The 52,624-nt window shown below is 37.7% G+C and overlaps 1 protein-coding gene across 1 annotated transcript; it reads right to left on the minus strand.

The window, feature by feature from the left end:
- Positions 1-1,371: 1,371 nt before the first annotated feature.
- alg6 (ALG6 alpha-1,3-glucosyltransferase) lies at positions 1,372-44,113 on the minus strand. The gene is made up of 14 exons (XM_088350234.1): positions 43,946-44,113; positions 43,723-43,807; positions 41,696-41,785; positions 41,474-41,562; positions 37,383-37,465; positions 36,993-37,057; positions 34,317-34,502; positions 33,628-33,763; positions 25,034-25,119; positions 17,090-17,174; positions 16,847-16,917; positions 13,166-13,234; positions 9,144-9,336; positions 1,372-4,759 (listed from the first exon to the last, which is right to left on the minus strand). The coding sequence occupies exons 1-14, from the start codon at positions 44,025-44,027 to the stop codon at positions 4,562-4,564; spliced, it is 1,518 nt and encodes a 505-aa protein (XP_088206360.1). The 5' UTR covers positions 44,028-44,113; the 3' UTR covers positions 1,372-4,561.
- Positions 44,114-52,624: the final 8,511 nt, after the last annotated feature.

Below are 52,624 nucleotides of genomic sequence, written 5' to 3' on the forward strand. Positions count from 1 at the left end.
CCGGTATCTGCTCGTGTATTCTGTATCTGGCATCTATCTATCCTGTTTGTCCTGTCCAGTTTCGATCTCATCTGCCCCTGGCTTCCTGTTTTCCCACGCCTGACAACTATGTCTCACTTCTTCTGTCCAGCGATCGTCAAATATTATTCTCGCGCATGACTGCCCCGTTTCTGTCAAATAAAGCTTGGTGTGAAAAAGTTACGCATTTGGGTCCACTGTCTGTTCGGGTTCTGACAGTGTTGGGTAAAACTGACATTTTCAGTTGCAGGAAGTTCTTCCCATTACAATTTACCACTGGGAAATGCACATTTCATAGTGACCAATAGGTCTAGCACGCACCTGGCCTCATGGGCTGACCCGTAGGCGGCAATGATGCTTTAAAGGACAATGCCATACAAACTATTGCCAGCTGCAGTTAAAAACGAGGGAAGAAGAAATGCAATGGTTAAGTGAAGTCATCAGAGAGCCGAGTCCGTGTCATCTTCAAGCAGACTTTCTGAGAAACATGGCAACAATTTCAACTATTTACAAATACTTTTCAAATCTTGAAAACAAAACATTGAAATAAATTTTCAAGGCTTTCGAGCACCAGTACGAACCCTTGCAAATGTACATAAACTGTCCTACAAGCGTGCATTTTTTTAAATTTAAGAAATTTAAATGAGTGGGAGCTAACATGATTGTCCACCAACTTGTTGCTTCGGGTACAGCTAGAGAGCAAAACTCTCTGAAAATGAGAGAAAACAGAGTGGTTTGGTCAAATTGAGTCTTTCTTGAGCTTTGTAGCTCTCGTTTTTGGTTGCATTACTGTATACAGCCACATCTAGCGGTCAAATATTGCACAGTGTCCCTTAAAATTGACATCCAGTTTGTTGACAAAGCTTTATTTATTGTGAGTTGAAAACACCTTTTTATAAAAAACATTGCATGGTATGTAAAAACATTCATTTAAAACAATACAAATATGGCTCCGCATCAGCTTCTGAGTCCATTTACATCAGGGGTCTCCAACCTTTTTTAAGCATTTCTAAAATAGAAAACTTATGTTATTACTACGTTGTTACTATGTTATTGCCATTATTGGAAGTAGGATTAAATAGACATTTTACTAGAAAATCACAATGACAAAACACTGGTGAGTTATTTTTAGAACAAGTACCCCAAGGACCTGCACCTCAACTGTCCTGAGTGGGCACCACGTTGGAGACCCCTGATTTACATGATGAGTTTATTCAAAAGAAAATACAACTTTCACACAAACATGTAGCATCAGCGATTACCGAAAGCACCTTCACATCATCAAGTTTTGGACTTGCCATTCACACACTGCAGAATTCAACCCCACAAAAAAAAACTATGAAATTGTGGGTGGGGGGGAATGCATAAAACTTCCATCCATCTGATTTCTGCACCGCTCATCCTCACTCGGGTCACGGGGTGCATAAAACATGTTTAATTTAAACAGTTTCAATATGATATGCATGTTAAATTGATACATTCAAATCGCCTTGAAAACAGGAAATCTGATGTAGATAAGGGATGAAACAAAGTTACAGTTTGCTTTTTAATCAATGACATACAGTAACATGCAGCATCATGGTCACAGCAGTACACTGTGATCTTTCGAGTTTAACCAGAATTTAACTTGTTTTTGTAGTAGAATAAGAAAGTATTTCACCAAGATCAGAAAAAAACAGCGTCTTTCTTATCAATTGTTTTTTTTTCCTAAAATCAAAGTAATAAGATTGTTTTCCATGTTTTCAGATTGCTTTTTATCATATTTGGAAAAACAAGATAAAATACCTTAAAAATTAACTAAAAATGAAAAAAGTGGGTATTTTCTGTAGAGGGCACCTAACCCTGTTGGCAGATAATTTTGTTAATTTTAATGAATACTTTCCACAAAAAAAAAACAGACAAACACCCTAAAACATATAATGAGCAAAACTACCATGGGCTATGAATGTTTTCTTATTGTAAGTGTATATTAACTAAGAATTAGCAAATTTGTAGAATTTTGAGACATTTTTTTTTTGTAGTGACTACATACACAGAACAAGTAATTGTTTACCCTGTTAGCACATAATATTGTTAATTTTGACATGAAAAACACGTGTTTTCTTACTATAAGTGTATATATATTTTTGGGATTGGAAAACAAAAACTTTTTGATATTATATACTCTACACAGTGAGCACAAGTGGCTCAAAAATAAAATAATAAATGTATGTATATACTGCTAAGAATAAATCTCATTAAGGAAAAGTATTTTATTTAGGAGCTGGTCAATCATTTTGCTTCTTTTACATATATTTTTTAAACAGGTTGAAAACATTTCTTAAAATGAGCAAAATGATCTACCATTTGCTACATAATTTGTCTTAAATTAAATTGTCACGGTTGCCATGGCGCCCAATTGGCCCCGCCCATGTGGCGCCAGCTGCGGCTCATTGACGGATTGGCTTTCTGTCTACTTAAGCTCAGTGCTCTCATTTTTTCTTTGTCAGTCCGTCAACGAACCTCTGCCCCAAACGACATGGGTTCTGACTCGGTCCTGTTCCCTGTTGGTATTTCCTGTACGGTATTGTTACTGTTTATTTTGTCCTCTTTAATATCGGTTTTCAGTTTAGTTCCTGTCTTTTTTTGTCTTGTTTATTATTCTCTCCAATTTTCGTTTCCGTCTAGTGTGTCCTGTTTAATTTCGATATCCTGTTTCAATATCAATCTTGTCTGTCCCGACCTGTCCGATATCTGCTCGGGTTATTGGTGTCGGTCTCTGGGTTCCTGTCTTTTCACGCCAGACCGCTGCCTAACGTCCATGACGCCCCATTTCCCGTAAAATAATAGGCTTGTGTGAAAACATCACACGTTTGGGTCCTGTTCTGGTTCTTGACATAAATATCTTAATTTCAATAACGAAACAAGATACAACTTTTTAAACATAATTAAACCACTGAAAATAGTTTGCCAACGGGGTAAGAAATCATTTTTGCAGTGAAAAATCAGTATTTAAAAAAAAACAACCACACATTTTGTAATTATAGTTTCGATAGATGTGTTTCTAGGTTGTTGACAAACCTTTTTGATTGCAGTTCACCGGAAAGTTTAAGGGACAGTCTGTATTATTTTGCGCCAACTATTGATTGATAGAGACATTTGTATTTATTTTACACAACATTAGCCTTACCTAAACAGAAATGTGCTTTTCGGTCACTTTGTTCTCCGTAGTTTGTATTTTCCTTGTGCTTTTTTATCACTGGTTTTTGGTTGGACTTACCAATAAAGTGACGTTTAGTGGGCAAATAATACACACTGTCCCTTCAAAGTGTTAAAAGTTCTTATATTCCGCAGTGTATTTCTGCAGTACCTGCACACTGATGCTAAATGGGCTGCATTTATATAGTGCTTTTCAAGTGACTCAAGACCTCCCAAAGCGCTCACCAATGTACTTCACACTTACCCATATTTAGAATAACCCAATCACTGTAAAGGCATTTACTCAATTATGCATGTTACATTTGATTGATTAGAATACCCCTGCCTAATATTCAGGATTAAATCAACTATTTTTGCCAGAGCAATTCTAAAACCCCTAAGACAATATAGTACATGACTGTGATACGCAACCCTGTTTAAAGATACTTTCAATCTAAGGTGTGGAAGGTTTTTTGACCCCTCTTTACAGAATTTTGCTCACTATACCACTTCAAGAATTATTTCACAAGCTCAAAAATGTTGAAAATTCAAGTTTCGCATTGGTTTATATGAGAAAGTGCCCACAAGTCTATAAGATGCTTGAATGGTTATTGGTTGAACGTCATATAAAATGCTATTGGTTTGCCTCATGGTGTGATGAAATATTTTATATGCTATTGGCTGAATTACCTCCCACAATCCCTTCCTCTCCATTCAGTTTAAAATCTCGTCTGCTTTGTAAAGACTTTGCGAGTAAGTGATACAATATGATATTTTTTGCTAGCTATAGGTCCTGAGACAGTCAGTGATGGTAAAGACGCGAGTAAAACATAACAACCATAGAAAAGGAACTTGAAGTGGATCTCGTTTCCCTGCTTTGGCGTGCAGCAATGGCGTGTCCCGAATTCAGACCAGTTAGTATTGACTGGGTTAGAAAACACTCTTTTTAACCGACCAAAAACCAGAAAGCAAAGTACGCAGAATGAATACTCATAGTTGGAATGAACAACAAAAACAACGAGAGCACGATAAACATTTTACTCATCCAAGAGCATTTCATTATTTGTGATGCTATTTTTGAGATATCTTTTATTGTTTCTTGAATAAAATAAACACTTGCAGAATGATCTAGTTAGTTTTGCTCATTTTAAGAATTATTTTCCACCATGATTAGAAAAAATATACATGAAGTGAACAATATTTTTGGGCCAAGAGGATAAGGATTTATTTCAGAGTAGCCATAAGAGGGAATGTTTGCGTTTGCAGTAAGTAAAAGGTCCCCTGCATCAAAAAAATCCTAAGCAAACCTGTGCAAAACCGGCTTTCCTGAGTCAGTACCAGTTCTGTACAACTCTGAAAGCTGCTTTCATCTATTCTTCTTTGGGCTTCTTCGGGTTGGCAATTCAGTGAACTGGACGAAGTTGAAGTAGACAAACATCCCCATGAAATGAACACATGAAAAAGTGGAGACTAGCACAGGAAACAAGTCAGGTAAATGACTCGGAGGGGAAAGTGCCACGCTTGCGATGCTCAAAAGGGCCATGGATGCAATACTGATGTAGAACTGAAAGTCAAAAAGGAGGTAGTTGTCAGTCGGGAAACGAGATGAAAACGGTTTCAAAATACACTACATTCCACACAGTTATTTACAACTTCAATACTATTTACAAGGTAGTGCTCGTAGACTTGCCTTTCCATCCAAATATTTGTAGAACAGTGATTTTTTTTAACCACTGTGCCGCGAGATATTGTCAGGTGTGCTGTGGGAAATTATCCGATGTGTGTGACTGTGTGGTCTAGAGCCTAGCAGAGTAATCATGTAGTACTCTTCCATACCATAAGCAGGAGCAGCAGCAGGTAGCCAACTGTCATGTTCTTGTAGACAAATATATATTAGAAGAGGAAGAGTTTCATGTGTGTCTTTTTTCGATTCCTGCTCTGTGTTTATCCACACCGGCCAGTTTTCACATTGAGTGAGTATAAACATGAAAGAATGTGTCAAGTCGAGTCATATTCATTTGTATAGCCCTTTATCACAAAAAGTCTGCACAAAAGAGCTGCACAGAGCACAACAACAACATAAAAAATAAAAATATAACATCAGCTATATAAAATATTTTTGTGGGAACGTGAATATTTTAAGCTAAATATGGAAAAAGTAAATATGTAATTTGGTTTACATTGAATCGAAATGCCAAATATGATTATATCAATGATAATCATATTGTAATGTAAAGTTCATACTCAGGTAAAAAAACAAACTACAAGGAAGGTAGCCAGCTCGCTAAATGAGTGAAATACATCTAAATAGCCAGATCAAAGCTAGATGGCTATCTAGAAAGGAGGCCAAAATTTTTCTTGATGACAGGCAGAAAAAGATAAAATATTAGCTCCATTGCATGCAAAAAAATGTAAGAAGATAGGTATCTAGCATGCTAAATAGCTAAAAATGTAGGATGTTAGCTAGCTACGAAGCTAAGAAAAGTCGCCAGATAACTAGCTGAAAAAACCTGCACATTTTTTGCTCATTCGCTTTATAAAAACCATAAATTAGAATTCAGTTTGTTGTATTTCCTGTAAATTATGTTATTTTTTGTGTTTGATTCCTATTCAACACGTTTTAATACAACATCATTTTTCACTGTTAAAAAACATTTACATTGTTAATAAGCTTTTTGTTCCTACTTTTTCAGATGGTGGTGTCCCGCGGGATTTTTTCGATGAAAGAAATGTGCCTTGGCTCAAAAAGGTTGAAAAAAACACTGTTGTAGAGTGATGCCTCCCTACTTAATAAATAAACACAAATAATAAAATATAATAAATAAACCCAAAACCACGAGCTCCAACGCATGCGCCCCACTTTCTCTCGACCAAAGCACCCAAAAGTAGGGATGCAATAACAAATCGATTAACTTCGATTATTAAAAGCGTTAGCAACTCATTTCATAATTCAAATTATTTGTGTCACGCGATGTATGAGCCACTAAGCGCGTTAAATCAATGCAAGTAAAAGTCCATTTAATTTCGTTGTGACATTGAGGATTGTCTTACCACTTTGGTTCTATAAAGGGCACCTCAAGACTGTTTTATTAGGATAAAATATGAATATTGAATAAAGACCCCGAATTAAAAAATACAAAATTATGAGACTGATGGTTATTTTATATAGTGAACATCCATCCATCCATCCATTGTCTACACCGCTTATCCTCAGTAGGGTCGCGAGGGCGCTGCCATGGGTGCGAGGAGTCCCCGGCCGCTTCGGTTCATTGTTCCAGCAAGGACCTTAAGCCGTCCTGTTGCTGCAGCCTCCATAATTTTTTCTTCTTCTATTGGACCGTTTTGTATCCGGCCCCAGAGGGGCCTAATGGGTTTGGAATTGGGCCAGGTGTGTCCCTAATTAATAGATCTGACAGAAAGCGCTATGCCACACCCACCATAGTTACGGTGTGTAATACAAACAGAGCAAATAGAGCGGCCGAAACAACAGCGAGCGCCTCTTTAGTCGCTATTCCTGATAGCACAGCCATATAACGTCTTCCTTATTATGCAAACTTAATATATTATTATATACAAAGTTATATTCATGGCATCAAGGTGTCCAAAGACGCTAGTAACATTTAAAGGGTGGATGCAAAATGTTGGCGATCTATGAGGGGGTCAGAAGCCCAGTACCAACTACACAGATTTGTGAGAGCTAATGGTAAATTGAGGATATACAATTGAGTGAGCCAGCACATCAAATTCATGAGACGAGTGTTGCCATCCCCACCCGTTCCGAGTCTCCAGCAGGGAACATATGGAAACTACATCACAAGCCTTACACCCTCAACCCGATACACTGGATCGCAAACTGCATATCCTAGCTACCCCATGATTTACAAGTTTGACTTTAATTACAAAATGCCACTTTCGCTTATATTTGTTTTTTTTTGGCTCTTTTGGTCAAAGAGGTTCCCGACCCCTGATTTACAGTATGGAGTCAGTAAAGGAACAGTTACAAGAACTGTTAAAAGAAGTCAGTCCTTGTCATATTTGTGTATTTGTGACAACCCAAGGTCCTGAAATGGCATTTTAATGGGCAGCTGTCTGCCATACATGCCTTCAGTTACTGATCATATAGACACACGAGCAATCAATACCAGTGTCGATAACTGTAGCGAGTAGGTATCTTCAAAAGTGTCCTGTATCGGACTGATAACGACACCTGGCTATAAACTGTTGTAAAATTGTTGTAATGTGACTATGATTTATCAAACATAGCAGTAATTGAATTTAGCACAAGAGATGCAAACAGCTGATGCTGAGAGTGAGCTCACTTGGACGTCTATTTAAGCTTTATGACCGAAGATAAATCAGTGTAAGATCGAGGAAACACCTCGTGCTCGAGCCCACCCTGACAAACCCATGAAACCCTATCACCGTCACTGGTGCCTGCTATTTATGTAGCTTGTGTAAATAAGTATATCTAGGCAAACGTGTGTTAATGGCACACTCTATAAAAAGACACCTTCTCTAATCGCTGACACTCTACCGGCGTGTGCACTTGCTGCACATTTCACAGAAATCAAAATTAATTATTTGTAATTGTTGGGAGACTTTTTTTTTTTGTGAAAGGCACCGGTCAAGGTGGAATGTAATGTTCATTTACAGGCACTATTTAACATATTTTTAGATGTGTCCGTTGCCGTTTATAGGCCCCCCAAAAAGTTTGATGCATATAAAGGCACTTATTAGAACCAATGTCCTCTTCTCAGTCCTAGCAGTTATTGGAAGCTGGCTACAGATTAGTAGATGTACTACTAAAAAGGAGTGTCCCAAACACTTTTCAACTTCTGGTACCACACTAATACCGCACCCAGGTTTATTGTCTGATGATTATTTTTTCTGATCAAATATCAGCATTTGCTGTTGTATATTGGGTGTCCTTTATTCATTTAGGAACAACATTGTTTGAATTTTTACCATCTAGGTTCATTATGTCAATCCAGGTTAAAATGATCAACCTCATGCTTGTCTCAAATTGTTGTTATTCATGGCCAAGGCCAGGGAGCCAATTCCTTCTGATACATATTTTTTGATTAAGTGGTGTCTGCAGGCAACATACAGGACTGTCTCAGAAAAATTAGAATATTGTGATAATGTTGGTTATTTTCTGTAACGCAATTAAAAAAAACTATACATTCTGGATTTATTATAAATCTGCTGAAGTTTTTTTTATTGCCTTAATGTTGTTTATTATGGTAAAAAGTCCAATATCCCATCTCCAAATAAACAAATATCATAAAAAAGTACAAAAAAAGGCAGTAAGTCTGTTCCCTTGCCTTCCCCAAACATGTGGAAGGGGAAGGAGGAAAACAAACAAGACCAAGTAGGTAGGTGAAAGAAGAAGTAACAGGTTTACGCCTTAGACTAATTTTTCCATGAAAACATTACAGAGCTATCCTACCATACACTTCAGCACTTTTGATTCCCAAACATTTATGCTGTGTGAGTGCGAAGATGGGACATTTATTTGTTATTATTATTATGATGGTAAATATGAATGAAAGTAGCTGAGCACCTGCATGGTGTTCGGTCGCTCATCACAGGTCAACCTGACCGATCCTTCTAGCAGGTCAAATGCCATCTCTTGTTTCTTACAATTCTTACTAAAATGCCACCCACAAATATCTTTATGTAAGCAGATTTTTATTGTGCTTTGTTATCAAATCGGTGCAAATAAATATTTTTCCCAAAATTGATTGGATCCCATTTTCTTTTCTTTGGGCCCAAAATTTCAATTTCAGTGAATGCCCCCAAAAAACATTCAAATTAAAAGACTTTGTTTTTATTCCCCAGTGCGAGTATATTTGATAGGCTTTGTTGGGATCATGATGTATTACAACAGCGACTGGAAGTAAGCATCCTGACCGGTACATGCGACTGCAACCGCAAGTGACACTCACCTTCCTTCTGAGAAGCAAACACAGGTCAAATGCTTCTAGGAAGAAGAAGATCTTGCGGTAGGCTCCCATCATCAGCAATTCTTCAGAGCAGTGCAGTAATGCTGACAGTAAAAAGATGCTGAAGTAGAGGAAGGCTAGCGAAGTCACAACGTATGGCACAAGAAGTCCATCCTTCAGAAACAGAGGCAGCATGCTGTGCAGGCAGAAAAACACAGTACTTTTTCACCTGAATTTTGATATGAACCTCATGTTATAATGTAAAGCAGGGATGTCAAACTCAGTTTGTCTCTGGGGCCTGAGCCAGACTTTCTGTTCTCAGGCAGGCAGCATCAGCGAAAGAATGTCTACACCATTTGGAAGCTTTGTTTTTCAGCATTATGCTTCATTATTCAGCCTAACATTGGTCCCTGCCAGGGTCTCAAACTTGTGCTATTTTTTTTTTTTTTGTCGCCTCACTCCCTTTCGGTAAATTGGTTGATTGGTTAATATAAATGATTTTAATTGCTGAGCAGAAAGAGGGAGGGGTTTGGAGAGGATCTGCCGCAGAAGCACATTGAGCACAGGAACAGTTCAAGGGAGGATTCAATACGGAGGGCAAAAAGGAAATTTAAAAAAGAAATGAGTCAAAGCGGGAAAATGATTCTTATTTGGGCCCTCCTTGACTGTCCACCCATCGAGGTCTCATAACATTCTATGGGAAACACTGTAATATAATCACAGATGATAAGGGATCTTTTCTAAACACAACAATGGGGAAAATATTATAATGATTGGAATTGTTTATTTCAACAATTTATTGATTGCATTTTTACCTGTACCAAACCCAACACACTGCAGAAACTAAACACTCATGTCTTGCAATTGGAGGGAGTATTATGTTTGCATTTATTAATAAAAAATCACAACTTTTGATAGAAAAGACCTTGACAATCGCTTTTTTTACATAATCAGAAATCTATGCCGAGCCATATTGAATCATCTAACGAAATGTGTTTGACATGACTGATGTAACGTTTTTTTTTTACATACAGTAAAGAGAAAAAGCATTTGATCACCCTGCTATCTTGCTATTCCTCCCACTTAGAAATTATAGAGGGGTTAGAAATTTTCATTGTCGGTGCATGTACACTGTGAGAGGGATAAACTAAAAAGAAAAATCCATGCATGATTTTTGAACAATTTATTTATGACAAGCTAGATTAAATCATCCAACGAAATGCATTCAGTCCGCGAGCCATGTGTTTGATATGACTGATGTAATATTTGCTTCACATATATAATTGCCAAGTGAAGCAAAACTTTGGTATCAAAAGTCCTCTCCAGCATTTTGTCCCTGAATAAAAACATTTAGACAAAGCTTATCTAAGTTTTCGGATTGACCACAGAGAAGAACAACAGTTGACTCACACTAAATCGCACAACACCTCAACTATGAAAAACCTCTTAATTGTCCAACAATCTGTCTTTTTGTGAAAAAGAAAAACACCCTATTCAACATCTAATCAATTTAGAAACAGATAATCAATTCTAACTGACTGGATACATTCTGTCCTCTCCCAGTTCAAGTGGAGCATTCATCCAATAGATTGAGCAAACAAAAGATGCATTTTTTAGATAATAAAGCCTGAAGAGGATGCACATTATGTCTAAGTTAGACTGCGCTGATAAATTGAAGAATGACCCTCTGTCCCTATACAATGCACACTTAGAGAGCAGGCATTCTGACTATGAAGGGTAATCCCCCATGTATCCTTATCCTAAAGCGCACACACACAACAATTAGAGCTGCCGGAAGAATTTTACAACAGCTGGTGAAAGTTAAGGATGCACCTGAAACGGAACTTGTCTTTCCAAAAGCAGTCCTCACCTAAACACGACTGCCTCGCTGACATTTTAAAGTCAGTTTCTATGACATTTGCCGTTTGAAAGTCATTAGATTACAACAATAAAGAGCCTGTAAGAATAACTGGAAAGCATTAATCAGGGTTCGTACACCTTTTTTAATGACTAAATTCAAGCACTTTTGAGCAGTTTCAAAGCCATTTTCTAATTTCTCCAGAAACAACTCAAAACAAAATCTGGTGGGAATCATGTATTTGACAGTCACAAATATATCTGTGATTTACATATGCAATCATTCATGTTGCGTGTGCATTTATGAAGACATATGGTTTTTGAGTAAATTGCGAATATATTTGTGGATCAAAAATACGCATGTAAATATTTTGGAGAACAAATCTCTCACAGTATTTGGTGTTAAGTAAAACTGACAGTAATATTTGTTACATTTTCAGTTGCAGGAAGTTCTTTCTATAATTATTTACCAGTGGGGAAAATATACCTTAACTTTTTGCATGGCTCATAATAAATGTCCATAATTAATACCTAATCCTTGTACAAATACATGTTCATGGTGCCCCGTTTAGGTATAGCATGCACCTGTCCTCATGGGTGCGACCCGTAGGAAAATAGGACTATGCCGTACAAACTAATGGCTAGGTGGCGTTAATCATGAGGGAAGAAAACGCAGACCAAAGTGAAGCCACAAGAAGGCAGTGTCAGTGTCATTTTTATGCAGACCTTTTGAGAAACAAGGCAACAATTTCAAGCATTTAAAGCAAAACTTAAGCACTTTTTAATCCTTGAAAACACAACATTAAAATACAAGTACTGTTAAGGATTTTAAAAACCCCATACAAACCCTAATCAATGAAAAAGAACTGAATAATTTGTAAGGACTGATGGCAACCTTTTGCATTGGCAGATTATATTTCATATGTCATGATATTCCTGGGATTTATTATTATATTTCAACCGAGTCTGCTTGAATCAAGGATTAGGGCAAATAGGTGTAGGTCAAGGCCCACATGCGAAATCTAGTATGCTTCAGGTAATTTCCCAATGTGATATTCACAAAAAAACATGGCATTGTTCAGTAACTTTGTTTTCTTTCATTGATCAGCCCAGTCACTGTAATATTCATCCATATCAGTAGGTGACAGCAGATTACTATTTTTATTTATTTAATCTTAATTATACTGGCAAATATATTAAATCAATTACTATGTTTGATAACAGTGAAAAAGGTAATCAAATAAAGTAAAAAACATCTTGATGATTTCAAATATTTTATTATTTTAATAATAAAACACAGGTTAGAACCTCGTTTTGTATCATTGGGGGATAGATTTTGCTCTTTTGAAGTAATATTTTTGTTATTTTTCTAGAAAATAAAGGTAAGAATATAGTAATATTTGAAAACAGATTAAAAACATAATAAATTCCGAAGTGTCAAAGTAATACACATTTCTTGATCCCCATGTATTCAAAAAAATGCACGTTTATGTGATATCTCGTGTATTTTTGATTATTATTCAAATAAATGTTTTTTATTCATGAATGATGATTTTTTTTTAAAATATAATTTTAAGATATTTTAAGTAGATTAAGAACATTTGTACTTGAAATAAGAATGTCCCATCCAGCAAACAGTACAAGATTTTTTTCTAATCTCAGTAGAAAAAAGGGAGAAATTATCAACAATATGCTAGATAAAATAACATCCCTAATATATGGTTGATAATCATGCTCATTTTAAGGATGTTGTTGTCTATTTAAGAAACAGGATTGATCTATTGGTTGACATATTTAGTCTTTCCCCTCTGTTTATTCAAATACAAAGTTACAATTATATAAAAATCACCAACTTTATGAACAAATGACAAAAACAAAGAGAAAAAAGGGGGCTGATGGGAAGAAGATGGAGCTTACATTTCTGAATATCTTGAAAACTAGAAAATTATATTTCAAATGAGCAAAACTTTCTGCCTGTGATGAAGTAATGCATTTTTTCCAGTGTAGCATACATAAAATGCACAGATTAGTGCTGTTAGTACTGCTCATAAGTTTAACACACCTGCATTACTGACATTAAAATACAATTGCTTTTAAGTCCTCACCAAAGATGTCAAAGGTACTAAAATAATTAACAACCTTCCATTCATGAAAACTGTATGCTTTACCTGAATGTGGCAGTTTGAAGGAACCAAACGGACATTAGCGGAAGGTCATGCAGGAAGAGACACACAGCCCTAGAAAAGATAATCAAATTGAAATGTCTTTATTGCCATAACTGGCTTGTCAACATGTCTAACACACTACAATTGAGCTTGTGTCAAAAATAAACGAATATTACATGCATTCACCTTTAATGGTTGAGTAATGCTGAAACCATGTTGATACTTACTGATATATTGTATTTTTCGCAGGTTTTTTTTTTTGATAGTTTGGCCGGGGAAGCGATTTATACTCCGGTGAGACTTATATGTGAATTTATTAACACATTTTGTATATCGTTGAGTTTTTTTATTTTATTACCGGTACTGTATATCACTTTACATTTTATTTCCACACCAAACCTCTAGAGGGGGCTCTAGGCCTGTGTTAATCATTTCAACCTTCCCTTTTGTGGGTAGACATTTTTCGAAGCGGAAAGCGTAAGTGAAGGGGTTTACAGTCTTGATGGACTTGTTCATTGGTAAAAGTGACACCGAGGATAAATATTTCATTGGATTTTGTGATTTGGAGTGAAGATGATAGTTTGGAAAAAATGATCGTTATGATGGATTTATCTGACTAACTTCATATGTTACATCGTTACTGACGTGCGTGTATGAGATATACACAAAGGTGTGACATTGATATAACGTGTTCTCTATTTTATTTTTATCTTGAATTGCCTTTCCAGATGACATAGATGTTTTTGGAGTTGGATTTTTGTCAAATGAATTACCCCCTAAAATGCAATTTATGCCAATAGTGCAACTTATACATGTTTTTTCCTTCCAAATTATGCATTTTTTGGCTTGGGCGACTTATACTATGGAGAGACTTATAGTCGAAAAAATACATGACTAACTTGTTTCCCTCCCAGGGTTGTGTTACATTTTGAACGGCAATATTAGGGCATGAATTTACAATGTTCAATTAATGACTGTCTGCTTGATCAGTGTTGACAAGCGACTTGTATCCTCAAACGCTCTGAAGGGGGCACTTTCCACCGCTCCCTGATCCCATAATTACAGCCAGTGCGCTTTGCCGATCCTGTTACAGTCCAATAATTGATCTTGCACAAACAACGCCTGAGCCGCTGCCTTCCATTCTTTCCTAATCCCTGCACATGCATTACTGATTGATTTATGGGGACAGATGGTTCATATAACTCAATAGTTAATAAAGCAACCATCTACACTAATCTAGATTAATACATGATCCCAGATTTAAGCACCAAATCCTCTCCTCTCCAATGCAGCCATTGGCTCACCCCTCCACCTCTTTTATAGTGGTCGTGAAATGCACACGTTTGGTGTGATAAATAAAGTTGGCTTGTGTTTATTACAATGTTTTTTGAGTGTGGTGTCAGAAGTGGATTTCAGGTATCCATATACTCAAAGTATATTTTGACATTTTCAAACACTGATACAGTGCCTTTCAAAAGTATTTGCCTGCCAAGAACTCTTGACATATGGCCATCTTTGTGGCATCAGACTTATAGATAAAATACTCAAAATATTTTCTAAGAATCAACAACATGCGAGACATATATTCAACATTATGTATTGTTCTAACAAATAAAATATTGAAAATTAGACATTGCAAAAATACTAGTCCCCTTTGAGTTAATACTTTGTACAACCTCCATTTGCTGCAAGCACAGGGACAAGTCTTATTAGGTATGTCTATAGGTTTTGAACATCTTGAAACAGAAATATTATCCAATACTTCATTACAAACACCTCAAGTTTCTTATGGTTTGATGATGATTATTTGTGCATTTTTCAGATCTTTCCACAAATGCTCTATAGAATCAATGTCCAAAGTCTGGCCCGGGGGCCTGTTACCGCCCATAATCAAATTTTTAGTGGCCCGCAGCCTCTGTCATAAAATGAATAATGTGTGGCCCGCCAGTGATGTTAACCGCAATATAGAGTAAACTTGTACCAAAGAACAAAACCAAACAAAAAAATAACATTTCACCAGACGATGGCAGCAGCCATTTGGCCACCTTGCCATTGGCTTTCTGTGAGAATTTAAGACCACCCCATATTTGACATGGAGACTGTAAATTTTAAAAAAAGGAAAGTTGACTGTGATGGCCACCACTTCTAGGACTAGTTGAAATTAGAGTATTTTTTCACCCAATAGGATCAAATGCGTCAATCAAATAGGAGACAATGGCTTTTTTCAAATAATATAATATTGCCAGACAAAACATACTGACTCCCAAAAAATAACTGGAAACAAGCTCTGTGAAAATGTGGAGCAACTGGAAGCTGGTTAAATGGCACAGAAGCGCTTTTTCATGAGACCCTATAGACCAAATGAAAATGCTACAAAGGCGAGCTACAAGGTCGCGATGCTGATCGCCAAGCACTGCAAGCCTTTCACGGAGGGTGAATTTATTACAGATTGTAGTCGGCCCTCACACATTTGCAGATTACCAAATCAAGTCAGGAACTTGGCCATTCTAACAACTTTATATTGTTAATTTTTTATTGTAGATTTTGCTCTATGTTCAGGGCAGTTGTCCTGTTGTAAGGTGGACTTGCGCCCCATTCTCAGGTCTCTTGAAGACGAAAACAGATTTTCTGCCAGAATCGCCCTGTAATTGGCTGCATCCATCCTTCCATCAACTCTAACAATCTTCTCAGTCCCTGCTAAAGAAAAGCAACCCCAGAACATGATGCTGCAACCACCATGATTGACAGTGGTAATTGTGTTTTCATGGTGATGTGCAGTGTTACTCTTACATCAAACGTAACGCTTTTATTTCAGCTCAAAAAGTTCAATTTAAGTTTCATATGACCAGAGCACCTTGTTCCCAAGTCGCTTCTTGCAAATGCCAAACATGCCTTTTTATGGTATTCTTTCGGAGAGTGCTTCCTAAAGGGCACATTTACACAGAGAACGACTAATAGTTGTCCTATGCACAAATTGTCCCACTACAGCTAAGTATGCCTACAAGTCATCCAATGTGCTCATTGCCCTTTTGGCTCCTTCGGTTTTGTTCTTGTTCGGGCTGAAAGTTTAGATGGATAGCCAGGTCTTGGTAAGTTTTCAGTGGTTTTATGCTCTTTCTATTTTTTTCGCAGAGTGCTCCCGGAGATGTGCAAAATCTTCTTGTATGCCATTCCTGCATTAAACATTTCTACAACTTTATCAGAACATAATCTACAGTGTCTCCTTTCACAGACCTCTGAGCCCGTCACAGAGCAGGTGCATTCAAACTCAGACTTAATGACACACAGGTGCGCTCTGTGTGCCGTTGTTAGTCATTTAGGTTGACGTTGGATCATTCAGACGTTGTTAGGGAAATTCTGATGTTTATTGGTTCTATATTTTTGAAACAACCCCATTTCAGTTATTTTAAATTTAAAATATTACAAAAAAATGTTAAAGTAATTTGGTTGTACTTCACGATTGTGTCCCACATACTGTTGATTCTTGGAAAATATTTTCAGTTTTTTAGTTTTAAGTTTGAAGAATGAAATGTGGCAATACGACATAAGCACTTGTGTGGGCAATACTTTTTCTAGGGACTGTAAAATTGGCTTGTGTTTATAACAATGTTTTTGAGTGAGGTGTCGGAAGCAGACTTCTAATGTTAATAAAGTATATTATTACTGGTATCTCGATTCACGTACAAGGATGGTAGCAGAATAGACTTCTCATGGACTTGATAGGAAAAGAGGAAGAACCCCAGAGATGAGTTGATCTATAAAGAATAAAACATTTAATTTGAATAATCACTGGAAAAAAAAACTGAACTGAATCCGCACCTAAAATGAAGAGAAGAGATGAAGATGAATATACAAGCAGGTCATATTATTATTAACATTAAATGGAGCAATCCAGGATAGGCTGCTTGTGTGCCTTAAGTCACTCACCAAGGCCAGTTTAAACTGCCAGTATGTAGGTTTTGTCATCACTCTAAAACAAGACGGCAGGACTGCTAGGACAGTGCAGGCCAAACTGGAATACAAACCCCAAACAGATAAATAATAATCATTAAAACATATAAATACAATAAAAAAACATTACCATGTGCTTATTTATAAACACTTCTAAAAAAATCCCATTGGATTGTGCAGTGGTTCTAAACCTTTTCTTTTATCGTTTTTTTCAGTCACGTACACCTTTAAGGGACAGTATATATTATTTGACCACTAGATGTCGCTCTATTGTGTTGTGCAAGCCAGTGCTATAAAGCCTAAAGGAAAAATACCAACTATGGAGACTTAAAGTGACTTATTTTTTGCCCAGCCTTTTTGAGGGTTTTGTGTAACTGTAGCAGCGATATGGCAGACAATGATGTCAGTTTCCTTTAGGTGAGGCTCATGTTATGTAAAATAAATGCAAATTTCTTGATCTACGCACATAAAAAAAACACCTTTATTTGGTCATGGATTTTTACTTTTTATTTATATCAATATAATTCTTTTGTAATGACTAAAGATCTTAATACTACTAGGAAGTGATATATATAACACACTGTCCCTTTAAGTGACATTTTTTTTCAGCCAAGTACCCCTAACCAGTAGAATACAGTGGGACCTCGCTACTTTGCGGTACCACGTTCGCGGGTTCAGAGCTTCGCGGGTCTAAAAAATAGTAATAATAAAATAAAATAATAAAAAAAAAGAAAAAAAGAAAAAAAATAAGCATTTTTGAAGGGGCGTCGCTTCTTCGCGGATTTTCACTTTTCGCGGGTGGTTTTGGTCCCCATTAACTGCGATAACCGAGGGATTACTGTACTTTGTGACTTGTCCTTGTGTGTATTTTTTTAGAAAGTTGTTTGAACTGATTTATTACTTTCTATTGCATTGCTTTGTGTAATTGTTTTTTAACCACTTAGAAATAAAAAGTATGTGAGATTGCAAAAATGTACCAACTGTCAAGTTACAAAACTGAGGGTAAAATACTGTATATAATTAAATCTTAATAATTTTCAAGAAGAATATTCTTGGATGGTGGACAATTTTTTTCGTCTCACTTTAATTATCTTTCTTGCTTAAACAAGTAAAATAAAATGTTTTAATTTATTTTCAATTTACTAGTAGTTTCTAGTAAAATACAAATCGATAATACATCAAAATATTTTGCGAAAAGAACATAGCTTTATAACATTAAAAAACGTTCATCAATTTAAGTATTCTTTAAGATAATAGTTAATATCTGCTGTAACAAACTATTTAAGTCCTCATTTGAATAATATTAAATTTACTTTAAAAATAAGTGGCCTTTTGTATAGAACAGTAATTGTATTTCTATATTCTTTACCTAAGTATATAAATTAATAATGACTTTTTGATTCCGTATGCTTAACATTTTCTTTGTAGTTTATTTAGAATTTCATGTACTGTGGGTGGCATTGGTACGTGTATTACCTTTGCAGAACTACTGTGATGATTATAGCCCTATAATATAAAACTACATCTTAGCCAATGTCAGAACCTTATCTATGATATACGAAGCATAAATGCGTATTAAATGACATTTCCCAGGTTAATATGACGTCAACATTTCGTTCCAAGTCGATTCCTTATTGTAATTAGAAATCCTACTATTTTGCCATTCAAGTGTGAATACTATTTGGGAAAACAAAATAGGATCACTATAGAAGGGTCATTTTGATGTTACATAGAATATTTTTAATAGGCATATCTGAGAAGCCCGTCAATCATCCTAGAAATAGTTATTGGTCCTCAGGATTGTGGGTGAGGTGAAGCCGACCCCAGCTGACTGGCTACCAATAAATCATAAGACAGATGCTGTTGTTTGAGAACATGGTAGACGATCCCATGTAAGCACAGGGAGAATGTGGCAAATGCAAACTCTGTTCAAAGAAGGTTTGCAAAAAACACATATTTTCCTATTGAATTAAAAGGTTGATTATTTTGTCCATTAATCATTGATTTGGGCAGAATTAAGGCTGCGAAGATTAGTCGCCGTTGTTGACAAAAATCAACAATACAAAGAGTCAACCATAAATTTCATTGTTGATCATCGCCAGACGTGTTTTTCAAACATTTAACAAGCCCGTCGGACAGTTGGAAAAAACGATTCTGATTTGCCTCGGTAAGATTCAAGTAACTTTCAAGCTAAAATAGTTTTGATGACCTCTATTGTACATTTTAAACATGTGTATTTTGTTGTAAAAACTGTTTGAGAGTGATGCCAGACTGTGCTTGACAAACGTATTAGATATAAAATGCAGGCAGTCAGAAGAACAAGTCAGTTAAAACTGATTACAAATTGTTGGGAATAGTTAAGTACTTAAGTTAAAGACTTGACCACTTAATGTACTTTACAAAATGGATATCATATTTGTTTCAAGTCAAGTCAAATCACATTTATTTTTATAGCCCTTGATTATAAAAATGTCTCAAAGGACTGCACATGATTACAATTACACATTCGCCTAATCTTAAACCAACATGTGGGCAATGAAAAACTCAAAACCTAAGCGTGAGGAAAAAAGAAACCTTGAGAAGGGGCCTCAAAGTGGTATTCCCCCTTCCAGGATGACCAGGGTGGAATATATTTAGCATTGAGTTACAGTACACAAACATAGTAAACATCAATAAAAGAGAACACCAGGTAACAGGTTGAAATTTGTCCTTAAATTGACTGACAGCAACGACGCCTCAAGCCCGTAAACTTGTCCAACAAGTCCATAACATTTACTGTTCTACTGATGCTAATACTCCTCTTTTTGGTTTTCAGGTTTAAAAATATTTAGTTGATTTTAATTTATTATTAATATCCCTGTCCCTAAAAAAATGGACAGTTTTATTTATAGATTTATGTCTCTACTGACCTAGCACAGTGCTTTATTGGCCTTAAATGTTTGTACAAATTTCCCTGTACATTCAAAACAAGATTTATTTTTCATTCTACCCATTTTCTTGTGTTTATTTATTTGCAAATCAACTTTATGCAAAAATTAAGGGAAAAAATAGTAATGATCGGATTCAGCTGGTACAAAATGCTGCTGCAGCGAGGCTTTAAACTAAGACAAGAAAGTTTGACCACATTATCCCGATTTCAGCTAACCTGCATTGGCTTCCTGTTAGCTTAAGATGTGATTTTAAGGTTCTGTTGGTAATGTGCAAAAACATGCTTGGACTTGCTCCCTCATATCTTTCAAATTTAATTTCCCCCTATGTTCCGGTCTGGAGCCTTCGCTCTGAAAATGCTGGTCTACTAGAGATCCCAAGAGCCAAGAAGAGATCCGCAGTTTCGAGAGTGTTCTCCATTCGGGCCCCGGTGCTGTGGAATGCACTTCCACCTGAGATTTGATCGGCAACCTCAGTGTAACTGTTTAAATCTAGGCTTAAAACACATTTCTATTCTATAGCATAAGAATAACCTATATTTTATGTGGACAATACCTGTGCATTATTCATTATTGTAACATCCATTGCAGCCTGGTCATCCTGGAAGGGGGCTTACCTCATGTGCGGTCCCTTCTCAAGGTTTCTTAATTTTCCTCAAGTTGAGGTTTTTGAGTTTTTCCTTGCCCTCATGTAGGTTTTAGATCAGGGGATGGTGTAATAATAGTCTGTGGTTTGCATTAATCTTGGGTCTGTGTAGCCCTTTGAAACTCTTTGTGATTAAGGGCTATACAAATAAAGATGACTTAACTTGATTATTTGACCAATTGTTTTAATCATCGTTTTGGCACATAATGTGCCAGAAAACCTGTAAAAACATAAAATATGTGAATAATTATACAAGGTAAAAAAATGAGGAAAAAAAGGTGTAAATAACAAAATGTGTCACTAATTTGTAAATAATATGTCACACACATAGCTAACTAGAATATATTTTAAGAGGGGAAAAAGTCAAAAATATAGTTTTATTTTGATTATAAAGACAGGGATAAGTAGTCCTTTATTACAGAGAACGATTAAAACGATTTGTGGTTTTTAAATGGGTTAAACTTTGAGAAGCGGAAATTCTGAAGATTCTGAGAATTTCTAATCCAAAGGTATCTAGCAAACCTTTGGGACAAGCTGGAAATTAATTTGATAATCAGTTTGTTGTTTTACCTTTAAATCTATGATGTCAAATTGAAACATTCAAGCAACATGAGAGCAAACTTGGGCACACTTTTAAAGTAGCGGACTGCGTTTGGTTAAAAATGTAAGTCAAGGGGCCGATCCTGGGGACATGCAATTTTTCTCATTTATGAATAAATATACATGCCGAAATACACGTTTATTTTTATATTTATTTTTAATGAGATTAGTCTCATCAAATTGGTTATGAATTAAAACTATATAACCGGAATATAAGCACTTTTTTAATATTTAGTTTTGTAGTCAGGCTGTAGTTTTTTTTTTTCTAGTGTTTATTTAGTATATCCATAGTAGGACTTTGTAGCATTACTGTAGATGTATTTGTGTAGTAGTAGTAGCTTTGTAGTATTTATGCTGTTGGATTTCTCTATTATAGTATTACTGTAGAGTATTTTTGTTGTATTTGTGAAGTTTTTTTAAAAAAAAATTATTTTCTGAATTAAAGCAAAATAATACATTATGATCCCGTTTCTAAGCACTAAATTTGATATTTGGATTTGCAGTATTTCTGTAATAGGTTTTATGTTTGTAGTTGTCCTGGAAGATATAAATAAACGCAAAAAAGCACAACGAGGGTAAACAACTCTTTGGTGTTTCTGATGTTGAATCGGACTTTGCGTTTATTTCTATCGTTCTGGACGACTCTCAGTTCTCTTATTTTCTAACATTTGTTACCGGAACCGTGAAGAAAAATAGTGTGATAATGAGATAAAAAGGAATATTTTTTCGTATGTCATTCATACGCGGTTACGCTTCAGCGCTGCACTGTCACAACTGGGGTTTGATTCCCATTGAATGCAATGTTTTGCAATCATTGAACAAATACAACAGTATATTGTGAAACCTCATGTAGTATTGCACACGGATAAATATTGTATGCATTTCCAATTTCATCCACACAAGGTGCACCCGGTTATAAGGTGCTCTTTCCAGTTACTGGCCAATTTGGGGTTTTTCATCCTGAAAGGAAGATTACTTCTAAAATGACTTTACCTGACTTGGCCTATACTTTTGGTCAGGAAAAACCAATACTGTATTGTTCGGAGTATAAGTTCCAGATTTTTTTCATAGTTTAGCTGCGGGTGCGACTTTTACTCTGGTGCGACTTATATGTGAAATAATTTTCACATTATTATATCATTGAATTTTAAGTTTTCATTGACGATGAATCATTTTACATTTTCCAACTAAAGCTCAAAAAGGCGACACCGAGGATGAAAATGTCGGATTTAGTGATTTGGAGAGAAACTGATAGTTAAGGCCCGGTCACACAGCCTTTTGCGTCTGTATCGCGGGTAAAATTTTGCGATTTTTTTTTTGCCCGTGGTTGCCCGCAGTAGAAAATGCGCAAAATTGTCCAACCCGCTGTTCATCCGTGGTATGCTCGCAAAACAGACGCCGGCGAATGTTCCGCTTCCTCATCGCATCAGTTCCACGTCATTTCCGCGTGTGGACCTCGGGTATAAAAGCTGCCGAGACGGGCTGTAGAAATCATAACCGCTCAAGACACAGTCCCGTGAAGATCAAGATTTCAAGCTATGGCACCGAAGAAGAAGCCAATATGTTATTATTGTAATAGTTTTTCATTTTTATTTTATTATCTTGTTATGAAATGAAAAGAAATGTCAAGAAATAAAAATGGATTAAGACGAGGTCACTACGGTGACGGGGATCCATGTTCACCCCTAGACGTCTCGAGCACAACTGACGTGTGCTCGGCAAATAGCGCTGTATATACGCGGAGAAAGGCGTTTGACCGTCACACGCGTTACACACGCTAATTCACGTGATAACACCGCGATACAGGCGCAGAACAAACGTGCTATGACTGTGCTCCACCCGCGATTACCCGCTAAAATTTCGCGTCCTACCTGCGTGTAACCACGCCCTGGCCGCGGCCGTAGCACGTCGTTCCGCGTTTGTACCGCGTCATTACCTCGTGTGTACCACGTGTGCCGCCCGCGGTTACCAGTGGTCTAAAGTTTTGAGCAGCGCAAAACTTTTTCGCGCGGCCAACCGCGTGTGAATTTCTTGCCGCGTGTAAAGCACTGCTGTATCTGTATCGCGATCTCAAAGCGTCCAACAGCGTCTGCTTAACGGGCAGAAATTTCTGGCCGTGATTCAGCCTCGATACGCCCGTGAAAGGCTGTGTGACCGGGCCCTTAGGTGAGCATGTTCTTTCTGATAACGTTATCTGAAAAACTCTATTAACTGTAACTCTCATATGTTACGACGTAACTGACATTACCAGGCATGTCAATCATGTGACGTTAGTATACCGTCCACTTACTTAGCCTGTTGATCTCTATTTTATTTTTTATTTCAAATTATCTTTCAAGATGACTTATTGTTTTTGATGTTGGATTTCATCAAATACATTTCCCCCAAAAATGTGACTTGTACTACAGGTGTGACTTATATATACTTTTATTCCTTCTTAATTATGCATTTTTTGGCTGGTGGCGATTTAAAATCCAGAGCGATTTATAGTCCGGAAAATGAAGTACTTTAACAGTTTTAGTTTGGCGGGTCTATTAAAAAGCCTGATGGTCCGGACACCCATGCACTGGAGATATTTCTAGTTTATCTAAAGAACCAATCGCTGACCCCTTCCCAGAGGACCATTAGTTTAACCCTTCAATTGTCACCTTCTGAAGGGTGGGAAGCATCAGAGGAGAGGGATTAAGTGTGAGTATGCGTTGAGAGGTCAGTCAGCAAGTTGAAGGCAGGGGGCAACAATAGAAAGATTTGCAAAACATCACGGCAAGAGGGACAAGGCACGAGCGTCTCATATGTAATGGAGGCGCTCTATAGTCCACAAGGACACGGGTCGTCTTTCACTGCTGATTGATTCTATGTGCACAGTAAACCAACACAGAATCATTTAGCAAACCACCAGTGCCAAAAAGACGGAAGTGCTTTTCATTTGTTTGAAATTCATGACTGTCAAAGAGGTCTGACTTGATCCCAGGACTTAGCAGCCTGGCAAAAACATGCTCATGCAGCGAACATAGGACCTCTAAATTTAGAGTGATAGGTTATTTAAGCGCGGTCGACCATGGCACAACTGTTACATCCATAGTTTCCTCTTTGTGATGTACAGAATCTTCTTTGAAGAAAATGAAATACTGTACAGTAATCTCTTGCTATATCGCGGTTTATTTATCGGGGTTTCGCTATCTCAGGGATTTTTATTATGCTTTGTGTTGTGCATTCTGATTGGCTAAACAGTTACCCTGCCCCTTTTCTGTCCGTATTTGCCTGTAATAAATTATGTTGCGATCCGAGTTGTACGTGTAAGTAAAACAGCTTCACGAACCTACATTCCATATGTGAAACTCTTTTTTTCAATTTCAAGTTTCTCTAAAAGCAATCATGTCAACAAAACACTTTGAACTGACAAAAACACCAAAAGGCAGAGGAAGATGCTTTCTGTCGCCGTTAAAGTTGGAGTTTAAACTTGCTCTGTCTCTTTAGGAATCCCCAGTGGCTACCTTAAGCAAGAGCTACCAAAGCACTTGACACAACGTTTCTAAAAACTTTGACTGTTTGTTCAGATCCTCACAAGATGTTTTTACCAGACTAGATCACAATATTCATAGCCTTGGGCGGGTAGGCTTTGTTTTCCTTAATCATTTGTTGAACGACCCAACCACACAACAACAAACTAACACAAGGAAAAACAGCAGATAAATGACAGTGAAGCAAATAAGAAATTACTGCTTTTTTTATAGATTGGGAACTTACCTGAGGTAGAGTTGGAAGTCAGTAGACAGGAAGGATCTGATCTTTATCAGGATGTTCAAGGTGCACCATGTGTTGGCCACCTTATCCTGTTCAAGTGGACACTTGGTCAGATGACATTAGAACTCATTTGTTATACAAATATGGGTGGGTGATATGGCAATATTAAAATAAACAAGCTAATTTAAAAGGTTGTGTAAAAAAACACAAATAACTGTTTAATAACTACAGTTTTTTAAAATCGACATTTCTCTTTTTTGGTTGGTGTTCATCGGCAATCCAGGGTTCTGTAAGACTTGAATTTCAAGCACTTTATTTTCAAAGCCTACGTTTCAGAAGCTTTTTTTTGGAGGCAGTTTTTGCACAAATGTTGAATTTCATTACCCTAAAGCATCACCTCCAACAGCAATTGTTATGTGCAGCACGGGATTTTGAAAATTTAACTGCAATTATCGAGAATCGTGATATAAAACTAATTGGTCCCTTCATACGTGATACAATTGAATCGTGACCAAATCATATAATAAGGGATCCGTGAACAATTATATATTATATATATATACACACACACACAGTGAAGAAAATAAGTATTTGAAAACTCTGCTATTTTGCCATTTCTGCCACTTAGAAATCATGGAGGGGTCTAAAATTTTCATCGTAGGTGCATGTTGACTGTGAAAGAAAGAAAAATCCAGAAATCACAATGCATGATTTTTTAACAATGTATTTGTGTGATACAGCTGCAAATAAGTATTCGAACTCCTGTGTATCATCTGGAATTCTGACACTTTTAGGTAAACATGTAAGAAACATGATGTTGGTCCCATTTTTTAAAAAAAAGATAAAATACAAGGTAAGATTTTTTTGTAAAAAGAATCTAATATATTTTTACCACATCACCCAACCCCTACATACACATCAAAAACCAAGCACTTATACGTGCTTTAAAGCATGCCATAAACAATTGTTATCCTATGATAAAAGTGTCCTGCTATATTAGTTTCACACATTCCATTGTGTTTGTACAAGCATAGTCATACTGCTAATTTCCATATCATAAATAGACGAACAATGTCAAGTGACTCCTTCAGAAAGTGTGAAAAAGTTCCTTGAAATATTCTTGAGAAAAACTTTCACATGACAGCTCCGAGATGTGACAAGAAGCCGTCTGAAATCATGGGACTCATTTGTAGACTCAGAGTTGCAAGGTCAAAAGCAGGACTGATAGTTTCTGGATTACAAGTGAATTTAGACCAATAACAGGATACAAACAAAAGAAGGCTCCGTTGAGGGAATCAACGAATTTAGAATAGGGGCCAGCAAATTACGGCAAGCGGGCAGATTTAGGCCCGCCAACGGATTTAATCCGGGTCGCAAGACGATGCCAAGAGAAGCATAAGAAAAAAAAAAGAGCCACTTCTAATCAAACAATGACCAGCAGTTTTTAATATACTCTATTGCCTAAGCCACGCACCACTCCACCCACTGTAGCTGTATATGGTGACTAATACTAAACAGAAACATTTATGAAAATGTTATTATTGAAGTTATTTCATTTAATATAGAAGTCTTTGTTATTTAATTTAACTCACCTGGATTTCTTAGCCTGTGTCCCTTTGTGTACCCCCATAAAAATTGCATTTCAGTTTTATTACCAATACCTTTTAATTACCGATGTATTAAATTTCATGTAATAAAAAACCTCTGGAGTAGGCCTTTTTTAATGAAAATGATTACATTTGGTGCTTAAAAACGGAGCTATCACTTTGCTATTACTCTTAATTAAATTTGGATTTTTAAATGTATGTTGGTATTTGTATATTTTGAGTATTTCATAAACAATTGGATTAATCAGTCTTTTTTACAATTAGACAATAACACTTGTGCAAGAGAATACAAATGATTTGGCTCATGTTATCCATTTTCCTCATGTATTGCAGAGGTTTCGGTTTTAAGACTTTTGGCATATACAAAAGAAATAAATACATCAACCAGCTATTTCATTTATCCTGCCCGGCACCTGTAAAAAAAAAAAATCTTTCCGTTTTAGACGATACAGGGTGTCCCAAAATTTTCACTGGTTGTACAACTGTTTGAAGGCCAAATTCGAGCACTTTTGAAAGACTTTCAAAGCCAATTTTGAAATGTCTTCAGAATCAAGAAAATAAATCTTGTGTGAATCATGTATTTTGCAGAGCCACCGATATAGCTACAATTTACGCATCAATTTTTAATCTTGCGTCTGCATTTATCAAGACATGATTTTTACATCTTGAGTAAATCAAATATATTCGTGGATCTGAACAGGACATGTGTAACTATTTTTAGAAACATTTTTACTCATATAGGTATTTGGTTGGATAGACAGTAACATGTATCTTAAATTTTCAGTTGCAGGAAGTTTCAGTTTCCATTCAAATTTACTATTTGGAGACGCTACCCTAATTTTTTGAAGGGCCCATAAAAAATGTCCATAATCAATACATTATACTTGCACTGATACCAATTTAATAATGCCCTGTTTAGATGTAGCATGCCCTTGTCCTCTTAGGCACAAACCGTAAGGGTCGATATGGACTTATACAAACAAATGCTAGTTGCAGTTAATCACTCGGGACGATGAAACGCAAGCGCAAAGCTAAACCACCAAAGAGCAGTCTCAGCGTCATTTTTATCAGACTTGTTGAGTAACATGGCAACAATTGTAAGTATTTACAAGGACTTCACCCAAAATTCAGGCACTTTCTAATCCTTGAAAACAAAACATTAAAATTCAAGCATTTTCAAGGAATTCAAGCACCTGTACGAACCCTGAAGATTGTATTCACATTTTACTTTACATGGCCATTAACTTTTTTTCCAATTCAGATTTTATTTTTGAGTAAGAATGGAGGGTTGTGATCGTGCAAAAAAAATTGTTTCTGAAAACATTGGGAAAATGTGAAAATAAAAGTGAAGTGTTAGGAATCTAATCTCTACGGAACTCACTCGTAAAGCAACTTTCCCCTCAGTTTTTTTTCCAATTTCCAGAATGTTTTTTAGAATTTATTTGCATAAACGTAAGCACATTAATGCCTTTGCTTTTCTTACTTTAAAATTAGATTTGAAATCCAAAACGTATTGGTTATTTAGTCTACATCTGTGTACACGCATGCACATACACGCGCACACAACTAGAAAAACTCAAATCCTATATTTAGTTGAGCTGTTGGTAATATAATTAGTGTCTTGTTTATTGAATAGATCTAAGAGGACTGATATAGATGTGTTTTTCTTCCATAAACCAACGTTTTGTGCATTATATTTTGCTTGTTTTAAACTTGTCAAAATATATAGTAACAAGAGTATGTTGCCACAGGTTCAGAATATGCTTTTACTGCTGTTGAGAAGCAATATTATAAAATTATCATTGGTACCATTATGCACTATATAGTTATATAGTAAAAAAAACATGTTAAGTCAGCTTCATCAAGTTTCTGGTCTCGGGCCATGACTTGAAATCCCATTTTTGGCCTATTTCTGTCTCCCTTCCATACTACAGCTGCTCACAGCACAGCTGTGTGGGCCCTCATGCTAGCCCGGTCACCATTTGGGTTATCCTGTCTCAACTGCAGCCCTCTCTGTTTTCTCTGTCGTGTCACTCCAAATAACTAGCATAGGAATGTTCTTGAATGCCACCTAAAGGCAACACATGAACAGGGTGGTGCAGATTGGGGGTGTGGTTGGTGGAGTGGGCAATTTCCAACACGGCGAAAGTGGCGCTGCTCTGTCATGTTAGAATTTCACAGGGGTGAAGCATTTGGTGCAGTTTTGTAAGCAGAGAGATGGGGGCTTGTTGGCAACCTGAGACGGAAGAATGTAGTTCAGTGGGTAAACTTACAACTGCTCCCACCCAGGAGTCGCCACCACCGCCAGCCAAAACTCCTCCCCTTTAGTGCTACAGCTTCTTATCCTTCTTCCTTGTGACTAGTTCAAGACAGTGTAGCCCAGCAGCCTGTTATGTGGTCATTGCAGGCTCTAGGGCAGTGGTTAGCAACCTTTGCTGTACCATGGACTGGCTTAATGTCGGACGCCCAATAACAAAATTAGTAATAATGAAAATAATTACAATAATGATTAGCCAAAATCCACTGTGTAAACACTTGGCCGCTAGTGGTCTAGAATGTAGCTGATAAAAAAACTGACAAGATCAGCAAAAAAACTGTGGTATTTTCTCTATGGTAAAGATAATAACAATAAACATAGAACCACAGTGTCCTTCTAACATCACACTCATATAAAACGTCACATGAGCAACATCGTTTCTTCCCCAACACACAATGCAACATGCTTAGGTCGCTATGCTAATGTTTACACATACTTTCGAATAAGACAACACAAATACAAAAGGCATGAAAATGCTCGCTAATCATAGGGGCACTGAATCAGTGGGAGCCCTGAGTTGTTTTGCTGTAATGATAAAATCCCATTTTGGTGTTATGGGTGACAATAAAAACAATGGTCTGGTCCGTTCCATATTTTGGTGTTTGGTTGCCATCACTGCAGAAAAGCTTCACACCGATTTAGGTTTTCAGGGTTTTTAGAGCTGTTGTGGCGATATTGAGGTATTCTGCCATTACTTTCATGCAGAAGAAAGTCAAACCGTATGTCTGGAACAAATGGTTCAGTCCCCCATCATTTGCGATCTCCAGCAGTTAATCTTCAATATCACCATGCTAGATTCACTTCAGATTTCTGTGCGGCCCAGTTCCAAATGACCCACGGCCGTGGTACCAGTCCATGGCCTAGTGGTTGCCAAACCCTGCTGTATGACATTGTGCTTTAAAAAAATCAGCGTAATAGTCACAAGGTTTTCATTTTCTGGTATTCACTAAGGCTGCAACGATTGGTTGATTCTGTCAAAAAAAAAACAAAAAACAATGGTAGAAATAGTCATGAATATAATCTCTGCTAGAAGTCTCAGTCTCGAGCTGTAACGTACAAAAATGACAGCAACATTTCGTATGCAAACCAAAACTTCTAAAGTTTGGAAGCATTTTAGCCTGAATATGTCGAATAAAAACACTACTTGCTAAGTTTGCAAAGCATACCTTGCTTATTATGGCAGTACCATGGTGATTCGCGACTAGTTAAAGAAAGCGGTCGAAAATTTTAAGAAAAAAAAAAAACAGTTTGACTTGCCTCGGTCAAGTAACATTTGATTACATGCATTGTGAATTTCATACACGTATATTTCGCTTTAAGAGAGATTAAGCATTTTGCCAGACTGTAGATGTGGGCGCATCAATCAAAATATTATCATCCATACTATGTAAGTACCGGTACTTGAATGGATCAATACTATTGTCAATACATTGCTCGCCCAATACCCTCAACGCATCCGTACTCTCTCTCACCCAGCACACTTGACCACTCTTTGTTTGTATATGTATCTGACAGGCACACTTTTAGCACCTCTCCCTACCTGGCCTGCTGCTGAATCCTAACTGCCAGGCGGAAGAGAAGGCCAAAATCAGCCCTCCCCTACCAGAAGCGAAAAATAACAGAGGTAAACGCGGTGCAGGGTGCGGACTCGTTTTCAACTGCAGAAAAGGACAATCCCAGCTGTAATTTGTATGCTAAAGTGGTCTGCTACTGTGAGAATGCCACAAAAGTACATCAACACATTAAACAAGCTCACCCTGCAGAGAGCAACGACCTACTTCACAAAGGTAAACATGTTATTTACTGTTCCTGAAAAAACCCTGTAAATCAATTGTCACTATCGCAATGGAGCCAATGAGAGACCATTGGCACTTTGTTTGCATTACACTACTGACGTCATTTCCAAATTATTGTGCAAATGAAAGTAATATAGTTCTATAGATGGCATTGTTACACAATATTTGTATTTTTGTTACATCACTGCTTTTTTATTCGACTCTCTTGGCTTTTGCTTTAAAACAGTTGCAATAAAAATATTTCTATTTATTTATTGTTTTATACTTTTCAAATCTTACTTCTCCATAAAATGTTTTTTTAAGCTTTTAAGACCACTGACTGAGAACTGTATATAATTGGTTTTAGATAGGGGATCTTTATTGTATTTTTTGTAAGAATCTGCAGTATGTTCATTAAAAAAATGTATTATTCAATTTGAACAAATGTGTTGATTATCATTTAGCACCTAATTAAATCAACTTTATGGAAAATTTAAGAAAAATATGAATTGAAAATTAATTAATCTAATTATTCGTCTAATCGTTTCAATGGTTGGTCACTGGTCAACTATTGAAATAGTCGTGAGCTGCAGCCCAACTACTTACATGGTGAAACCATTACATCTGAAACATGCACATTCGCTTATTCTCCCCATCTCTCTTGACCTTTCCTAGAATTTGGATTTTCTTATTTCTGATCAGCACTGAAAGACTTGTTTCACACAATGTTTGCTACGCTCTGATGATGGAACCGCTAGAAAGGCACGAGGATGTTTCGCTTGACCTGAATGAAAAAGCAGTGTTTCTACATATGTCACCATAGCCATTAAATTGGAATAGCAATTCAGTGGAAAATGAATGTTAGTTCCTTGAAACTGCTTCATTGTGACTAATCCTTATGCCTATCCAATATATCATTTGATCCTTTCTATATTTTTTTCAACATTTTAAACTAAAAGACAACACAATAATATTTCATCAAAAGTACCTTATTTTACCATTATTATCCTTATATTTTTACCATTTTCAACTGGCTGTCCGAATTGAAATCCTGAAACAAGACTGTGGGCCACTCGCCCACAGTTAAAGAAGATTAGACAAGTAAAGCCCAATTTGATAAAATAGGATGACATATTGTTTTACATATACCATTATCACTACCATTATATTTGAATTAGCATAAAATATTTTTAGATAATCCCAACAAAAAACTTTGTGCTACTGAAGGATTCACAAGTATACATTTTTTGGAGGGACATTGCAACCACAAGTGGCAAGTATGTGTCATTTGTTTGACCCCCATCTGCATCCTCTCTCTCCAATTCCTGCTCTATCTTGAGAATGATACGTGCAGGAGAGTAAATATGTTCATTGGAAGCAATTGGCATCAAAGAGGCCGCTGCACTGCTCATTGATTACATTTTTCTTGTTTTTTACACGAGCCAAACCAGTAACTACATTAAAACTAAATGAAAATGAAATGATCTGCATTTATATAGCGCTTTTCAAGTGAATAAAGACTTCCCAAAGCGCTTTACAATGTGCTTCACATTTACCCATTCACACACACTCACACCCCAATAGCGGCCGTGCAGCCATGCAAGGCGCCAACCTTCTTATTAGGGGTATTAGGGGTTCAGTGTCTTACCCAAGGACACTTCGACATGTAACACGGAGGGGCCGGGATTTGAACCTTCGATCTCTTGATCCCAAGACGAGCGCTCTACCTCCTGAGCTAATGCCGCCCACTAAAATAAATCGGATTCAAATCAAATTGTTTACTGTAGTAGTTCATCGAATTAGTTTAAAATTTTGCTTTTTCTCAGCTATAATTAGCATTGTAGATCACAAACGTTATCATAGGCAATTCTGAACCCAAAAAGTACATTACCGCGTTTGAGCAATGACTGATCAACAGACATATATTTTTGGTTTATATTAAATTAATATACAGTGGAACCTCGGTTCTCGACCATAATCCGTTCCAAAACCCCGTTCCAAAACCGATTTGTTCTATCACCGAAAATCGTTTTTCCCATTAAAAGTAATCGTTAAAATCGTTTCAATCCGTTCCAATACCCTGAATGTTTACCATGAACGTAAACATGAAGCTAACCCAGGCTAATCGTACGTTCGCGTTAGCGTAATCTTCCGTACGAAAGATTACACCAACATGAACGTGTACAACTAAAAAAATCAGGTCGTTTACACGTCATTTAGCACCCGGGTCTCCACAAAAAGTGGTGAGCGGTTAAAGGATAAAGAAAAGAATTATGAATAGGATTTCTTACCTTTGTGGTGGTCTGCAGAAGCCATGCTCTATTCCCTCGAAAGAAGGGAAACTCGCACACCTTCTTCATATTTTGCTATTATTTCTTTCTTAAATGCAATAGTTGTACGCACTACCCTTCTTTTTTCACCTGTAGCAACTTTGCTGCTTGCACCGACCTTCTTCGGAGGCATAATTAGGGGCTAAAACACTCCATCCACCGATATTTAAAGCGAAAGCGAAAAGAAGTGCGCGCGCACGTCATAATAGTTCTTTTACGTCATAACAGAAATTTTGGGTCGAGAACCGATTTGTTCGACCTGAGAGGCGTTCGAAAACCGAGGTTCCACTGTAATCATTTTTAAATCTATTATTGATCTAATCGTTTGTTCCAGGCCGAGTAAAAAATGTTAATTTTGCCTCTTAGAAGAAAACAAATCTTCCTTTTTCATTACCAGTGTCAGCCAGACATAGTAGCTGTGATAAAAGCTTGGCTTTGAAACACAACAGTAAATTGTGAAGCTGATCCTCAGTCCATTACAGCTTACAGGTGCTCAAAAACCATAAGTATAACTGTACCATTATTTGTCAGACACACAACACATTTTCTTTTATTTCAACTCTTGTACCTCAAACAGGCCTCGAGCCACGGGAAAGATTCTCTTCAGCACCTGCAAGATCTGTGCAGGGTCGGACAAGAAAGGCAACCAGCAAAGTGTAAACGTGCCCAACACTGTCATTGTGGCTCTCAGCAACATCCACAACCTGCATAAAGAGGATCACAAAAATATTCAACACAAGTCCGCCATTGTCAACAAATGAAACAACCTTTTCACAGTCACGGTGATTTCCCCAAATCAAAATGTTTATTAAGTTTGTCCTTGGTTAAGAGATATGATCTGTCTTTTTTGGAATGCAGTGAAAGCATCAGCTGAGAGTCTTCATAGGTCAGAGCCTCCCACCGCGATCTTGTCAGCTGTAGCTGGAAAGCTGCTGCACACACGGGCATAACTGAAGAGTTTGGGCAGAGCTAGGGTGTCATCTGGACATATCTTCTCACCAACCCTTCTAATCCTGCTCTCCGTTTGCTTTAAATGCCCTTGGAACATTGTTACTAGATAAATAGACACAAGTAACAGCATCCTAGCTGATTACCCAAGTTATTCTGTCGCACTCCAGTGAACTATGTTTTCTTTCCGAGTGACATAAGGTTAAAACAACATGATGGTAAAATTAGAATTAACTGAACCAAGGTCTTAATGTGCACTGAGGACAACTAAAGCAAAGTTACATCTGTTAGAACATTGGGCACACTCACCCTTCGCTTGATAGGTCACTTCCGACACACTTTCCCAGGATGTAGCAGAAGAAGGGCAGAGCATGGTAGAGCTCCATCTGTTTATAGTTGAGGGCCAGGGAGAAGGCCACTGAGCCCAGTTTATCCCGGCCTAGTCCGAGAGCCACAACACCCCAAAGGGCAAAGCCAAGGCTTACTGAATTGTACCTTTCATTGTTAAGATAAATATTGTAAAAGGCACATTATGCACTATTCAATTAAACCTCCTAGTTGTAAAAAACTTAACTGATTAAAAACAAACAAACACACAAAATTGATTTGAATAAGCAAAAGTACATGAAGTATTGTATAAATATGTGCTTTCTTTAATACTTGTAGGTCGAGACATTGTATTTATTTTGCATATTATGAGGCTCACATATAAGGAGCTCACATGATTCCCCCCATCTTAATGCTACTTTTTCCTCCACAAACCAAAAATGTTGTAAAAGGCTGGGGAAAAAAACGAGATTAAAAATGGTTCAGTTGGGTGACGTTAATTTTCCGTATTGTATGCTTCTTTGTGCTTTCGAGCACTCATTTTCAGTTGCACTAAATTATACGGCATCTAGTCTAATATAAAACGTCCCAGGCTAAAATATGAGTAATTAAACAGGGGAATTTGCATATATCCTTACGTATTATGTAGTACTGATATTTATTTTTTTGTTTGTTAAGATATTTTCAAATCTATTTAAATTTATGTAACTATTTCATTTATTTTATTATTTTAAATAGATATTTATATGTAATATTTGATTTATTGATTTTCTTTTTTAAATACGGTTGACACTTCAACATAAGAGATTAATCCATTCCCAGTTCATGCATATATCTAGAATGGCTCCTGTTTCGAGTGGATTTACCTGATATGAAATAACTGAAAATCAAATAATCCATTACCAACCTCCCAAGGGCATCCATGTTAACCCTTAATAGCTATAAAACCCTGCTTACCAATCACAAAAATACATTCAAATAGTAATTGAACATAAAATGACAGTACTAAAATGAGAGGGATGGGCGCCACCAGGCTGTACTTGCCCAAGACACACAAAAGGAAATGGTGGCACTACGACCATACACCCACTAAGATAAGATGTTGGTGAAAGGTGGTCTGGCTGATGACCCTGCAGAACCAATGAGCACTGGAGTTGGTGCAATAGGCGGGTAATGCCCAGCATGAGCTAAGAGCTTCCAGTACAACACTGTTGTTTCAAATACATATTTATACTAGAATTCTGTTCTAGGAAATAAATATGTGCCACGTCAGAAGAAGCATTAAAACGTTGTTGTCGCGCAATGCTTTAAACAAGGGATGCAAATAATTTTTGATACCGACAATTATTCTGGTGAAAATTACCAAAAAGGCATTTTTGGTTTTGAACGAAAGAAAAAATAAAACCAAATAAACATTGCCTCAAGAACGAGCTTGTGATAATGTCATGTCCAAAGTGAAGCAAGACCTTGAAAGCTGGCTTTCACACAGATCCCACAGAGCTCACTTTCTACAGTTAACTAGTTTTAATTCAGTCCATTTGGCCGGCCAGTCGATTGGTTGGTGCTAAGACAAATTTTAATTTGCTATTATCTTTTGGGAGAATTAAAAAAAGAAGGACATATATATATGACTGGTTGGATCCCTTAACTACACGCGTCATAGGGGCACCATTTTCTGTCGTGTGACTTGGGCAAGTACAGCCTGGTGTCGCTGATCCCTCCCCAGGCCTATATATGTTTCCAACCGGGGACTGTGCTAACCACAGAAAAGAAAAATGTATATGGATTTGTAAATGTATATAAAGTAAATATATATTTTGGTTTTCCGAATTTGTAATTGTGACTCATTTAGTGCAATAGACTCTGTTAACTAGCCCATCATCAGTTCTCCTCACGTTTTATTGTTAATTTTCACACTCCTGTCCATAATAGCTAAAATGCCCAGGAACATGTACTTTTGAAGCATAGAGAAAAAGACTGTTTGGTGTAACAGTTACAAGCTATTTCCTTTTCAACTGAACTTGACTCAAAGTTAATTAAACTTCCTTGAGTTATTCTTCTCTTCTTCTTATTATTTGCATTTTAGATCTTCCGGCAGTTGTACATCTTCTATATTACTTTGTTGTCTAACAAGGTTTCCTTTAGCATCAAAATGCCTATTTTTATGTATGTGAAAAATTAATGCTATAGGTAATTCAAATCAATATATTGTGATATGGGGCAGCACGGCGGCGCAGTGGTTAGCGCGTGTGCAGCACAGTTCTAAGGTCTTGGGAACCTCCTGTGTGGGTTAAAATCCAGCTACCGGACTTCCTGTGCGGAGTTTGTATGTTCTCCCCGTGCTTGCGTGGGTTTCCCCCGGGCACTCCGGTTTCCTTCCACATTCCAAAGACATGCATTTCAGGTGGATTGGCTGGTCTAAATTGTCCCTAGGTGTGAATGAGCGAGCGAGTTGTCTGTCCCTGTGTGCCCTGTGATTGGCTGGCAACCAGTTCAGGGTGTCCCCGGTTCAAAACCGGGTGGAAACACTTGTTGCCCTGGAGAGGGATGGGCGCCACCAGGTTATACTTGCCCAAGATACACCAAAGGAAACCACCTACGACCCTAGTAGTTAAGGGATCCAACCCGACCAACTCACACGACAAAATCAAAGGATACTGGAAATGTCCATGGTCAATAAGAAGCAGCCCCGGGTAGAGAAGGAAGCAGAGCATGGTGCAAATCTGTATGGAGAAAAATATTACATTTTCATAATGCTCCTAAACCTTAAGAAGAATATTCATTAAAGATTCTGCTGTAAAGTTGTGTTGCACATCATATTTTTACATATTTTACATAATTTGACCTTGTCCTTCTTCAGAGGCATAACATAAGACCTAATGCACTTTTGTCTAAATATTGACAAAAACACCTCTGTAAATCATTCATTCTACAGTTCAATGATTATCATCTCTGGGTGACTAATGAACAAGAAATAAGTGGTATTTTTCTTTTGAAATAAATTATTTTTCAATTAATCCTAAAGAGCAACAGAAAATCACGCCTCACCCGTCTTTTAGCAGTCCCATCAATCATCCATAAACAATATAAAGCGACAGCAGGGATGTATACAAGAAGATCTGCGAGAACCACTGAAACAAGAAAGAAAACATTTTTTAACTAACTTTTGAAATATACAATGCTCTCCCTAAGTATTTGCACCCTTGAACTTTGCTACACTTCAGGCTTCAAAGATAGACAATTGACATTTTAAGTCAAGAAACAACAACGATTGGGACACAATTGTGAAGTGGAATGAAATGTATTGCATATTTTACCTTTTGAAAATAAATGAATGAATAAATAAATGTGGGGTGTGCGATATTACTGGAATATTTTCCTTTCAATGCAGCCACCTCACTTCAGACTTTAGGTGAGGATCTCTGAATGATCCATCGTTGTCCAAAATGATTGATGATAAATGCAGCACAATGGAACAAGAAAGATCAAGTCTCCGTATAGATGTACATAGTCTGTGAAGACCAAGGAACACATCAGGCAGGTCAAAGACACTGTTGTGGAGAAGTTGAAAGCTGAGTCTTGAAACAAAAGATTTCCCAAACTTTGAACAAATCAAGGAAGACAGTACAAGCAATGATATGCAGAAATCTGGCCTTCATGGAAGAATGGCAAGAAGGAAGCCATTCTTCAAAGATGTTCTTTAAAATATATATAATTTAAGGTTTGCCAAAAACCACACCAAAGGTGGAAGAAGATGCTCTGGTGAGATGAAACCAATATCGAACCTTTTGGACACTATACTGGACTGTCTCAGAAAATTAGAATATTGTGATAAAGTTCTTTATTTTCTGTAATGCAATTAAAAAAACAAAAATGTCATACATTCTGGATTCATTACACATCAACTGAACTATTTCAAGCCTTTTATTATTTGAATATTGCTGATTTTGGCTTACAGCTGAAAAAAACTCAAAAATCCTATCTCAAAATATTAGAATACTTCCTCAGACCAAGTAAAAAAATAATTTTATTACAGCAAAACTAAATCAAACATTTGAAAATGTCCATTGATGCACTCAGTACTTGGTTGGGAATCCTTTTGCACGGATTACTGCATCACTCCGGCGTGGCATGGAGGCAATCAGCCTGTGGCATTGCTGAGGTGTTATTGATGCCCAGGATGCTTCGATAGCGGCCTTCAGCTCATTTGCATTTGTAGGTCTGGTGTCTTTCATCTTCTTCTTAACTATACCCCACAAATTCTCGATGGGGTTCAGGTCAGGGGAATTAGCAGGACAATCAAGGACAGTGATGCCATGGTCAGTGCACCAGTTACTGGTGGTTTTGGCACTGTGGGCAGGTGCCAGATCATGCTGGAAAATGAAATCCTCATCTCCATAGAGCTTTTCAGCAGATGGAAGCATGTAGTGCTCTAAAATCTCTTGGTACACAGTTGCATTTACTCTGGACTTGATGAAACACAGTGGACCAACACCAGCAGCTGACATGGCTCCCCAAACCATTGCTGACTGTGGGAACTTCACACTGGATTTCAAGCAACTTGGATTTTGCTCCTCTCCAGCCTTTCTCCAGACTCTGGCGCCTTGACTTCCAAATGAAATGCAAAACTTGCTTTCGTCTGAAAAGAGGACTTTGGACCACTCTGCAACTGTCCAGTGCTTCTTCTCCATAGCCCAAGTCAGACGCTTCTTCCGTTGTCTTGAGTTCAGAAGTGGCTTGACCATGGGAATACGGCTATTGTAGCCCATTTCCCGGACACGTCTGTGAACTGTGGCTTTTGATACCTGGACTCCAGCTTCAGCCCACTGTCTTTGAAGCTCCCCCAAATTCTGGAAGCGGCTCTTCTTCACAATTTTGTTAAGGCTGCGGTCATCTCTCTTGGTTGTGCAGCGTTTCCGGCCACATTTTTCCCTTCCAACAGACTTTTTGTGGATATGCTTTGAAACTGCACTCTGTGAACAGCCTGCTCTTTGAGAAATTTCTTTTTGTGTCTTACCCTCCCGATGGAGGGTATCAATGATGGTCCTCTGAACAGCAGTCAGATCAGCAGTCTTCCCCATACTTGTGATTTAGTTTACTGAACCAAGCTGAGTGTTTTTAAGGCTCAGGAAACTCTCGCAAGGTGTTTCGAGTTAATTAGATGATTCAGGTGATTAGTTGAATAGCCTACTTGTATACTTTTTCATGATATTCAAATATTTTGAGATAGGATTTTTGAGTTTTCTTAAGCTGTAAGCCAAATTCAGCAATATTAAAATAATAAAAGGCTTGAAATAGTTCAGTTGATGTGTAATGAATCCAGAATGTATGACATTTTTGTTTTTTTAATTGCATTACAGAAAATAAAGAACTTTATCACAATATTCTAATTTTCTGAGACAGTCCAGTACAAACACTATGTTTGGTATAAAAGCAACACACCTCTTCACCCTGAATGCACAATCTTCACCGTCCAAAAGGGCGGTGGCAGGCTCAAGCTTTGTACTCGCTTTTCTTTCATGGGGACAGGGAAGATATTTCTCATTGATGGGAAGCTAATTTATGTCATACACGAGACTATTCCATCAGAAAACCTTTCGGTGTTTGCAAACAAACTAAAACTGGATGGAGATTTATCTTCCAACAGGTAGTGGTCCAAAACAAAATGAAATTTACATTGGAATGATTCACAAAAAAAGTATCCAGATGTTAAAATAAGCATGTCAACTCCAGACTTGAATCCAATCAAGAATCTGTGGGCAGAGATAAGAAATGCAGTTCAAACACTCTCCAACCTGACTCAGCTGTTTTGCAAGGAATGGGCAAAAAATTCAGTCCATCCATGTGCAAAACAGATGGACATACTTGAAGTTGTAATTGCAGCAAAAGAGGATGCAACAAAATATAATTTTGTAATTTTATATATTTTAATAATAATATAATAATATTAATATAAGTATAATAATTTTAATATATTTTCATATATATATATATATTATCATATTATATTACATATTATATATATTAATATATTTTAATATATTTGACTATGGCAGCGCGCATGGACGCAGGGGCTCACAAATCTTCAGCTAATTTTTAATTTTTTTACAGTTCTCTTATCTTTTTTGCTTTCTTTTCTGGACACATGCGTGGCCAATAATACCTATAGTCGGGAGGAACTTATACATTTGGGTCTGCGTCTAAATTTCGACTTTTTGGGCACTTATTATACCAACTTTGATAACCCGCAAGAAATACAAAGAGTTGTTGGATCTCCGTGGGTGGCCAACCCACTTACAAAGCACCGGAGACGGCGTAGGGATCGCAAACAAAAGCGGGGCTGTCACTCAGGCCATGGTGCTAAGTTAAGGGAGCTACATCGGCGAAATGGCAGAGGACACGAAGATGATGGAATTGTGCCTTAATTTACCAATATTCTTTCATCGATCTTGCCTGTCAACTGACGCCTGAGACTCGACATGCCTGAACGGCAACATCTTGTGACGATTACTACAAAGACTTCAGCTAAGTTCAAAGATTCAGCAAAGCTCAAATTTGGTCTTTTAAAAATTAGATCGCTTGCTCCTAAAGCACTTCTGGTCCGGAGCCTTTGCTCTGAAAATGCTGGTCTACTAGTGATCCCAAGAGCCAAGAAGAGATCCGCAGGTTCGAGAGCGTTCTCCATTCGGGCCCCGGTGCTGTGGAAAGCTCTTCCCCTGAGATCCGATCTGCAACCTCAGTGGAAATGTTTAAATCTAAGCTTAAAACACACTTCTATTCTATAGCATATGAATAGGCTATATTTTATATTGATTAAATCAGGGGATGGTGTCATAATAGTCAGTAATAATAGTGTGCAATAGTCTTTGATCTGTGCAGCCCTTTGAGACTCTTTGTGATTAAGGGCTATACAAATAAACATGACTTGACTTAATTTTGCACGTCCCACTTTCCAGCTATTTTTTGTTAAAAAAGATCAAATGTACAATCAAATCAAATCCACTTCACAATTGTGTCCACTTAATACTTGACCAAAAAAAAACCCTATATTTTCCTGGAATGTGGCAAAAGGTTGAAAAAGGCCGAATATTTTTGCGAGGAACTATAATCTTAGGACATTGTGCTTGAGTGTACCACACCTGTTGTTCTCATGAATAGCTTGTGTGTTATACTTTCATAACCTCTGGACTTGTAAAGCTGAACCCATTCAGGGTTTATAATGTTGGCACTGTAAAGCAAAAAAATAAGGCAGAAATATAAGCATCCTCAGATTTGACTGAATACAATAAGAATGTATAAAGGCTGCAAAGTCTGTTTTAGCATTTTCAAAGAGGTTTTTATCGCTAAGTTAAATTACTTACATATAAGCACAGAACAAGCTGTGATAGGCAGTCAGGGGAGGATAATCAAGACCCCAGTAATCCAAGTTATTGTCACCAGTATTGAAGTACCTACAAAAGGGAAAGAAAAACTGTCCTTTAAGTAATGTTACCCCTGTTTTAGAAAACCGAGGTTAGACCGTAACATGCAGTTAGGGGAGACAGGTGAGGGTGAACCTCACCTGGAAATATAACATTTATAATTGACAAATCATTCCAATTGAACTTCATAATTTGGGGATATTTGTTTTCAAAAATCGCTCAATTTTACATTAAGAATATTACTAATAGAATTAGAATGTATCAGTATTGTCCATGCCACGGCCTGTCAATGCTGAGGTCTGGTTTATCACATGAAGATCGGGTAATGCTGTACACCAGGGGTGTCAAACTCATTTTAACTCGGGGCCACAAGGTAGAACAAACATTCTCTTGGGGACCGGACTAATAGATTAAGGAGAAAGAAAAAAATATGAGAAAAACAGAGAGTGTGGGACTTGGAAAGACAGAAATGGAGAAAGTGACAGGAAGGGAGAGAGAGAGAGAGAGAGAGAAGGTGAGAAACAAAAGAGATAAAAAAGAGAAATAGTGAGAGAGGGGGAAAGAGTGAGAAAGAAAGAAATCCAAAGAGAAATAGAAAGAGAGAAGGAGAGAGGAAAGCAAGAGATAGAGAGAAAAACAGAGAAAGGGTAAAAAGGAAGAGAGCAAAAGAAGTGAGAAAGACAGAGAGAAAGAGAGTGAAGGAGAGAGAGAGAGTGAGAGAAAACAGGAGGAAGAGAAAGAGAGAAAGAAATACAAGTACGCTTGCGCTTCCCTCAGGGTTGTCTCGCGGGCTAATTTGGCCCGCGGGCTGCCTGTTTGACACCCTTGCTTTACACTGAAATATAACAGCGACCAGATGATGACGGTGCTGTATCTGAGTCAGATCAGGAGGCTTCTCCAGCTCCTGGTATCCATGGAAACCAGTACAATCTGTTTCATGTGGGGGAGCAAACCCCTACCTCAGTTATAAATGAAGCAGTTGCGTAACAGCATTATTTTTTCAGTAAGGGGGTAATCAAACTATTTTTTTTGCCGTTACAATTACTAACATTCAAAAGGAGTGCGTTACATTGAATAAATTGAACTACAAGCCGCAGCGAGTCTACTCTGCTCTGTTTATTTGTCATCCCTGTACCTTTGAGAATAGCGCCAGTAGGAGGCAAAATGGATGTGTGTCATTCATTTTAATTCTTGTTTTGTCCTTGGGGTGTCGCATGTTAATTTGGTAGTGTACAAAGGTAGCAATGATTGTATTGTCAGGCAGGTATCCGACCCGGAAGGACAAAACGTTTTTTGATTGCTACGCTAAGCTGCACTACGCGAAAGCTGGTTTGTGGTCTATCCTTCGTTTGAGTGTCTTTTGTGTTGAGTAAACAGTTATCTGACGCGAAGTTTGAGAAGCTTCTGCTCTTCACATACAAAGTTTGAGAAGGGGTTGGATAGTCTGGTTGGCAGGATACATGATGGAAGAAGTACCGAATGTCTCATTTTCTTTTTGTGGTTAGATTTAAACTACAAAGATAAACACACTTTGTTGTGTATTTTATTGTTGAACTGTTTACTTTAGTTGAGAATAATATTTGAAGTACAGTAGCATATGTTTACTTGACCAGTTGTCTTATACTGTGATTTATGCTACAGGGTGAAACTCACTTCATATTATTTTACTATTGATATTTGTTGTGAAGATAAAAAAAAATTAAGATCAGTTGCTAATGTCTACTTGACCAGTTGTCTCTAGCCTGCACAATTCTTTGACACATTTTGTGATTAGGCCTGTTCAAAGAAAATCTGACTTGACTTTTTAAATTCACTTTTTATTTGTAAATCTGACTGTGCCTCAGCAGACACGAACCTCATCGCACGTCATCGTGTTAGACCATGTCATATTTGAGATTTTAATTGCATTGCCTCTGACGTGAAATCTTTAAAAATGGGGAAGTGTCCACAAGTGGTTTATAACTGACCATTCACGTATTGGAAGGTTGTATGTGATTTCTTGCCAGTGCCTCTGTGCTTCATAGTCGCCAAACGTTGGTGCATTCCCCGCTCCTGGTAACAAATGGTTATGAACAACATAAAGGCGTGGATGATATTTCGATGCGTGAATTCCGAATTCCGTTCAATTGTATCACGAAGACTGTAATAACGAATGATAGCAGTAACTAAAGCGAGAGAAAGGTTTCCTACCGGAATACGAATTTAGGGACACTCCCCATCTCACAACAATGCTGAGTGAAACACACATTAAAATGAGGAACCCAGTCCGCATAATTGCCAGCGGTAAATCAAATTTTTGTGTTATAAAACAAAAATAATATCCTTTTCAATGAAACTAGTTTTCAGTATCCTCGTACTTCCTGTATACGTCATCAATGCAAGCGTCATCGCACCTTCTTATTGGGCTGTGCTTGCTGAATTTGACGTCTGAGACATTCACGTACTGAAAAAATATCGGACTTTCAATAATAGCGAAATATGTGTACATTCTGACAGATATTTAAGAACTAAACAAAAGTTAAATTACACTTCGAATATAATTGCTTTTCTTGGAAATTATAATTGCTTGTGGAGTTTATAGAATATATGTGGACTGGTTGGGTTCACTTGGCTTTTTAAAAGTTGTAAATATGGAAACTAGATAGATAGATAGATAGATAGATAGATAGATAGATAGATAGATAGATAGATAGATAGATAGATAGATAGATAGATAGATAGATAGATAGATAGATAGATAGATAGATAGATAGATAGATAGATAGATAGATAGATAGATAGATAGATAGATAGATAGATACTTTATTCATCCCCGTAGGGAAATTCACACTTCCGGCAGTATCCATGTGTTGTAAATAAAACAACAATAAGGGAAAAGGAATATAATACATAAATATCCAATGTAACGTGTTGATACATAGTAGTGCTACATAAAATACACATTGTAATAAAAATAGGGTAATATGCAAATGTGTGGGTGTGGTTCAATGTGGTCTTTTACTCCCCCGGGTGGAGTTAAAGAGCTTCATGGCATGAGGAAGAAATGATCTCCTCGAAAATGATCTCCTCAGTATGTCCGTTGAACAAGACTGTGACAGCAGTCTGTCAACTATGAGAAGTTATTGGCCTTTTAGTTGGTGTGCTTCCTGTGGGATTCCAATTTATTTTTGTAGAGTATCTTTGCTTTCTTCCAAATAGCAGTAGCGTAAATATAAGTCATCAATGTCTGTAGGTGGCGCCAAATAAGATTTGTTTTTCTTTATATACGCTAATTAACTACTTGGAAGATAGTAAAGGATATTGAATAACTTATATGATGGAGCTAGTAACAGGGAATGCATTTATTATTTAGCCCTTCCACATGGTAAAAAACCTAATTCAATCATAAAAAAGTAAAATAAACAATATCAGTTTAAATAATAAGTAAATAATACATGAACCGCAGCACGCCGGCTGAGTGGTTAGCACGTCCACGGCACAGTTCTGAGGTCATGAGATTGAACCTTCCTGTGTGGAGTTTGCATGTTCTCCCCATGCTTGCGTGGGTTTCCTTCGGGCAGTCCGGTGTCCTCCCACATTCCGAAAACATGCATGTCAGGGTATTTGCCGGTCCAAATTGTCCCTAGGTGTGAATGAGCGAGCGAATTGTCCGTCTCTGTGTACCTTGCGAATGGCTGGCAACCAGTTCAGGGTGTCCCCTGTCCACTGACTAAAGATGGCAGGGATGGGCTCCAGCACCCCCACGACCCAACTGAGAATAAGAGGTGCTGATAATGGATACATGAATTATCATATGAATATACATTTTTTAAAATTCTTGAGGAGTTAGCATTTATTTTACATAACATTAGGCTCACAAAAAAAAAAAGATCTGACATAATGTCTGCCATTTTGCTGCTGCGGGTACCCAAAAACTTCAAAAAGGGTTGGCAAAAAATGAGAAAAAACATTCAAAACACGTGAGACCTAATCGTGAAAAAAAATAAAAAAATAAAAAAATAAAAAATTAGGCGTTGCCTACATTTAGCCCCCTTTGAGTTAATATCAGTATAACCTCCGTTTGCTGCGATCACAGCCACAAGTCTTTTTGGGTACATTGCTATAAGTGTTGCACATCTTGAAAAAGAAACATTTGCGCATTCTTACTTACAAAACAGTTCAAGTTCCTTATTGTTTGATGGTGATGTATGCTTTATAGGATTGAGATCTGGTCTTTTACAAGGCCAGTCTAACATCTTTACAGGTATATTGTTAGTTTTAAACCATTCGATTGTAAATTTTGCTTTATTTTTAGAGTTGCTGTACTGTTGGAAGATGAATTTGTGGCCCATTTTCAGGTTTCTTGCAGACTCCAACGGATTTTCTGACAGAATCACCCTAAATTTGGCTCCATCCATCTTCCCATCAACTCTAACACTTTTCCATTCACAGAAAAGCAACCCCAGTGCATGATGCTGCCACCACCATATTTGACAGTGGAATTGGTGTTTTCAAGGTGATGTGCAGTGTCACTCTTCCGCCAAATGTAAGGTTTTGCCTTCAGCCCAAAATTTCATTTTTGGTCTCATCTGCTCAGAAAACCTTGTAAATGTTCAGCATTTATATAGCGCTTTTCAAGTCAATGAAGACCTCCCAAAACGCTTTACAATGTGCTTCACACTTTCCCTTTTACACACACTAACCAACCGATAGTAGCTTCAGCCATGCAGGCAACTACCTGCTCATCGGGGGCATTCAGGGATTAAGTGTCTTGCCCAAGGACACTTCGATAGATAACTCGGAGGAGCCTGGAATCGAACCTGCGACCCCTTGATCCCAAGAAAAGTGCTTTACCTCCTGAGTCCCTGCCACCCTTGATCAACATGTTATCCTACTTGGCGTCTTGCACATGCCAAACACCGAACGGGCTTTCTTTCAGAGAGGGCTTTGTTCTTGCCACTAGGCACAGTATGTGTTTAAGTGTAAATTTTCCTGTTGCTCTGGTTTTGTACTATATTCCAAATCATACATTCGTGGAAGCTTTATTTAGCAATCAAAAATCTGGTATCACCCACAGGACCCACAGACACCAGGTAGCCACCAAGCAGCTCTTGGTTAGCCTGTGAGTAATTTCTCAAAATAGCTCAGCAGTAAAAAGCGTCTTTTTCAGTAAAAAACTAAACTAAACTAAACTATTGCATTATCTTTTTTGTCTCTAATTAGTTGACAGTATACCTGCGCACATATAAACATAGGGGGCTTTAAACAGTGTTGGGAGTAACGTGTTACAAAGAAACGTGTTGCAGCAACGCAATTACTTTCTTTGCCACAAGTACCGTAATGAGTTATTGATCATTTTTTGTAACTTAACTGTTGTCACAACATGGTGCATTACTCTGCCTCTAGTTAAACACAGACCGTGGATCAGAAAGTCCACTGTACTGCGGCGGTTTCCTCCTTTGCTCATATAATAACATACAACCCTTTTTCCTCCAACAACACAACGCTAAATTCAACAAGTCGGCAAAGCTGGGATGTTTATATATAGCTACAAAATACAACGGAATACAGTTACGGTGGCACCATGTCGAGCACGGAGTACGAGGCTGCGCAATTTCTCCCTAATGATTTTCTTTTTTTTCTTACAGTATATGCTCGAATCTAAGCTGCATTTACTACTATAAAATGAAATACTGAAATCAAGGTCAGTTAGTGTTGGCAAAATGAAGCCCCATAAAACAAAGGTAAGTCGTGTTTTTTTGTATAGCCCTTAAACACAAGGAGTCTCAAAGGGCTGCACAGACCACAGACCATTGCAAACTACAGACTATTATGACACCATCTGATCTAAAACCTACATGAGGGCAAGGAAAGATCAAAAACCTCAGCATGAGGAAAATGAAGAAACCTTGAGAAGGGACCGCATATGTTTGCAACATAAAGCCCCATAAAGTGAAGTCAAGCAGTGAAGTCCTGCAGGGAATGCTCCATAGACATGTAGGAGCTTCAAAATGATTCATTTCCTCGACTACGCTATCATGTGGACAACCCAGTACTAAAGGGAACTTTAAACTCTGGGGGTGTTTCTTTCCTGCTTTTTTTTTTTTCGAACCACATTCAAAGCTAGCGGATCATTCCCTGAATAAATCACGCGGTACACCCGCTTCTTGGGCCTTCATACGTAACTGCCTACGTCACACACACCTCGAAACACAGTTCATGAACCATTCATCTCAAATCCTCGGCACACGCTTCAGCGATTCGAGCCGAGGTGCACATCACTAGGGTCAGTTTATATGCACATACAGTATTTAGTTGTGTGTCAACAGTAGCGAATGGTAGGCAGTGCGTGCGAAGGGGGTGTAACTAATACAATTAAACCAATAATGAAAACGTGAAACAGAGTTCACAGTAAAAGGGTGTTGAGTTTTTTAGTTTTTGTAAAATGGTTTTTGCAATGCACCGGGTCTGAAGGAAAAACCAAAACGTCTTAGAATTTTCTCAGAAATTGAAACGGAAATCTTCAAGTGGTTTCTTCATTTTCCTCATGTAGGTTTTAGATCAGGGGATGGCGTAATAATAGTCTGTGTTCTGTGCACCCCTTTGAGAATCTTTGTGATTAAGGGCTATACAAATAAACATGACTTGACTTGAAGACCAAATATGAAATGGATATGGAGTGTCTCAACTGTTAGCTTGCAAGCTCTCAATAATGCACAAGAAATATAAAGTGTTCACCACTTCCACGGGTTGGTACAGTGTACATCTTTTCCTCTATTTATTTTTAATGAGGTTATTTTAGTACAAGTGGTTAAGTGGTTGGCTTCAGTGTGAGTAAATTCCTTAATATATAACAAGCTAGTTACTTTCAGAGTAACATGCCTCTTATGCGTGTGAGTAATCCGGGGGTAATGCAATTATTTTTTTAATGAAGTAATTAGTAACTGTAAATAATTACTTTTTTCCTTTAACACGCCCAATACAGGCTGTGAAATCCATTATGATTCTCGTATCTCCCTGTGAACGTTACCCTTTTTACACGTACTTAAGGCACAAATCCCTAAATGTAGTAAAAAGACAATTTTATTTTACTTGTACCTGTAGTCATTTGGGGTTGGGCTTACAACAGTAGTAGAGTAAAATAAAGCTGCGGGACAGGATGTTACTTTTTACATTAGGTCTAGGTTTTGAAATGGCAGACATTCCATTCAAGGTGCATTGCAGGGATTGTCACTTTTTTACCTGTGATTGCACCTTTGGCCAAAAGCATAACTGCAGCCTCAATTTCAAAATCACGAATTGTTTTCGTGGATGTACATAAATACTTAGAGACTTTGTGTGAATGCTCAGAGCCATGAAAAAATGAAGGTGACCTTGGTTGTGAATACATTGGCAAAAATCTCCAAGTTACGACACTAAAATTAGAGACCGCTCGAGATAGCTCACCATCAGCATCAGCTCTTTCTAGTAAACATGTGTGTGTTTTTTATCTTGCTCTCTCCTGCAGCCTAACCTTAACCAGAAACCAAAACAAAAACAAACAAAAATCTGGCGTGACAGTGGAAATGCAAAAAAAATAGACCCCATTGTGATGTCCGAGCAGTCAATATAAAGTATTGGGATAATTAGGGATTGGTGTGTGGAGATTGGGCTCAGGTGGATCTTGCTCCCTGGTTGGCGCCCTCTGGAAGAAGGTGGCATGTCGGATCCTAAAACAATCACCACCCTCAACCCCCCCTCGAGGGCCAAATGCTAGACGACCCACCACCACCAAAAAAGTCCTTACTACTCGCTGCCAAGACAGGGACCGGAAACAGCCGAGGGGCTTTTTCCTCGCTGCCAAGACAGGAACCAGAAGCGGCGGAGGGGCTTTCTCCTTGCCGCCGACACAGGAATCTGAGACGTGCGAGAGGCTTTCTTTTCGCTGCCAAGACAGAACCTGGAAGCCGCCGAGGGACTTTCTCCTTGCATAAGAGACAGGCACCAGAATCTGGGGGTACAGAGATGTGGAACCTTCCCTCTGGGTCATTTGGTGGTCTGGTCCTTTTGTTAAATTTATTGGTTGACCGAAATGCACGGAAGCCAGAACAGAGACAGTCCTTTGATGCCCAAAAAGGGACATAAGAGATGGAAAGTAAATGACAGACTTTTTACCCAATGCAACATCTATTACAGCCTGGTCATCCTGGAAGGGGGGTCACCACTTGTATGCTGAAGTTTTTGAGTTTTTCCTCGCCCGCATATTGGTTTCAGACCACAGGATGGTGTAAGTGTGGCATGTGGAGTCATTTTAGACATTTTGGAATTAGAGTCTATTCAAATAAATGTCACTTGACTCAACTGCCCTCTGTCCATCCAGTGGTCGAGTAGTCTGCTTTTGACCACTCTAGCTCTGTTCTGGATTCCCTGTGTAAAACGTGACACTTTTAAAACCTGTTTCACAAAAAATCCATTTCGACAACCTGGAATTTATCATGATATGAGTGTATATTGTGATTTTTGGTTAAATGTATCTCAATGTGACATTATTTAGACTTGGCTTTTACTATTCCCTGTCAGCGTAAATCTCAGTCGACGGGAATGATCTCTCCTGCGACCTTTTCCTCTGTTGACACCAGCGTCTTTGTTCCTAAGGTGTTAGGTAGACGTGTTCCTTGTGGTTCTGGCATCAATTATGTATAAATAATAATAACCTTGGACAACTGCTGATTTGCAATGACACTTCTATTACAAAGCGAGCAGCCAATAACTCACTGAATTGCCATTAGTTATTAATGCCTGGCCACATCAGCTTTACGTTGTCATTTATAGCTTCATCCTGATGCCATTTTAAATATTCAGTAACTGCTGTACCTACATTTACTGTCTGTGGCCTTCTCTCCGGAAAAAGCTATTGCTTTTGGTGTGCAAGATGACCTAGTTATTATGAAGGATTTTTTTCCCCAGAGGCAGCATATGGCGAAATAAAGCACTCTATTATCGCAAATTATACTTCGCATTAATAATTTGACTTTCAAAGTTTTTTCATGGGGAAGCTGATTTCTTTTAAATTTTGTATATTTTTTAAGTGTTTTGTTGCTATATTCCATGTAAAGCAGTATCAGCTTTATCTAATACAATATCACATTTGACTCCCAAACTGAAAGTATTTACTAAACATTGATTCAGTAAAACGCAGATGTAAAACCCAAAGTCTGTGATGTGTGTCAATGTCAGTGATACGTTTTTAATCCAAAATGTGAAATTGCTGTAGAGAATAAATAGTGATTTTGTATTGCTTTATTGTTATTTCTTAAAGGATAAATAAATAAAGAACAAAAGATAACCCTTAGTTTCTGATTTCAAAACTGGTATTACAACTTTTGTTCATGTGATGGAGCTCAAAACAATTTTCACTGAAGAAACATATCTCGCCATCCGCTGAAACAAAAATTCTATGAACGTCCCTGCATGCATGCATTGATGTATTCATTGATGATAAATAAACGTTTATAACAACGAATTTTGCTTCTTCGGAAATTCATTGCAACATAATACAGCTCCAATACCTTAGCAGAGGTGAATTTCCCTGCGGGGAAGAATAAAGTATCTATCCATCTATCCATCTATCTATCTATCTATCTATCTATCTATCTATCTATCTATCTATCTATCTATCTATCTATCTATCTATCTATCTATCTATCTATCTATCTATCTATCTATCTATCTATCTATCTATCTATCTATCTATCTATCTATCTATCTATCTATCTATCTATCTATCTATCTATCTATCTATCTATCTATTTATCTACCTAGCTATCTAGATATCTATCTTATCTATCTTATCTATCTTATCTATCTTATCTATCTTATCTATCTTATCTATCTTATCTATCTTATCTATCTTATCTATCTTATCTATCTTATCTATCTTATCTATCTTATCTATCTAGTAAAGAGCCAATATAAGGGAAACACCGAGAGGTAGAGGTAAGATCTTGGGCCCACGCCCGGATCCGACCCAAACCCGGGCGTGTTTGTCAATCATTAAGTCAGGCCGGTCGGGCTTCTCTCTTTTTCTCTTTCGTGGAGGATCTACACAGCATGCACTTACTTATACTCAAGTAATTATTTAGATAAAGAAAGTTCTTACCAAACTATCAGTTTGACTCAAAATCTGATCTCTCATCTCATCTCATTAGCTGCACTGCTTATCCTCAGTAGGGTCGCAGGGGTGCTGGAGCCCATCCCAGCAATCATCGGGCAGTGGGCAGGGGACACCATGAACTGGTTGCCTGCCAATCGCAGGGCACACAGGGACAGACAACTCGCTCGCTCATTCACACCTAGGGACAATTTGGACCGGCCAATCCACCTGAAATGCATGTCTTTGGAATGTGGGAGGAAACCGGAGTGCCCGGAGGAAACCCACGCACGCACGGTGAGAACATAGAAACTCCTCACTGGTAGGCTGGTAGTTGGATTTGAACCCACACCAGGAGGTTCCCAAGACCTTAGAACTGTGCCGCACACGCGCTAACCACTGCGCCGCCGTGCTGCCCTGACTCAAAATCACTAAGTCCAAATAATTTTTCCTCCTCAGTGTTGGAGTAAAAGACACCTCTTTCCACTTCTCTCAGATCAGACATAATTTCTGCTTCTTGCCAATAACTTACAAGTTTTACAAACTCTCTGCTTTTGGGCCAAATATTTCACTACTTGCAGCTTGTAATCTGCATTAGTTGATTTTCTTTTCAGTTCCATTTTGTTCAATTTCACTTTCGATCGCAGCACGTCGCCGAGATCCGCACTTGCAGTGCACACTTGATTTGCGGTACTCGGCTCCAAATGGACCCCAAGCTGAGTGGTTCAGCCAAAACGCACAGTTCCGTGCTGAAGTACGCA

Source organism: Urocampus carinirostris, chromosome 12 (genome assembly GCF_059441175.1).
Source record: "Urocampus carinirostris isolate Australia breed hairy pipefish chromosome 12, RoL_Ucar_1.0, whole genome shotgun sequence".
Classification (NCBI taxonomy): domain Eukaryota; kingdom Metazoa; phylum Chordata; class Actinopteri; order Syngnathiformes; family Syngnathidae; genus Urocampus; species Urocampus carinirostris.

What these genes read in the sequence shown, in the direction of transcription:
- alg6 (XM_088350234.1), bottom strand. Translation starts at nt 44,027, where the DNA reads ATGCGGACTGGGTTCCTCATTTTAATGTGTGTTTCACTCAGCATTGTT. An exon ending in AGTGACCTATCAAGCGAAGG is followed by an intron (nt 33,764 to 34,316) that starts GTGAGTGTGCCC and finishes CTCTTTATGCAG; the next exon opens with GTTGTGGATGTTGCTGAGAG. An exon ending in GACTTCCAACTCTACCTCAG is followed by an intron (nt 17,175 to 25,033) that starts GTAAGTTCCCAA and finishes TTTGTATTCCAG; the next exon opens with TTTGGCCTGCACTGTCCTAG.